This window comes from Spinacia oleracea, chromosome 5, assembly GCF_020520425.1.
Source record: "Spinacia oleracea cultivar Varoflay chromosome 5, BTI_SOV_V1, whole genome shotgun sequence".
NCBI classification, from domain to species: Eukaryota; Viridiplantae; Streptophyta; class Magnoliopsida; order Caryophyllales; family Amaranthaceae; genus Spinacia; species Spinacia oleracea.
Window position 1 is genome coordinate 98,433,623 of NC_079491.1, and position 72,089 is coordinate 98,505,711.

A 72,089-nucleotide genomic window follows, 5' to 3' on the forward strand; every position below is an offset into this window, starting at 1 on the left:
AGGACGCCCGTCTCAAAAATGACGGCGTACCTCATCAATCACAAGTCACTCACCAGATAGGGGCTCGTCATTAAAAAGGAAGCCCATCTTAAAAATGACGAGGCGTACCTCATCAATCAAAAGTCACTCACAGAATAGTGGCTCGTCATTAAAAAGGGCGCCCGTCTCAAAAATGACGAGGCGTACCTTATCAATCACAAGTCACTCACCAGATAGTGGCTCGTCATTAAAAAGGACGCCCATCTTAAAAAAAATGACGAGGCGTACCTCATCAATCAAAAGTCACTCACAGAATAGTGGCTCGTCATTAAAAAGGACGCCCGTCTCAAAAATGACGAGGCGTACCTTATCAATCACAAGTCACTCACCAGATAGTGGCTCGTCATTAAAAAGGACGCCCATCTTAAAAATGACGAGGCGTACCTTATCAATCACAAGTCACTCACAGAATAGTGGCTCGTCATTAAAAAGGACGCCCGTCTCAAAAATGACGAGGCGTACCTTATCAATCACAAGTCACTCACAGAATAGTGGCTCGTCATTAAAAAGGACGCCCGTCTCAAAAATGACGAGGCGTACCTTATCAATCACAAGTCACTCACAAAATAGTGGCTCGTCATTAAAAAGGACGCCCGTCTCAAAAATGACGAGGCGTACCTTATCAATCACAAGTCACTCACAGAATAGTGGCTCCTCATTAAAAAGGACGCCCGTCTCAAAAATGACGAGGCGTACCTTATCAGTCAAAAGTCTAAATAGTGGCTCGTCATTAAAAAGGACGCCCGTCCCAAAAATGACGAGGCGTACCTTATCACTCACAAGTCACTAAATAGTGGCTCGTCATTAAAAAGGACGCCCGTCTTTAAAATGACGAGGCGTACCTTATCAAGGGCAAGACACTCACAGAAAAGTGGCTCGTCATTAAAAAGGACGCCCGTCTCGAAAATGACGAGGCGTACCCTATCAACCACGAGTCACTTGTAAAAAGAAAAAGGGGGGGTGGCCCGTCTTAAAAGGTGACGAGGCGCACCTTGGCAACCGCAGGAAAAACAATAACTAAGGGGCCCGTCATTAAAAAGTGACGAGGCCTACCTTAGCAAACACGGGTCACATGTCAGGATATCGGCTCGTCACTAAAAAAGACGTCCACTGTAGGCACTGGACGGGGGAAGCTTAACTTGCAAAAACAACCTAAGAGAATACTCACCTTCTCCTCCAACTCGGCCTTGGCTTTCTGCATCTTGGCCTCATAGATGTCCGCCATCCAATCGGTCATATCGCCCTTCCCGGTATCCGCCGCCGATAACTTGCTCATTCCTTCCTCTGTGAACAAAAGAAATCCAAAGTTAGAAAAATGAATAAGACCAAGGCAGAGCGGCACATAAATTGGCATACTACCTCGGGTCATGGAATATCCTAAGCCTACGGCCGCTAGAAAGGCCTCGTTCCGAAACTGGCTAATGTGCGGCAACCACTCGGCCGTCACATGGAAACTCTTATCCACTGTTAAGTGGTAAGTGTTGACCCTGAACAGGACCATTATCTGATCCCACTCTTCGGCAGTAAGGGGTGGAAGGGGCTCGTCACGATCCATGTAGTTGACGCTGCAGTTCCAGCGGCTCATCCTCTCATACATCTCCTGGTCGTCCGTGTAAAACACGACCCACCTCTTCCTCCACATATGCCACTTGTTGAGCTTGCCGACCACTGTCTGGTAGGTACCACGGCTGCTCAGATTAAACCACCCTTTGGCGGCACTGGGGGAACGAGAGAGGGAGACCAGATGCAGAAAAGCGTTGAAGGACGGCTCCACGTCGTTCAGCGCACATTTGGCAATATAGCCAAAGATATCCGCCCATGAGTTGGGGGTCAGCTGGGCCACCCCAATGTTAAAACCATCTAACACCTCCACAACGAAGGGGTGTGGAGGGAATCTCATGCCGAGTTTGATGGATGCGGCATACACAGGGAATTCTCCCTCGGCAAGCAGGCTGACGGTCGAGTCCAGACCGGCCGGCACGCGAATTTGGTACCCTTCCCCCACGCAGAGGTCATCCCTCATCTTGGCTCCGTGCCTGTCTAGCCACCGCATCCAGCCCACGTCTGGGTGAATCTCTTACGGAAGCAATTGGGCCTCCTCCCGCCCTCTGGGCCTAATAAGCTGGGGGGCAGCCTCTTGCTCCTCGGCGGCCGATGACAATGGAGCGACGCTTGGCTCCCCCACTGCCTGGCTCGTTGTACCCTCCGACGAGCTTGCCGCCTGCTCCCCCGCCTCGACATACTCGTCGATCTCTTGAAAGAGTTCGGCAAATTCTTCGTCGACTGCCGGGGCGGTGGAAGAATATCTCTCCCTAGGGGGTGTCGATGCTTCTTCCCGCAAGCGCAGGCGCGTAGGATCTGCCGTTTGCTTGGTTCTAGCCATGCCTTCTGCATAGTGAACGAAGCACGGCTTAGGAGTGACCAACAATGAAGAAAAAGACGCGATTGGACGTCCGCCCCGACAAAAGATGAACGGCGGAAAAATCTAAAATAAAACCTTCAAACCCTTACCTAGTACTAAGAGGTCGGCCGCTAACAAAGAGAAAAATGACGAGAGGATAACAAAAACAAGAAAGAAAGGCGAAAACTAACCTTGAAAGATCTGCAAAGTACTCGGTGAAGAACAGGATGAGTTTCGCGAAGAACAGGATGAGTTTCGCGAAGAACAGGGTGAGTTTGACGAGGAAAAGGATGAGTCTCGTGGTGGCCGGAAATCGCCTGATGGTGGTAGGAACACGCCGGAAATCGCCTATGAGACAGCTCTGTGAAAACGAAATGTAAAAAAAATGAAATTTACCTCCCCCCCTCTATATATAGGGAGGGGCAAAATGGAGAAAGGTGACACGTGTCACCACCTCAACACCTGACCCAAAGATGAAGATGCAAATCAAAGGTCAAGAAGCGATACCCGGAAAGTGTTTCCAGAAATGCCCTTCTTGAGGGACAAATGTTGTGGGCAAAATTACCGTGCCTTCGTGTACCAATGAGGACGTGACACATGGCACGTATTGCGCCCCCTAAGAAGAAATCATACGAAGTCTACTCCGAGGCATGAGTATTAATCTAGGTATCTACAATGTATGTATTTAAGTGTGTATAAATGTATGTATAAAACCTATACCTGGAAAGGGGCTTAATTAGTATGTATCCCAAGTGAATGACTAAGCACAATAGGCCCAAATAGCCCACTATTGCCAAAAGGGACCAGAGAATTGTAAGGAGAAAGGACACGTGTCCTCCTCCCATTCCCCAGCCAATCATGTAAGGGGAATATTAGGTCATTCCCACAAAAACCTAGTACTATAAATATTCCCACTTCCCTAGAAAAAGGGGTCACAATCAATACATTCAAGAGCAATTGCTGCTCTGCCTTCTCTCTACTTTCTCTCTCTATAAAAATACAATCTTGTTTAATCCTTAAAAGTTACCGGGAAACCTCCGAGGTATCTCACCGGAAAAACCCCACAACAAATGTCATTTCCGATAAGTAATATGTCGTCGACATATAATACTAGAAAAGCAATTTTGCTCCCACTGACCTTCTTGTATACACAAGATTCGTCTGCGTTCTTGATGAAACCAAAGTCACTGACTGCTTCATCAAAATGTATATTCCAGCTCCTGGATGCCTGCTTCAATCCGTAGATTGATTTCTTTAGCTTGTATATCTTTATAGCATTCTTTGGATCCTCAAAACCTTCAGGCTGTGTCATAAACACAGTTTCTGTTAAAACGCCGTTTAAGAAAGCAGTTTTGACATCCATCTGCCATATTTCGTAATCGTAATATGCAGCGATTGCTAACATTATCCGAATAGACTTTAGCATTGCAACTGGTGAAAAGGTTTCATCGTAATCCACGCCGTGGACTTGCCTGTAACCTTTTGCAACCAATCTAGCTTTGAAAACTTCAAGTTTCCCATCCTTGTCCTTTTTCAGTTTGAAAACCCATTTGCTTCCAATGGCTTGGTAGCCATCCGGAAAATCGACCAAATCCCATACTTGGTTTTCAGACATGGAGTCTAATTCAGATTGCATGGCTTCTTGCCATTGATTGGAGCTAGGGCTCGTCATAGCTTGTTTGTAAGTCGCAGGTTCATCACTTTCAAGTAATAGAACGTCATAGCTCTCGTTCGACAAAATACCTAAGTACCTTTCCGGTTGAGATCTATATCTTTGCGATCTACACGGGGTAACATTTCTAGATTGGCCATGATTCTCACCAGATACTTCTAAAGATCTCTGAGTTTCATCCTGAATGTCATCTTGAGCATTCTCTAGAGTTTGTTGTTCGACTCGAATTTCTTCGAGGTCTACTTTTCTCCCACTTGTCATTTTGGAAATGTGATCTTTCTCCAAAAAGACACCATCTCGAGCAACAAACACCTTGTTCTCAGATGTATTGTAGAAGTAATACCCCTTTGTTTCCTTTGGATAGCCCACAAGGATACATTTGTCGGATTTCGGATGAAGTTTGTCTGAAATTAATCGTTTGACGTATACTTCACATCCCCAAATCTTATGAAAAGACACATTTGGAGGCTTTCCAAACCATAACTCATATGGAGTCTTTTCGACAACTTTAGACGGAGCTCTATTTATAGTGAGTGCAGCTGTATTTAGTGCATGTCCCCAAAATTCTAATGGAAGTTCGGCTTGACCCATCATTGACCTGACCATGTCTAGCAAGGTTTTGTTCCTCCATTCCGATACACCGTTCCATTGTGGTGTTCCAGGAGGAGTCAATTCTGATAGAATTCCACATTCTTTCAAATGGTCATCAAATTCATAGCTCAGATATTCACCGCCTCTATCAGACCGCAGTGCCTTAATCTTCTTGCCTAATTGATTCTCTACTTCACTCTGAAATTCCTTGAATTTGTCAAAGGATTCAGACTTATGCTTCATTAGGTAGACATAACCATATCTACTGAAGTCATCACTGAAAGTGATAAAGTAGCTGAAACCACCTCTAGCATTTGTACTCATTGGTCCACATACATCTGTATGGATTAAACCCAATAGTTCAGTTGCTCTTTCTCCAACTTTAGAGAAAGGTTGCTTTGTCATTTTGCCAAGTAAACATGATTCGAATTTACCATAATCCTCTAAGTCAAATGGTTCTAGAATTCCTTCCTTTTGAAGTCTTTCTAAGCGTTTCAAGTTTATATGGCCTAATCGACAATATCACAGATAGGTGAGATCTGAATCATCCTTTTTGGCCTTTTTGGTATTTATGTTTTAAACTTGTTTGTCGTGATCTAATAAATAAAGTCCATTGACTAATCTAGCAGATCCATAAAACATCTCTTTAAAATAAAACGAACAACTATTGTCTTTTATTAAAAAGGAAAATCCCTTAGCATCTAAGCAAAAAAATGAAATGATGTTTTTAGTAAGACTTGGAACATGGAAACATTCTTCCAGTTCCAAAACTAGCCCGGAGGGCAACGACAAATAATAAGTTCCTATAGCTAATGCAGCAATCCGTGCTCCATTTCCCACTCGTAGGTCGACTTCACCCTTGCTTAACTTTCTACTTCTTCTTAGTCCCTGTGGATTGGAACATAAGGGTGAGCCACAACCTGTATCTAATACCCAAGAAGTTGAATTAGCAAGTATACAGTCTATAATGAAAATACCTGAAGATGGAACGACTGTTCCGTTCTTCTGATCTTCCTTTAGCTTCAAGCAATATCTCTTCCAATGCCCCTTCTTCTTGCAGTAGAAGCATTCAGATTCAGAAGTGGGTTGACTGACCTTCCTCTTTTCAGACTTGCCGCCAGTTTGCTTAGTTGGGCTGGCCTTGTTGCCACCTTTCTTAGCATTCCTCTTCTTTCCAGATTTCTTGAACTTGCCCCCACGCACCATAAGCACATCTTGCTTATCACTTTTGAGCGTCTTTTCAGCGGTTTTCAGCATACCGTGAAGCTCAGTGAGCGTTTTGTCCAGACTATTCATACTGTAGTTCAGTTTAAACTGATCATACCCGTTATGAATAGAATGGAGGATGGTGTCTACAGCCATTTCCTGAGAGAATTGCTGATCCAGCCGACTCATATTCTCAATGAGTCCAATCATTTTGAGAACATGTGGACTTACGGGCTCGCCTTTCTTAAGCTTGGTCTCAAGAATTTGCCTATGAGTCTCGAATCTTTCGACTCGAGCCAAATCTTGGAACATGTTCTTCAACTCACTGATGATTGTGAAAGCATCTGAGTTAATGAACGTTTTCTGCAGATCTGCACTCATGGTGGCGAGCATTAGACATTTCACATCCTTGTTGGCATCAATCCAACGATTGAGGGCTGCCTGAGTGACCCCGTCGCATGCGGCTTCGGGCATCGCCTCTTCCAGGACATACTCCTTTTCTTCCTGCATAAGAACTATTTGCAAGTTCCTTTGCCAGTCAAGGAAGTTTTTCCCGTTCAACTTCTCCTTTTCGAGAATTGACCGGATGTTGAATGAATTGTTGTTTGCCATAGTTAAAACTACAATTGAAAAGAATAAACAAATAAATAACCATTCACAGTTTCTCTTAATAAACTTAAATTCTAGCATACATGCATAATTCAATGTTCATTAAGCATTTTATTCAAGTTATGTGTTCCGGCAGGTGTGAATAAAATGATTCCAAGATCCTAAAATCATTGAAGAATTAAGCACAGTTTGTCGACTTAATTCTAAAACATCTTAGGTAAGCAAAAACCTTTTGCTAATAGTCTAGAAACTATTCTTGGTTGATAGGTACGTCTAAGAACTTATTAGGTAAACCTATCGATTTTACCACGACATAAAAGGACTCCTTACTTATATCGTTGAGTTTCACCAAAACTAACATGTACTCACAATTATTTGTGTACCTTGCCCCTTTAGGACCAATAAGTAACACCTCTCTGAGCGAAAACTATTACTAGATTGATGTAAAGGATATCCAAGCAAGTGTATATTTTGGCATGCCACCATTTAACTCAATTTTTTAGTTTGGAAGTTAAGGCTCTTACTATGTTGGTTAGATTTTAAGTGAACTAAAATCCTTAATCATGCAACATAATCAAGCTTTGATCTCATGCATATTTAAGACATATTTAAAAGCAATAAATAACTTAAAACATGCATAAGATAAATGTGATCTAGTATGGCCCGACTTCATCTTGAAGCTTCAACTTCAAAGTCCGTCTTGAAAATCTCCGTGGGAGGCACCATTTTCTTCAAATAGGATAAGCTATAATTAAAACTAATTACAACTATTTGATGGTACGCAGACCATATTTGAATTGAAAAACAATTTTGGTGCTTTAGACCAATTACATTCAAATTAATGGTACGCAGACCATATTTTCTATCCTATTTGGGCCATACTAGTCACTTCTTAACCTGCAAAACAGTACATATACAATATATACCATTCACCCATTCATTATCATGAATGGCCCACATAGCTGGTTAGTAAAACACATCATGCATCACATAAACATTTGCAGCAATTAATCAAGGGCACCAATAATCTATCAATTATTCAGTCCTTATTAATTCTAATCAAGTTGTTTTAACCTTAAGGATTTGTAGACCTAATCAAGAGTTTATGACTAAAAGGGCTCCCACTTAAACCAATAAATTCATATGCTTTACTAATTTTAAACATAAAAATGTATTTCTAGTCTAACCGGAAACATACAAATTTAATTAAAATTTAAAGCTCATATAAATTTATAATTGAATCCGCTTATTTAATTTATTTTTCAGTCGTATTTAAATTAATTCATGATTTTAATTTTAGTAAAATAATTAGAATAAATAAAATTTATTATAATTATAATATTCAAAATTAAAATCCAAGAAAACAATTTAAATTATTAATTTTAAAATTAATTAAAATTACGAAAACTGAAAATTTTCAAATTAAAATTTTAAAACGATCTAATCGTAACGCAACAATCCCACGCAACACATAGCCATGGGCCACACGCACACAGCCATCGCTGGCCATGTGCGCGCAGCCCATGCGCTGCGTCGCATCGCTGCTGCTCACCATCGCAAGGAGCGCGCCAGCGCTCGTCGCAACAAGCACGCTGCTCACCATCGCTGGGCGCAGCGCTCGTCGCACGCGCACGCTGCTCACCATCACTGGGCGCAGCGCTCGTCGCACGCTTGCGCGAGGCAGTGCGCGCTGTGGCGCAGCTCGCTTGCTGCCCACACGCGACTGCTCGTGCCTTAGTCTCGCCCTTGCCCATGCGCCCATCGCACATAGCCCACGACACAAGGCAGGGCTGCTGCCTTGTGCTCGTGCACCATTCCCTTGCTCGCTGCATTCGTACCGCATGGGCGACGAGCTCCCTTGCTCGTCGTCGCATGCCCGCACTATACAAGACCCCTTAAGGGTAACACGTAGCGTCCATTGCTTTGTGCGTGCAAGTTATATGAGCGAATCGCATAAAAATTAAAAATTTTATTTTCAAAATTAATGACAAATTAATAAATCATATTAATTTCATAATTTTAGGGCGAAAAATCGTAAATTTATTAATTTATTGATTTCCGATTAACATGGATTCAAGTCTAGGTCATAAAAATTTAAAATTTAACATAAATTTACAATTTTTATGTTGGTTTTTAATCATAGGTATCTAATTAAATTATAACTAATTATGAAAATCAAATTAATTCTAAATTATTCCAATTTTCAACAAATTAATCATAATTACGAATTAGATTGCATAATTAACAAGGCTAGGCATTCAAACTTGTTAAACATATACAGTAGGTCAATCAAAAATTCGAGATTTATCAACAAGAATCGCAAATATTTAATTTAACATCTTAAATTTACGAAATTTTGCGTTCGAAAAACTAAAACCTCCGAAAAGTCATAGTTAGGCTTCGAATTTGAGAATTTTGGGTTCGGGCGAAAAATCACTCGATTTGGATGAGTAACGAAGAAACTGCCGAAAAACTGCGTACGTATAATTAAATAAACGCAATTTGCAATTAATTAACAATTACGAAAATTAATCACCCCTTTTAATTCTTGCAAATTTGTAATATTTAACCATGTTTATGCAATTTAGATTATGAAAATAATAAGAGGCTCGTGATACCACTGTTAGGTTATGATACATATGACAATTCATAAATCATGCGGAAAAACCATAAAGCCAGGAAAGCATATTATTTACACATAATCATTTAGCATAGAATAGATGCATACATGTTGTAGCGTGCCTTCCCTAGCTGCGCCCGAACCGAACAAGAACAAGTCTTTAGGACTCCAAATGTCGTCCCTCCGTAGATAGTCCACAGTACGTCCGGATCCGCCTCAAGTTAGACCAACTAGAATCGCCCATAAGGTGCTTAGGAATTTCGGCTAGTGTTTGTAAGTGTATGGCTGATTTTTATTTCAAAAACTTACCCTTTGAATAATTCAATCGTACCCATAAATTGTGACCCTAGACACCTATTTATAGGAGTATGGAAAAGGAATTGTAATCCTACTAGGATGTGGATTTGCTAGTTAGGACTTTGATAGGACTCTAAATAACAAAACAAATCTAATAGGATTAGGATTTTAATCTTTGCACAAATCCTAATAGGATTAGGATTTCCCGCACAAGCATTGCACAAGCCGTGCACCCGCGCAAGCCTTGCGGCCCACGACAGGCGCACAGCCCACGCTGCTGTGCTGCGCGCGCGCGCCCTTGGCTGGGCCTGGCCTTGCGCTGGGCCTGGTCGAGGCGTGCGTTGGTGTGTGCGGCTCGCTGGGCGATGGCCTGGCTTCGTGCTGGGCCTTTGTCTAGCGGGCCTCGTCCGATGCTAATTCGTACGATACGCTTCCGATTAAATTCCCGATTCCGGAATTCATTTCCGATACGAACAATATTTAATATTTCCGATTCCGGAATTAATTTCCGTTTCGAACAAATATTTAATATTTCCGTTTCCGGAATTATTTTCCGATTCCGATAATATTTCCGATTCAGACAATATTTCCATTTCCGGCAATATTTCCGATTCCGGCAATATTTCCATTTCCGATAATATTTTCCGATACGTACCATGTTTCCGTTTCCGGCAACATCTACGACTCGGATAATATTTATATTTCCGATACGATCCATATTTCCGTTTTCGGCAATATCATCGTTTCCGGAGTATTCATTTCTTGCTTGTGACGATCTCAGCTCCCACTGAAACCAAGATCCGTCGATTCCGAATATCCATAGATAGAGTATTTAATGCCATTAAATACTTGATCCGTTTGCGTACTATTTGTGTGACCCTACGGGTTCAGTCAAGAGTAAGCTGTGGATTAATATCATTAATTCCACTTGAACTGAAGCGGCCTCTAGCTAGGCATTCAGCTCACTTGATCTCACTGAATTTATTAACTTGTTAATTAATACTGAACCGCATTTATTAGACTTAACATAGAATGCATACTTGGACCAAGGGCATTATTTCCTTCACGTCCAGCACCCGTCTACAAGAAAAGACAAAAAAAAGAGAGTGAGTAACAGAAAGCCAAACAAAAGGTACAGATCAAAAGAAAAAAAGAGGGCACATTACCCGAGTAGAGTGGGGGCTCCTGCAAGAAAGTGCAGATCGGGCTCGAACCAACGCGAACTTCAACCGGTTGATCACCCCCACCATCGCGTTGGCCGTACGGGCCGGAACCTGAAACAGGAATGTTAGTAACAAAAAAGAAAAAAAATATATAAGAAGAGTGCACAAATAAAAGGTGCATACCGCCTGTACTCCCTCAGGGAGCGGAGCATGGAAAACCTGGTCTTCCGGGAAAGTCTCCACAATCTCGGATCCACTCTCTCCGGTATACGAGATCCGAGCATCGGGAAGCACCCATCCCCCCAACGAAGGGTCAGGACACTCCTGCACAAAACACAGTAGACATAAACACATGGGCACGAGCATGAGAACACTTAAATCAATACGGAAAGAGAGGGCAACTTACAGCGCCAGGCTCCGGGAGACAAAGAGAATCCTGGATAAACTGGTAATAGCTAGCTCCCTCTATCACCAACTCCGTCGCCGGCACGCCAGTCCTCGAGTGGACCCTCCACGACTCGCCTATCGAGCGAGTAGACAGCATGGTCGCAGGCGGAGGCCTAGGCACCGAAAAAGCCCCGACCGTCTACATACGTACCCGCTCTCCCAGGTACCAGACAGGGTGCCGGCGGCCAACGAACAAGACCCGCATCTGGCTCAGGGCATAACTATCCCTGACCGAAGCGTGAGTACCCCTAAAAGAGAGCCATGGGGTCCAAACCACCTGTTTTTGTACAAACACGGTCAGATCTCGCACATAGAAAATAAAGAGAGTGACGAAATACGAGATAGAGGATAAGATTCTGTACATGCTCAGGGTTCCCGTCCCGGATAAGATCCCACACGGTATCGGGCGGTTGACGCACTGTCAGCTTCTTCTTCCAACACCAAAGGCGACCGGCAGGGAACTCCAAAGGCCTCTGCCCCTTTCGGGGAGCCAGCCAAGGTAAGTGCTCAAAGGCCCACAGCTGCAAAAAGAAAGGACAATAAAACATCAAAAAAAAGAGGCCCGGTAAAAGCGAGAAAACAAAAGAAAGTCTAGGCACATACCTCGATCAAACGCGACACTCCCGCTAATGTAATCACGAAGTGACGTCTACTCGGGTCCGAGCGTCACATAGCCTAAATCGCCCCAGCGATAGTCACCCAGTGTAGACACGTCCTGCACCAGGCCTATCCACCTCGGGTCAAAGCTTTCAGTCGGACCCGATAGAAAAGTGGAAGTAATAAAATGGAGGTAGAACAGCCGAGCCTGTCTCGAAGGCGACTCCTCTACCCCATGCTCTAAGGCCCACATCAGGTCAGCGAAAGGTATCCCACAGGGCTGGTACGAAGGTAATCTCCTACCCATCCACGAGCCCAGGAGCCTGGTGCCCTCAGCAACAGTCGGCGATGGACCATCCGACCTCAGACGAACGGGGTTCCCTGTAAAGGTCAAGCCAGTCAAAGCCGTGTAGCCCTCAGGAGTGATCGTCATCTCTCCCCAAGGAAAATGGAAGGTGTTGGTGGTATCCCACCACCACCTCATGAACGATCGCAGAAAGGACAGGGAGATGTTAAGCCGCAGTATCTCCCAGAAGGTCTCGACCACCGGAAACAGTGAGCTCGCCCTCACCAAGGCCTGGGCGTCCGAGCTCAGGAAGCTAAAAACGGTCTCACTCGTCGCTGCGCCATAGCCGCGAACCGTGGCTCTCTCCTCGCGTGAAGACGAGAAGTCACGTGGTGCTCTAGGTCGTAGTGCAGATCACGACCGTCGTAGAGCTCAGGGCCCACCCATAGGGGACCCGCGCCAGTGGACTGACGCGTCATGCCACGCTCCTCGTGGCCACCAGGAGGAGGTGACGACTCGTCAGCCATGCTGATCAATAATACAATAAGGCACTATACCTTTAACAAAACTGGCACTCGCACCAATCACTAAGGGAGTGCATTCCGTTCATAAAATGGAGTCATACAATTTTTGTTCCCTAAGACATGATACTAAGTTCATATCGAGCAAAACAAAAGTGAAATTTTTTTAATTAAACTCCAACAAAATGAAAATTCTTCCATAATTTCTCATTCATAAATTATGAGGAACGCAAGCAATATACCAAGAACACCTACATTGTAAGAAAACACTAGAGTCGTAGGTATACTTGGGGGCTAGCATGAAAATGCCCAAATTCAACAAGAATCAACATACTTGCGAAAATTAACATGCACAAACTAATTAACATGTTATGAGGAACATTTCCAACTATCTAATTGAAGGAAAGGGGCACAAAATCAAAAACCCCCAAATCAATTTCATGCATAAAAATACTTGACAAAAATATTGAAATTGACAAAAAAGCTCAAAATTACTGAACATTACTTACATTGGGAAGTTTAGGAAGTGATTTGGAGTAGAATTCGTAAAGAAAAGTGAAGAAACAAGCAAGAAATCAGTTGAAAGAGAGGAGGAGCTTGAGCGAAAATGGTGGAAATGGGAAAGGAAGGAGACGGTCCGCGAATTTAAAGGCCCGTCTCCCCTTCGCATTTTCAACGCCCAGCTCTAGGCGTTAGAAATTCTCGCGCCCAGAGCTGGGCGCTGAAAATGCTTCCCAGACAGTGAATATTCGCTGTCGAGGCAAAATAAGAAATTCAAAATGGGCTCGCCCACCCTCAGCTGGCGGGGTCTGCGTCACTAGCCGCGCAGGTCCTCAGTTTTCGAAAAATAAAGTCTTCAAATTTAAAATAGGCTCGCCATCTTCAGCCGGCGGGGTTTACGTCACAAACCACGTAGGTCCTTATTTTCAAAAAAAAACACAAAACAAATTTCAAAATAGATTCGTCCACTTCTATTGGACGGGGTGTCCACCCTTAGCGGACAGGTTCGCCATCTTTAGCCGGCCGGGTCTACGTCACAAACCGCGTAGGTCCTTATTTTCAAATTTCAAAAACAGATTCGTCCACTTCTATCGGACGGGGTGTCCACCCTTAGCGGACAGGCTCGCCATCTTTAGCCGGCGGGGTCTGCATCACTAACCGTGCAGGTCCTTAGTCGCTGCAGCGATAACTTTTTCTGGTTTTCCCTTTTCCAAAAATTAAAAGGATTGGTTTTCCGTTTTTCCAAAAAAAGAGCGATGTGCTGGATTTTCCTTCGTTTTACGTCCCATAAAAACAAGGGGGTTTTCTCGTTTAGCTAGCCCTAAAAATGAGAATCTTTAAAAACATTTTTACCTCGTGATTAGGCTTGGCCAGGCCCAATTACACTTTATAGCTTTGATTTCGAAAACATGTAGCTACTCCCAATGACAAAGTGAGGGAGTTTCTATGCACCTTTAGATCCTTCCAATGACAAAGTGAGGAAGTTTCTATACTATCAGTTGACTAATCTCAATGACACGTGAGGGATATGTCGACATTTCAAGTGATGACCCTTAAGTCAAATGTTATCACTCGGGGGCTCGTGAGACCCTCGCAAAACAGGTCACATACACCATGGCTTGTGTGACGCACTCCGTCTAGTACTTTGACCATCGTCTTACTCCAAGACTCAGTCAAAGTGGGGGCTAACTGTAGACACCTACTTTTGTCCCCATTCCCGAAAGGGAAAGGTTCGATGATGAAAACATAAATCTCCACTTGACAACGCATCTCCTATAAAATAAATGAATCTCAATTCCCCTTTTCATTTCACTCGAAACCTGATATTTATAGAAAACTGCTATTTATGGAAACCTGCTAAAAATAGTAACTGCCATAAAAGGTAGCTTCTAAAAGTGGCAAGTCATAAAGGATAGAAACCTGTCAGAATTAGGTGTTGCATTCCAACATAAATCCTAAATGAGATAGAAAACTGCGAGAATCCTATTCCTAATATGATTCGGAAATAAGAGTTACGTATTAATTAAAATCCTAACGAGCCTAGAGTTCGTAACGGGCCCAGACGCATTCTGTCATGAAATTGATACGCACTAAAAGACACGAATAAGTCTCAAACACTACGGATTTCTGGAATCCGAATCTAACTAAGAAAACAGCCCAGACCCTATTTTCAACGCCTGGTTCTGGGCGCCGAAATCTTCGGCGCCCAGGCCTGGGCGCTGAAAATACCTGGGTACGTGTTTATTCCTAATTCTTTGTGGATTAAAACTCTGCAATTCTATCTTTCCACGAACTCTTCCCTATAAATACAGCCCCAAATTCGACGTGAAAACACACACAACACACAATTATATTCTGAGTATTGACTCCAACCACGCTGCGAAACTGTTCACGCGTTCTGTCGCAATCGATCCATAAATCGAACAGAACGTATCCTGTCCCATAATTGAGATTCGTTAAATAAAAAGGAGAAATAGCAAAGTCAAAGTGGTTAGTTTTTCTGAGAACCGTGACGCACCTCTCAAGGGTGCGTCGTAATGTGTCCCTTTTCGATGATTTAATTGCTTTCCTCGCCCTTTTTATGAACTGTTAAACTAACCAAATCTGATTGTTCTACCACGCCTAACAAATATAATATTTTTGGGAAATTGGATTATCATGCTAGGTCCCTTAATGCTATCTAAATCAGATAATCGCGATCGATCTAGTATTATATGTTGCATATTGCTAAAATCAATTCAGATTAGTTTAATAGTTAACGCATGTCCCTTCAATTATTTATGCTGAGCTAGTAAGGATATCCTGCCTCTGGAGTTATCAACGAGCGAAGTACTCCTCTCGGTAGTTACAGTCCCCCGAACCCTCAATCTCTACCTTGCGGGTGTATGTTGAGAGATCCCCACACCAGGGATCACAAGGGGACCTACAGCCGTCGTGGTCAAACATAATTGCACTCCCTTTATGTCACGATAACCGGGTTTTGTCAGTTTTTCTCATTGTCGTTAAAAACTGAATGGCGACTCCTATATTACTAGTCAATTGGGTGTAAACTCACAGGAAATCCAATTACACTTGATTGAATAAAAAGAATCGTCACACCCACGAGGGACGAGGTCACGCATTAGCCTCGTGCTTTTTCGGCCCCCTCACACATTGGGGCATTGGGAAATGGTGCTTGCGGCGCCTGGCTCGCCAAAGGAATCTTCATCAACTGGGGAGGTGCCCCTGGCGCCGAAGTGACCAGGTTGACAACAGGTTGGACGACTTGCTGAGAGAAGAGTTGATCCCATGGCATTTGAATTGCTAGCGTTGATCCTTGCGCCGGGAGCGTAACAGGCAGGGGCATTGACATGGTCACCGTTGGGGGAGGCAGCGGACGAGACACCGAAGCGGAGGCGGGAGCCGTCACCATGGTGGATGTCGTCATGCCGACCTGAGGTGGGGTTACCGGGGCAGCCGTCGCGGTGACAACTGTCGCCGATGTACCTGCAGAAGATGGTTGAGTTGGAGGCGGGGAAAGCCAACTCGGGTTAGAACGGGGTTGATTCGGTAATGGATCGAATTCGCGGATCTGCTGGAGAACGGGACCCCCAGGTTCTCCAAAAGGTACATGGAGGGGGTGATCTGGAACGGCGTCAAGATCCAAGCGGCGGTTTAAGCCGGAGGTGTCTCGTCGGTACTGGAACCTGGATCCGGTGGCGATGGAGGCGGTGGACCTCACTTGAGAGTGCAACGCTTCGTTCTCCTTTTGGAGGATGTTGATGCGCTGCTCCATGGCTTCGAAGCAACGAGTGATATCATCGGATGAGCTAGCATTTCCAGCCATGGTGATTGGAATGGTATTATCGAGCTGCTTTTGATTGTCAGCCCCACGGTGGGCGCCAAATTGTTTTGGGCAAATTCGACTAGAGACGAACTTGCCTTGATGAAGGTGCTAGCAATCGATCGAGCTAGGTAATTGAAAATGGTGAGAGCAAGTTATAATAGCATAAGATAATCGTAGGTTTATTACTTGGAAATCATGTATGTAAAATAGACAAGACTAAGCCATTTTATAGGCATTTACAACAAGAATGTAACGTTTATGGAAAAATTGCCCATAATTAGATAATAAATACTTAATGAAGGCCGGCTTCATCAAGGGTTTGTAACGTCTGTTTTGAGCCCAGCAGTTGGGAATACCGTTCGAATAATGCCACCTTGCGCCTTGTTGGCAGCCACGTAAGCAATGCTTGCCACGTATGCCCATGTCACCAAGAGGGTACTTTTCCCCCTAACAGGTACCATAATCTGATTTGCTTGATATTTAATGATGGTTTAATGATTTCGTTTTATCTGTCTCTTTTATTTTCGAAATTTCACAATCTGGAATTTATTTTTTTGTTTGAAATTGGGTTATTCGATTTATTAGGGTTTCATGTTTGAAATTGAACCCAATGTGAGGATATTAGGTAATTGTCTTGTTTTGGGTTCTCGGTCATCGAGGTAGTTGGGTTTCATGAGGGATTCATTTCTAATTCGGGATTTGAGATTATTAGTTGATTTTAGCTTCTGGGTGTTTGAAAATTGAGGGTTTCTTGGCTGAAATTGATCCCAATTTGGGGATTTGAGGTTTTTTATTTGAGTTTGGCTTTCATAAATTCTGTCTGCACTTTTGCAAATGTTCCTGACATTTTCCCGTTCCTTCTTAGAAAAATTTTGTAAAGGCATCTGAAAGCTTAGAGCTTGTAAGATTCCATAAAGGCGGTGATTTGGACCCACCTAACAATTTAACTTTGTCAATGATTTCATCAATCTCCTCGGATCCTTTCTTAACCATACGGCTTATGATATCATTACTACAATGCACATGACCAGTGGGTGGAGGGCGGGTCTTCATTAAGTAATAGAGATCATTTCTTGTTTGAAATTGATCCCAATTTGAGGATATCAGCAAATTATATCACCAATGTAAATTATTCGCTTTTAATCAACAATAATTACTTTTATTTAATTTAAAAACTAATCCAGTAATCTGAAATAATGTTGAAAACTAATTATTAAGCAAATACTTTGTAATGAACCGATTTTTTTCAAGTAATTAAAGTAACTAAAATAAAATAAGAGACGATTTAATTAATTAAATTAGGAGTCGATTTATCAGCATGAATTCAAATCTGAAACAATTAATTAAATTAGTTTAAAAGCATGGCTATTACTATTATTTTTGTTTGATTGGCACATACCGTATGTTGTTCGTTATTTGATCTCGTTATGAACTTTTAACTCAACTTCAAATCTGCATAAAAACCAATTCAAGTCAATTATTTTCTGATTCATAATTGCAATTACACAAATCTCACAAATGTAAACAGAAATTCGTAATTCTCCCAAACATGATTTTAACATAAAAAATATAAGAGATTATTTAATTAAAAGCATGAATTAAAATTTGAAACAATTTATAATCTGCAATTTCATATTGCAGATTCAATTTGAAATAATTTATATTTTGCAGATTTGCAAATTTTAATCTGCAATTAAAATTTGAAATAATTTTTAATAGAAGCATTAAAGTTAATTGAAACTCATAAAAGCATGAAACTTACATACCTTGTATTTTCAAATCTGCAAAATAAATTAACGAAATTATATAAGTTAGACCAATTTAATTCTAATGACAGAAATATTATAAACAGAAACATAAGAGATTCATAATTCTCTTAAAAACCCTATAAACCTTAAAAAAATATAAGAGATTATTTAATTAAAAGCGTGAATTAAAATTTAAAATAATTAATTTAAATTCATAAAAGCGTGAAAGTTACATACCTTGTACTTTGAAATCTGCAATAAGAGATTAAACAAACATGAATTAAAATGTGTATTATTTTCTAAAAAACATGATTTTAACATTAAAAAAAATATAAGAGATTGTTTAATTCAAAGCATGGATTAAAATGTGAAATAATTAATTGAAATTCATAAAAGCATGAAAATTACATACCTTGTATTTTCAAATGTGCAAAATAAATTAAAGAAATTATATAAGTTAGACTGATTTAATTTACATAGCAACAATCTTTAAAAAGAAAATTTGTTTATGCATACAAATTCACGAATCATTATTAATTTAAATTGTTTAATTTCTGTTATGCATACTATACTCCATGTATTTTATGCATATTACAATTTTAATGGCCTTATCCTTGTTGGTTATGCATTAATATTCACCGAATCTATACTAAAGGTGTTATTATATTTATTGTTTCTTGCAAGGATTCGTGAAAAGTATACTTACTTGTATGGGAACGACTTCAAGAACGATGATATCGTTCTTCTGAGAATCAAACGTTGCAAATGATTCTTCTTCTTCTTCTGAGAATCAGTGTTGTAGAACGTTGTTTTCCGGTTCTTGTTTTTGGAGTTTTTTTTTTTCTTTGGAGATTTTTTGAACTGTTTTTTCGTTTTACTATGTAAATTTGTTTTAATTTGGCAATTAGAATAAGCTGTAATAATTTGTAATAATGTGTAATAATTTCTTTCCTAATGTTTATTTGATTCCCTGATTTAAGTAATCAATCAGCCCTAATTTAAGTAGTGCATTCAATTGTTCAACCTATGGGCCCTGGTAAACGATTTTGGGCGTTTTATTAAGCCAGTCAAATAACCTTTTACTGGAATACAAACATCAGGAGGGTATTTCTGTAAAATTAATGGGGGACACGAAAAGTTAATTTACAAAAACAAACTCAGGAGCTGGCTTATATAATAGAGATAATATATAGATATAAATAGATAGAAGATTAATATAGATAGATAGCTTATAGATTAAAGGTAAAATATTACTATAAATGGCGGTGATAGTTATCGCATTTAGTTGCTAAATAAACTACGTATAAAATAGTACAATCAATGGCGGTTATAATTATCAAATTTAGTTTTTAAAATAGTATAGATTTATAGTAAAAAAATTATACACTATATTACATGCACTTAAATTTTTATAATGGATTATTTTTTTATAAAAAATAATAATCTTATATTGGTTAGATTTGTTACCAAATTATAGAAAAGATAATTTACAAAATATTCTCCATGTATAGAATGGAATATTTTTCTTATTTTTGAGGCAAATAAAATTCCGTAGTAAGCAATTATTTTTGAGGCAAATAACTTTGATTTTTTTTTTTTAATTCCTAACATATATGTTCTTCAAATCAGTAATAATATATATTTTTTATCCTTGTCGTAATACATGAAATTATAGTTTATTTTTTCATATATAATCTTATTATATTGAATAGAAGGAAAGAATAAGAAGAAAAAAAATATCAAGAAATCAGAATTTTTTTAAAGATTCTTAAATTAAAAAAGAAATAAAAAATAAAAATATATACTAAAGATTCACCAGGACGTGACACGTGTCATTCCTGGTGTGTCATTTAGTACTCCCTCCGTCCCTTAATACTCGATCTGTTTTGATTTTTTGCACTATTCACACAATTCACTTTGACCCTATTTTATTTCTAGTATATGAAAACAAATGTTAGTACTCCGTATATAATATATTGTTGGCTTCATCTTAATATATATTTTCAAAATACAATATTTTTATAAGTTTTTATAATATGTAATTAACAAAATTGGTGGTCAAAGTTGTGCATTGGCAAGCGTGTCCGGTTAAAACAGGTCGAGTATTAAGGGACCGAGGGAGTATATAGTAATAGATTTCTCCAGTTCTTGTGTTCCCCACAAGTACTCACATTATATTTTTACTATAATAAGTAATTCACCCACTATCCCACTTCCATCTTATTTTCATAAATTTAACTCACTCTCCTAAAATTATGTGTCAGTCAAAGTGTATCTATTTTTAAAATACGAAGGAGTACTTGGTATCTCGCTTCTTATGTCGGCTGACCGACAATTTTCAAGTTTTTACAATTTTCAGCATGAAAATAAAGATATTATATATGAATGGTTAAAGGATTTTTGGTTTGTTTATATATTATATTAAAGGATACTTATCTCTTTATAAAGTTGCACAGGAGTTCCTTCCATTATAATTTATAACACAAGTAATAACTTCAAACAGACAGAAATACTGATATAGAAAGAATGTCTAGTATGTTTCAAAAATTGTGGGTGGAACTGTTTTACCATCCTTTCTCCCTCGTTGCATTACTCTTTGTAATACTGTATTTCTACAAGAGTCACTTTTTCAAACACGCATCTAAAAAAAACCTACCACCTTCGCCACCAAAGCTGCCAATTATAGGGAACTTTCATCAGCTAGGCCAATGGCCATTTACCTCATCATTCACTCCACTCATTGTCTCAGCGACATGGCAAACTTATGTTATTCTACTTTGGTAACAAACCAACCCTTGTTGTATCATCTGCTGATGGTGCTCGAGAAATCTTTAAGACTCACGACACTACATTCTCTAGCAGACCTCATTCACACATAAACGACGTTATATTTAACGGTTCTAAGGATGTGGCTTTTAGTCCTTACGGAGAATATTGGAGGAATATGAGGTCTATTTGTGTTATTCATATCTTGAGTTTGAAAAAAGTTCAATCTTTCCAGAAAATAAGAGAAACTCAAGTTTCTTCAATGGTTGAAAAGATTAAGAGATGTTATTCTTTATCAGAAGTGAATATGAGCGAGATTCTTACAACATACACAAATGGTGTGATAAGTTTGGCATCATTTGACAGGAAGTATAGTAGTCATCAAGATGGTGATGTTGATTTGATGAAGCTTGTTGATGAGGGCATGAAATTACTTGGGGCTACTTGTGTGGGAGACTTCGTACCATGGCTTAGTTGGGTAGATCGACTCACTGGTTTGGAAGGTCGGTTGCAAAATGTAGCTAACCATTTTCATAATTTTTTTGATAAAGTTATATACCAACATCAAAACCGTCTAAGCATCGACGACCAAATTATTGACGATAATGAGTTGAATAATTCGGTCAACGTCCAAAATTTTCTGGACATTTTGCTTCAACTTCAGAGGGAAAACAAAGATGTTCTTACAATTGACAGTATCAAAGCCGTTATACTGGTAATTATTTTCTTATCAATCACCTTATTTTTATTGATTTTAAATTAATTGAATTAGTGTTTTAAACTGATTTTTACTCACTAAAACATAAGGTCGATCAAAATTAAATCAAAATATAAGGTCAAGATTAAAAGCTTTTTGTTGCTATGGAATTGATGTAGCCATTGAAAAATTATCCACGTTTTAGGGATAATTTTACAATGGCTACATTATTTCCGTAACCACTAAAATCTTTTAATCTTGACCTTATATTTTGATTTACGAAATATACGTCGTTTATTTTTTTGTTTGACTTGACTTTTAAAGTAAATTAAAAATTAATTAGCCTCTACAAAGAAATTTTATTTTTTCCCCGAAAATCTTAACAGTTAGGAGTTGGTTCTCAAAGTAGGAAAACCTATTTCATGTACAGTAAAAGTTATACGAGTACTTTCATGTTGCTTGTAGGTGTGATGACAAGATGAAAACTTGTCTTCACTAGGAAAGCTCTGTTGTTCCTCTTTGTTGGAGGGGCTGCAAGCTTGGTGAGTCTGGTGTGTGGGTGAATTGGCGCTTGTAATCTTATTCTTGGTGAATAATAACAACTTTTATTTGCCAAAAAAAAAAAAAAAAAAAAATTATACGAGGAGATTGTTGGATGGATGAGAGAATATGATGAATGACGATGATACATAGTGTAAACACAAATTTCAGAGTCTGCAAAATAATAAACTCAAAATAATGTGAACAAAATATTTTGTATTGATTTTGTATTTGGGTACAATCTCTAATGTTTATCCACTGATTCGATCTCTACAACAGCAAGAATTTGTGGTTTGAAGGTAGAACGGCGTTTGTGCTTGTTGTTCTTCTTCCACCGAGATTTGATGTCAGACTTGTGTGCTTGGAAGCCGTCTTAGCGTTTTTCTGGAGAGTAGTAGGTTTTTTGTATACTACGTTCAGTGTCCCCGAATGAATAGAAGAGAACTTTTTATATCATCCTCTTAGGTTTAGGGTTTTCCTTTTGTGGATAAATGGGCCTCTTTACTTAAGCTCATTTAAATAACCCACTCCTATTAAATAAACGTCATTTATTAAAAATGGGCCTATTTGGTTTATAACCCAAAATAAACAATTTATCTGACATTTAATAATAGAAGTCAACATTTGACTTTTTCGGGACAAAAAATGATGATGTGGCATTCTTCATATTTTTAGTGCCTACAAATTGCCCCCTCGGGATCGGTCACGTACACAAATATTTGAGTGTTTCCTCGTGGTCCGATCTCGAAATCTCGTTGGAAATTTTTTTTGTACTCCGGGCTTCTATATTTTTTTTTTTCAGAAACAGGAGTAGTGCTGGTCTCTTGGCCCAAAACCAATTCTGACCATCTTTGCTTGATGGGCTAACTCAAACTCTTTATTTCATTGGACAACCCTTTTGTGCCCCTTTTACTCAACCAAACTCACGCTATCTTCATTTGTTTATGGCCCATGAAATTCAAGTAAACTACTTTGATAGTTCAGGACTCCTTCTGACAGATGATGGAATGTCATGACTATCTTTCGATGACAAAGGCAGAATTATATCAAACATAAACTATCCAGTACTACCAAAATAAGATAGACTTTGGCAAAACCCATCTTTACCAATCCTACTTGGAGTAGGACTCAAGCATGACTTAACTAATCAATGATTCTCTCCAGCAATTTGACGATCTTCAATATTTTGATAATAGAAGTTGAGTCATACGAGGAATCAACCACCAAGTAAAAAAGATAGAATTTGCTAAATCTCAATTTGATTTGTAGTAGGACTTAGAACCAACCAATATGACTATAAATATACCTCCATAATCTGTCAATTTTTAATCACCAACAACTACGTTCTCTTCATTGATCGGAGACTCCGAAATTTGACCAGAAGCCTTGACGCTGCCACAGCCCCGACCCGAAGGAAGAACAACTCGGAGGAGATCAACACCGAATCGTCGTCATTGAATAGCCCGTGAAAGAGGAACGAACCAGTGGACGTCATCACCAAACCAACGGTCGTCATCGAATCGGTCCGAACACCAACCAACCGGTCGTCATCGAATAGTTCGTGAGTCCGACAAGCAGCCCGTGGAGGAGCTGTTCATCCGCGACTGGTCCTGCTCGTGGAGTCCCAAGCCGCTTAGCACCACTGTCAGAGGGTCGAACTTCCGTGTTGAGGCGAGATCCGACTCGAGACGATTATCTTCTTAAAGTCTTGTTGGTATGTATATTTTGAACCTTTGAACTCTGTTTATCTGTCTTTCAGCAACCTTGAACCTCTGAAGCTTGAACTGTTTGATTTTCATGGTGGCTTGCTCATAACTGCTCTCTCTTCTAAATAATGATAAATAGACCAGTATAAATTAAAACCCCTTTATATATTTTTTTTGTTTTCTTGCTTCACGTGTACAGTGTACTGTACTGTTTGCTTCCTTTCCAAGTATTTCTTTACTTTTTGAAATAATAAAGAAATATGATAAGGATTGATGATGATGATGACTAATTGACTATATTCCATACTTTTGTCTTTTCTTGCCTTCCTCTTTCCCGTGAACATTGCTGCCCCCTTTTTTTTTTTTTTTTTATTTATTAATATGATAACGACTAATGATGGATGGTGGATTGATTTGATGACATGGGCCCCGCACTTTTTTTCTTTCCTCCCTTTTCCATGTACGTACATACTGCTTCTAAATGTATGATAGATTGATAGTATATAACCCATCAAAATATATAATAGCATATGATAAACAGTATAATCATGACAATAACATTTGATGATGATGATTATTGATGAGCATAAATTTTCGTCTTTCTGTTTGATGCGGATCTTCTTGAAAAAACCCCGCTATAATATTCAATTCATGTCATATGCGAGTCTTATTTTTAAATGGAATTGACGATCTTGGTAGTTGATGAACGAAATTAGACATCTTCTGATAATCCAGGTCCATTCATGCATTTTCATATTCCTTCTAACAACTTCTCTTCTTGATATGAAACTGATTCGCTTTAAAGTTATTGAAGCATTCCCCTATCGAGTCATATTACTCACTAATATACCGTATCTCGGTTGTCAAACGTGATTGTACTTGCATTAAAGTGTTTCGCACCTTTATACTGTTGGCACTGCACTAAAATGTATTTATTTTCTTCGTTGATTTTGTAGGTATAAAAGCCACCATGGTTCATTTCAAGTATCATGATACTCCTGGAGAAGAGACTTTGTCACTCATGGAAGATGCTAATTCGGTCGATGGAGCGCACTTTCGTTCATTTCTTCCTGTGATTGGTCCTTTTGCAAACATCAATTCTTCTACGGAGTTCTCGGGCCCGAAAAGCTGGTACAAGGAGAGTCGTGATGTTAATGCATTTGGTGGAAAAACACCTAAACCTGTCCTTGTCGCTTCACATCACCGTCCCTGCGATGAGGCGTGTTCTTTCCAGACATTATCTACGCGTTTGTCCCGCAAGGAGACCAAATGGAGTTCTAGTCCGAAATTTGGAGTCGAGCCAACATACATCCCTCTTTATTGGGAATGGTTAGAAGATGTCCTGCACCATTCCAGACGCACACTTGCTAGCACCCATATTCTTGATGCCGTCTATGCTTCCATGTACATTTACAAGTGTAATTCTCCTGTCATGCAGGCTTTTTGCGAATCCTGGTGTCCTACGACAAATACCTTGCACACTTTAGTTGGAGAAATGTCAATCAGTCTTTGGGATATATACGACCTTGGTGGGCTTCCCGTAACTGGCCTTTTTTATGACGAGGTCGTCCCTTCTGCCGTTGAATTGGAAGGCTCCGACGATGAGCACAGTCTATACCTCCCTTACAGTTGCAAATATTTGTTTATGGCTTTGCATTATCTTTCTGAGAAACACAAGGTGACAACCATAACGTTCGAGACTTGGTGTGATTTTTGGTTTCGCGGTGCATCAAAGTATTTCTTGGCATCTGGCAACAAAAAGTCTGTCCTTCCAACACTTATGAAAGACTTCAGCTCCTTTAATGGTCCTCGATCGTGGAGTCATAAGATGTGCGAAGCCTTTCGCATCCTACGGATTCCTGAAGCGCATCATCGACAAACATATTTGGCTGCCTTTCTCTCATGTTGGCTTTGTGCCTTTGTTTTGCCGGTGTCAGATTTGGGTTGCATCCGTCCTGGATCTTTCAAACCTGCGTCATTTCTTGCAAGTGGAAAAGAGACTTCTTTGGCGATCCCTGTTTTGGCGAGCATCTACCACGGATTGAGCAAAATTTCGAATTCTCCTACCCCAGGCAAACATCGCGAGTCCTTCCCTGCACAATATGTGTATGTCTGGACCGCTAAGTATTTTCGAAGTCATCACATCGTCACCTACGATTTTGTTGGTGCTCCCCTGGTTGGAATTCAAGGCCTTGACTCTGTCATAAAGTCTCCAGATGCTAAATCGCTAGTTTCTTCGGGTAAGGATTTCAATTGGCTTGCTAACTCAATTTGTGGTAATTCAGATGAGAAGCGTGAAGATGACAACCATCAACCAAAGCAATTCACAAACTTCTTCATTAGCATGCGGTCCTGTTTTCTGACCTTGAGGTTCGACAACAACTACGTGGTTGAGCCATACAGTCCTCATCGATTCGGTCGGCAATTCGGATTTCACCAAGATGTGCCAGGGGAATTAGTAGTCCAGACACAAAACATCACCCGAGAGCATATGTACTATCTTTTTCAGTCCAGCATTCGTCTGCATACTAGGGCTACCTTTTTGGTCCCTTGCCGCACGTTTAATGCCCAATCTCGAGTCACTCCAAGCTTCACAACATGGTGGAATTCGGTCGTTTCTTTAAATGCGGCTTATGCTTCAAGAACTCCTAGTCCAACAAATGTCAGGTCTAAGAAGAGAAAGGAGAGAAAGGGCGATGATCCTAACACTTCACCAAAAGACAAAGCTGCCAAGACTTCGGCTGCACCTCGCAAAGTTAGAGTCAGATTGCCTAAAAGTTCCACGATATCCTGTCCGCCCAAGGAAACATCTTCGAAAGGCAGGGACGAGAGTAGAAGACTAGCAAGCAGAGTTGTTAGTAATGAACCTTCCAATGACGAAAATGAACCTTCCAATGACGAACACGCAGGTGAACCTACAATTCTGGATGATATTTTCGCTGAAGATTATGGCCCTGAGCTATCGCCTGAAGAGATAGAGGTTCATTTCTTTACTTTGACATTCTCGTTTTCTTTTTAATTACTATTTTAATCCCCTTTATTTTTCACTTTTCAGAATCTTCAAAGCGATGCGAACATAGCAGTAGAGCTTACTGCTTGCGAGAATACATTTGTCTCCCTTCCCGAACAACAGTTCATTGATGATGTTGTCATTGATACTGCGCCAACCACAAGTGTTTCTACTGCTTCGACCGAGTCTCCTTCTTTTAATGCTCAAGACATGATCACTAAGGCGACCAACAGGGCGGACCGATATGCTGCAAGCTTGATGATTAATGAAATAAAGGACAAGTTGATGAAGACTCCTTTAGCCAAGGTTCATGAACTAGCGCAGGAGTTTGAACAGGTTTTCTCCTATGTTCGTGATAAGAAGATCGACATCTGTGCAATCGAATCTTTTATCAAGGGGTATATTGGGTGCGGTTCTCAACTCCACCACGTTCGGCTAGGGAAACAGGGAGATCCCACTCTCAATGACTTGGAGCAACGATCTTTGGAGATAGAGACGAGCGTGCAGACAACTACAATTGCAGGGAAAGCAGAAGAGCGAATGCAAGCTCTTCATAAAGAGATAGATCAGATTCAGCAAGAACAAGCCGAACATAAAAGGAAGCTCAATGATTTAGCAGAACGAGCGGATAGACTTTTGCCTCTTATTTCAGAATCAGAAGAGAAGTTCCAAGGGTACGTCATACAGAAGAAAGAGCAAGAAAACTCACTCCTCATCATGAAGGAGAATATTGCTGCTGCGAAAGAGGTGGAGGCAAAGCTAGCGGAAGCTGAGAAACAATTTGGTGTTGCTCGTGATGCTTTGCAAGCCTTCAAATTTGAGCCGTAGTTCCGCCTTTCTTGTTACCATTGTTGCACTTGTTTTCTTTTAATTCTTTTTTTTTTTTTAGAGACCAATTTGTTTTAAGAATTCCAAAATGCAATGAATAAGACTCGTCATTCTTCCTGTCAAAGATTTTTGTCATTGATTCCATATTCATTCAACTCATAGGAAACCAACATGAAATTTTCATTTATTTATTTAGCCGTTCACAGTTTATACTCTTGCGGGCCAGGAGTAGTACAAAAATGGGAGAGATTTTTTGGTGTGGCTGGACTTAAAGTTAGTGATTCCTTCAAGCTGCCTACGTACTTATGAAATGAATAAATTCACTCCATAAGATCAAGCCAACGTAGTTCCTTTAAAGCAAAAATAATTTATTTATTTTTTTTTTTTTTTTCTGACGTCGTTTGCTGACGTCATTTCCGGAATATATATATTTTTTTTTTTTAGTCAGTTGCAGTTTAGCCTCGTGCTTGGGAGGTTACAATGTTGCACAACTTCAAGGGTAGTAACGCTTCAAAAATTTGCCGTTGATAGGGCCTATGCGCAGTCCTTCTGCATCAACGATCTTGTAAGCTCCATTTGTGTAGACTTCCTGGACAACGTAAGGACCATCCCATTTCGATGCAAATTTATTTCCCGTCTTGCGAGAAATAATGATCGGTCTTTTGATAGCAAGGACCGTGTCTCCAACTTTGAAAGACCGTACTCGCACCTTCTTGTTGAACGCCCTTGTCAAACGAGCATGGTAGCATTCCAACTTTTGTTGCGCCTCAAGCCTCTTTTCGTCAAGTGCTTCCAACTCTGCCAGACGAATCTTATCATTTTCTTCTTCAGTGAGATTTTCCTGGATTGCCATGCGAAGTGACGGAATTTGAATCTCCAATGGCAATATGGCCTCCACACCATACACAAGTGCATAAGGTGTCGCTTGAGTTGGTGTCCTGTACGTGGTACGATACGCCCACAGAGCTTCGCCCATCTCGTGCCAATCTCGCTGGTGTTTCCCAACAATCTTACTAAGCAACTCGCAAAGTGTTTTGTTGAAAGATTCAGCTAGTCCGTTTGCAGGTGCATTATACATTGAAGACTTGTTTTGCGCAAACTTGAATTTCTCACAAAGGCTCGTCATCAACTTGTTGACAAATGGTGTTCCGTTGTCTGTGATTATGTAACGTGGCACGCCATATCGATATATGATGTGATTTCGAATAAAATCGACCACGTTCTCTTTCTTGACTTCACGAAGAGGTATTGCTTCCGCCCATTTTGAGAAGTAATCCGTAGCGGCAAGGATGTATGCATGACCACCTGATGATTTCAGTGTGATTGGACCAACAACATCGAGACCCCATGCTTCAAACGGCCAAGATGTCACTGTCGGATGTAGCGGTTCCGGAGGTTGATGAATAAAGTTCGCATGGAATTGACAAGCTTCACATTTCTTCGCAAGTTCCATGCAATCTTGAACCATGGTTGGCCAGTAGTACCCCATCCTCTTGACACGGTCGTGAAGCTTAGGACCAGATTGGTGAGCTCCGCAAACTCCAGAATGAGCTTCTTGCATTGTTTTTGCTGCTTCTTCATCTCCCAAACATCTCAACCAGGTTCCAAGGAACGAACGCCTGTAAAGTGTTTCTTTGTAGTAAATGAAGCGTGGAGCACGTCGTCGAATTTCCATCTTGTGTTTCAAATCGCTTGGCAACTTTTCGTGTACCAAGAAATCAATGAGTGGTCGACGCCAATCTTCTATGTCTATCTCATAGACAGTAACTGCACCTGAGAGTTCTTCAGCTTCAATTTCAACTTCATCTTGAGGGTTTATCACCCATCGATTACAGACCGGGACCGACATGTTTTCTTCTGCCCCCAGTGCCAATGTGGCTGCGAGATTTGCAAGTGCATCCGCTGTCTTGTTGGCACTCCTTGGAACATGTTGCAACCGGACGCTCTCAAATTCTGCCAGCAATTGTGAAGCATGCTTACAATAAGGAATCAAGTCATCTTTCTTGACATCATAATCATCGAGGAGTTGATGGATCACCAGCTTGGAGTCACCGTATACATCAAGGTCCTGTATTTTCATCTCTTTTGCCATTTGAAGCCCCAGAACGAGAGCTTGATATTCAGCAACATTGTTCGAGCATAAGTTGGTGAGCGTAAATGAATACGTGAAGACATGTTTCTCAGGTGATACAAGGATGACCCCTGCTCCCGCACCATCTTGGCGAGCTGCTCCGTCGAAGTACATTTCCCATGGAGGTAAGACATCAATGTAGAATACTTCTTCTCCAGGTAGATCATCAGGAAGCTTCCAATGTGATGGAATCGGATGTGCAGCTAGGAAATCGGCCAAAGCTTGTCCCTTGATCGCCTTTTGAGGTACGTACACAACATCATGTTGACTTATGAGCATAGCCCATTTAGCAAGTCTTCCGGATAGTACTGGTCTTGATAGGATGTACTTGATGGGGTCAGCTTTGGAGATCACCTTCATCGTATGTGCCTGCATGTAATGCTTCAACTTTTGGATTGCAAAGATCAAAGCTAGACACACTTTCTCAATAGGCGAATAATTCAATTCCGCGCCAACCAACGTACGACTGAGGTAGTAAAGAGCAGCTTCCTTTCCGTCATCATTCTCTTGAGCACACAATGCCCCCAACGACCTTTCATGAGCAGAGATGTAGAGGATAAGTGGCTTCCCTTGAACCGGTGCCCCCAAGACAGGTGGAGTTGAGAGGTACTGCTTGATGCTTTCAAAAGCTTTGCGACATGAATCGTCCCATTCAAATGGAGCGCCCTTCTTCATAAGATGGCTGAAAGGATGACATCGTCCTGCAAGATTCGAAATGAAGCGTCTGATATATGCAAGTCTCCCTTGTAATCCGCACAATTCTTTGAGGTTCTTCGGCTCGGGCATATTCTGGATTGCTGTAATTTTTGACTGGTCAACTTCAATTCCTCTATGTCTCACAACAAATCCTAGGAACTTTCCAGAGGTTACGCCGAATGCACACTTCAAGGGATTCATCTTCAATTGATACCTACGCAACTTCTTGAATACCTCGCGGAGATGAAGCAAATGATCGTTCCTCTTCTTTGATTTGACGACAAGATCATCGACATAACATTCAACGGTCTTATGCATCATGTCCTCGAAGATTTTCTGCATTGCTCTTTGATAAGTTGCGCCTGCATTTTTCAAACCAAACGGCATCACCTTGTAGCAAAAGATACCCTTTGGTGTACGGAACGCCGTTGCTTCTTGATCTTCGGGCGCCATGAGGATCTGATTATATCCCGCCGTACAATCCATGAAGGATAATGCTTCATGTCCGGTCGTTGCATCAATCATTATCTCGGTGACAGGCAAAGGAAAATCATCCTTAGGACACGCTTCATTCAGATTTCTGAAATCTACACAAACACGCAACTGGCCATTTTTCTTCCTCACAGGGACAATGTTTGCAATCCAAGTAGGATACTTTACTTCACGAATGAAGCCAGCGTCGATGAGTTTGTTGACTTTAGCTTCAATTTCTGGAATTAATTCAGGTCGGAAGCGTCTTTGAGGTTGCTTCTTTGCTGAGACTCCTTTCCTTACTGCTAAACGATGGACCGCCACTTTGGGGTCAAGACCCGGCATTTCCCTGTAACTCCAGGCGAAAACATCTTTGTACTCGGTGAGTAGTTCGAAGTATCCCTTCTCTTCTTCCTGAGTGAGCAGAGCACTAACATAGATTGGACGCGGATCATCTTGGGTGCCGAGATTCAACTCCTTTAGTTCATCAATTGTGGTCTCAACTCCATCATCAAGAGTTTTTGGTGCTTCTGTTGTTTCCATCTCCTCCTCCAAGTCTACATCCTCATAAGCGGTGATATGATAGGAGGTGACCGTCATATCTTCTACGGCATCACGTTTCTGGCTTGTGGGGCTCTTTTGACTGGTAAGAACCATGGTGTGGCCTTTTACACGGAGAGAATCACCTGTCTTCACTTCCAGTACCGCCAAGCGTTTTATTCGAGAAGGTACGTTGCTTCTGACATCGTTTTCCAGCTCGAACTTGTCTCTTGTTTTTGATGCAGTGTTTTTCGGCCTCCACTGCGGCTTGAGCGAAACGTCCTTCTTCCCAAGACGACTGAAGACTTCCTTCTTAGGCTTCTGTGACAGACAATTGGTGGGTTTGCCAGTGGCCTTTCCCAATCTTGTGAAGACATCTTTTGCATTCGGGCTCTTATGTGCTTTCCCGGACTGATCTCCCAATCTATCAAAGACTCGACTTGGTGTTGGAGAGTTTACCGGACCGTCGAGCCTATCAAAGACGGAGGACCGTGCTTTAGCTGAAGACGGATGTATCCTATCAAAAACCGATTCTTTCTGGACTGGCTCAAAATTCTCATCCACACTTTCTTCAATTTCCTGAACTCCAATGTACTGTGATGCTTGCATTGACCTCCGTCGTGCTGAGATGATAATTGGCTTAGACTCCTTGAATCCCAAACCAACCTTTTTCACCCAAACACGTTCACCTTGTTGCTGAAGTTTTTGCTGAGTTTTATTGAGGCCGTATGACTTATCTTCAATGAGCTTTCCCATGGGTTCTGGGTTAGAGAAATCATAACCAGAATTTTCCATTAACTTGTATGCAACTGGATCGAAGCCATCTTTCCTTGAGCTAGGTGTTTCTGGCGACTTCGTGGAGTTTGGAGTAGGAGAAGTCAATATCTTCGGGTCACTGATCTTATGGACCGGCAATGTCATGCTTTTATCAAATTCTTGCAGCATGTCCTTGACCTTTTTTGAAGTTGTTTCTGCTCCACAATTCATAAACGGAGACTGACCTTCTTTGCGACGCGACATGGGGATGTAACGTAGCACTGGCACTGCTTCTCTAGGATTTTCTTCAACTCTTTGCGAAAGAATCTCCTTGCTTTTCTTCTCATCAACTGTTTCATGTGACGGCTCCAGAACGTTCCTTGAAGGCTTCTCTTCTGTAACCCTTGATTGCAACTTCTTCGGCATGAATTTTCCAGTCGATGCAATTTCCGTGGGCATTACTTCAACAGGCTCTCCTTGGCTGGCATAGAATTTCGCATCGGCAAAATGAGACTCTGCTTCAGAGAATGGCTTCACGTCCGCATTCACCTTTCTTTCACTGTTTCTGTAATATTTGAAGCATTGATGCAAGGTTGAGGCTACTACTCCATTTTCGTGCATCCAAGGTCGGCCTAGCAATAGGCGATATGAAGTATTCGAATCAATGACATGAAAAATTGTTGTTGCAGTCATTTCTCCGATAGTCAGATCAACTCTTATCATACCGATGGCTCGTTGCCCGCCTAGATTGAATCCTTGGATCATCAATCGACTTTCGGTCAACTCACTTTCGGTGATTCCCAACTTCGTCATGGTGGACTTCGGCATTATGTTCACTGCGGAACCTCTGTCTACCAAGATGCGGTTGATCTTTTTCTTGCGGATGTATCCACATACAAAGAGAGGTCTGTTGTGAGGCTTTGAACCCAACATAAGGTCTTCGTCTGTGAATGCCAAGGCCGCACTGCATGCAGCACAACGCTCAGGGTGATTTTCGTAGATCCCTTGCTCAAAATTTTCCTTCGATGTATATTGCGTCGGATTTTCTATGGCACGTGCAAGGGCGAACCTCATTTCTTCGGGTAGGGATAAAGCTTGGCGCCAACCCATTCGAGAAGGGACTGTACCTAACAACGCCAGGATCTTTGCATCTCTTTCAGGGTCTCTTTCATGGTTTAGCCCTTCAGAGACTTGACTTTTCTCTTCTTTCTCTTCTTCTTCCGCCACGCTACAGGTCACTGTGTTGACTGAAACTTCGCCGAGGTATTCCTGCGGAAAGAAATCATTTAATGTGACATGCTTTCGTACCTCCTTTGTGGGAAAACTGTCGCGCGAGGTGCTCTTCTTCTTCACGAGACCTTTGTTTCTCGTGACATGCGAACTTTTGGATTTGTTTCTTTTCTGGTGTTGCTTTTGACGAAGAGGAGGTTGCTCTTCTAGCTTCGTTTGCTTTCTCTTCTTCCTTCTCGTCACTAATGTCCATCCTTCCTCATCTTCCTTGCGAGGTAGAGGGGTGGACGCAGAATTCTTGACGGGATCTATTATCAAAATGGGATCCAAACTTTCAAACTGGATGACTGAAGCATGATGGGACTCCGCCGCTTCATCCAGATCTAGCACAATCCTCCCTTCTGTTGCAAGTTGCATGATTCTCTCCTTGAGAGTGATGCACTTTTCGATAGGATGGCTCACTATTCGATGGTAAGGGCAAAAGTTTGGGTCAGATGTCCTTCCCATTTGATCAGGGTGCTTGGACTCAGGCAAGCTTATGACCTTCTTCTCCAACAAATCGTCTAACATGCCGGCCAAGTCTGAATCCGGAAATGGATACTTCTTTGCTTGGAGTTCTTTAAGCGTTGGCTTATCTCTCCGAGCATCTTTTGTAAATGGCCCTTTCTTCTGTTCAGTTTTAGGCTTGGCCAAAATTTTTACAGGGGCAGAGCTAGTGGCAACGGCAAATGACTCCTTGGTTGAATCTTTCACGTATTTCTCAGGCTTCTTGAAGTCCTTCTTTTCCTTCTTGAAACTTGAAGAACTTCCTCCACGATTATTGGTGATACTGATCTCCATGTCATGAGCACGGGTAGCCAAATCTTGAAAGGATCTTGGTTTTATGCCCTGCAAAATGTACAGCAAATCCCAGTTCATACCTTGGATGCACATTGCAATAGCAGAGGTCTCCGTCAGACGGTCCTTGCATTCCAGGCTTAGAGTGCGCCACCGGTTGATGTAATCTACAACAGGCTCATTCTCCCACTGTGTCGTCTTTGTCAATTCAATCATGCTGACGACACGTCGTGTACTGTAGAACCTGGCCTTGAATTCTTCCTCCATTTCTGCCCAACTGTCGATGGCTTCTGCAGGAAGGTCCGTGTACCAGTCGAATGTCGTGTCCTTTAGAGAACGGACGAACTGTTTGACGAGTAAATCCCCCGATGTGCCAGCGCTGTTGCACATTTCGATGAAGTGGGCTATATGCTGCTTGGGGTTCCCCTTTCCGTCAAACTGCTGGAACTTCGGAGGTTGATAACCCACGGGCATCCTTAAGTGATCGATTCTCTTCGTGTACGGCTTCTCATAAAGATGACTAGGGCCGGAGCTTCCGACGATATGATTCTTCACCGCATTTGTTATCATGTCCTGGATCTTTTTCATGGTGAATGTGTCGTCGGGTTTTTCACCCTTTGTGGTAGATTTTGAAGTCGTACTCCCTTCAGAGTCGTCGTTCTCTTCGTCCGCGCTCTCTTCCTGTTTCTTGAGCTTTTTGGTTAAGGAGGAAATCCTCTCATTCTGCTTCTTGATTTCCTCGTCTTTCTCCTCGCCATCCTTCATGAGCTTCACGATCATGCCCTTCATTTCGGCAAGCTGCTCCTCAACGGTCTTTGATTCGATCGCCATCACCTCCGCAATGTCGGTTTGTAGGGACTGGACCGATTCTTCACAATCTGATACTTTGAGGGGTGACGTTGGAGAAGACCCGGTACTACTCTTTGCATCGCTTTCTACATAGAAAGGATCGAACAAAGGACTAGTGTGGATGACCAGCCTGTCAGGCTTTTGGTGAGGACGCATATCTTCTTCACCGGGCATAAGGAATCGTGCACCTTCAGCAGGAAAGGACCCGAAAACAGGGATGTTGCGGGACTTGCGGTAATACGGATTCGGGGACACGTCGGAGGAAGCACGGACATGGCTCTTTCTCCTTGTTTTGGTGGTGATAGGAGCCGAACGCAGACTCGAAGCAGCCTCATTCAGATCAGCGTTCTTCATTCCTCTGGTGCTTATACCCTCGTCACGCCCTTTCATCATCTCAGCCAATTCTGCCGCCCTTTGTTTCACCATAGCGGCCTTCTCAGCATCGGACATGGAAACGGTTTGTTGAGCAGCCATCTTCGTTGGTAGATTGATTTTTTTTTTGTAGAGAAGGAGATGAGTGGTAGAGTCGTCCCACCGAGCGTGCCAATTTGTAAACACAAATTTCAGAGTCTGCAAAATAATAAACTCAAAATAATGTGAACAAAATATTTTGTATTGATTTTGTATTTGGGTACAATCTCTAATGTTTATCCACTGATTCTATCTCTACAACAGCAAGAATTTGTGGTTTGAAGGTAGAACGGCGTTTGTGCTTGTTGTTCTTCTTCCACCGAGATTTGATGTCAGATCGACTTGTGTGCTTGGAAGCCGTCTTAGCGTTTTTCTGGAGAGTAGTAGGTTTTTTGTATACTACGTTCAGTGTCCCCGAATGACTAGAAGAGAACTTTTTATATCCTCCTCTTAGGTTTAGGGTTTTCCTTTTGTGGATAAATGGGCCTCTTTACTTAAGCTCATTTAAATAACCCACTCCTATTAAATGAACGTCATTTATTAAAAATGGGCCTATTTGGTTTATAACCCAAATTAAACAATTTATCTGACATTTAATAATAGAAGTCAACATTTGACTTTTTCGGGACAAAAAATGATGATGTGGCATTCTTCATATTTTTAATGCCTACACATAGTATTTGATTGATATGTGGATTTGAGATGTTTGCCAATCTGATAAGAGTGATAACTGTGTTTTTTTTTCCTTCTGTTTTCTGAAACACAGATTTTTAATTTTTATATTTTATTTTTTATGGTTAAACAAATAAGCGGATTAGATTTATCTTTAAAATTGAAGGGTTGAGATTTACTAAAATTATGGTGGCTTCCATTTTATTGTAGCCATTGAATAACCTTTCCTAAAACATATTCCCTATGTCCCTTAATACTCGCACCGTTTTGATTTTTCGCACTATTCACATAATTCACTTTGACCCTATTTTATTTCTAGTATATGAAAACAAATATTAGTATATAATATATTGTTGGCTTCATCTTAATATATATTTTCAAAATATTAATATTTTTATAAGTTTTTATAATATGTAGTTAAAGATATTGATGGTCAAAGTTGTGCATTGACAATGACAATCGTGTCCAGTCAAAATGGTGCGAGTATTAAGGGACGGAATTTCGAAGGAGTATATATACTGATTCACTTAGCATTTGTTCATTTACAAAGTTTTGAGATCAATAGAACAAGGTAGTAGATGGACACAAGCAATAATTACCAATATAATAAAATATCATATTGGTGGGGAACTCACCTTGTGACTTGGAGGTCACAAGTTCGAGCCCCATCAACTGCGATAAATTCTTGGGAGTGGCTCAAGCAATGACCTGCGGAGCTGGGCTGGTTAACCTGTGCTAGGTGCTGGTTCAGTTAGGGTCCCTTCTTCTTACCTATTAAAAAAAAAATAAAAAAATATCATATGTGATTAACTATATATGCAGGATATGTTTATGGCTGGGACTGATACAAGTTACACACTAATGGAATGGACGATTGTGGAGTTAATGAGGCATCCAAGAGTAATGAAAAAGCTGCAAGATGAGATTCTAAAAAGTGTTGAGAACAAGAACAGGAGGACAGTATGCGAGGATAATTTAGAAGATCTAATATATCTTAAAGTTGTGATCAAGGAATCACTAGGGATGCATCCTCCAGGTCCTTTATTGATGCTTCGAGAGGCATTAGAAGATGTTAAAATTAATGGTTTCGACATTAGTCAAGGTACACAAGTGATTGTGAATGCATGGGCTATCCAGAGAGACCCGAGTTTTTGGGAAGAACCTGATGAATTTCGTTCTGAGAGATTCATTAACAATACTTCATTTGATTTCAAGGGGAAAGATTTTAACTTTATTCCATTTGGAGCAGGAAGAAGAGGTTGCCCTGGGATATCTTTTTCCGTTACTAGTGCTGAGTTTGTTCTTGCAAATCTTATGTATCACTTTGATTGGAAATTTCCAGATGGAATCGATCTTCACACTTTAGACATGACTGAAATCCCGGGCCTCACGGTTCCTAGGCGAGATCCTCTTATGCTCATTGCAACTCCTTACTCTTCCTAACCGCCTTTTGTATATAGACGATGTAATTTATCTGATCTAAACATGGATGTCATGAACTATATAATTAACTTTAATATCATTCCCCAAAACAACCCAAGGTTTTCGATCTTTTAGTATTGTAACCCCACTTTAAAACCTGTATGATGTACCATTTACAATTTACAATAGCATACTAGTGTGCGCTTCGTGCAATGTCTTCGGTGTTACTTTTAATTTCGTACATGTTAGAAAGGCGACTCTGGCTTTAGTGTGTACTCCCACTAGCCTCACAAACACGATCAAGAACTCCATATATAGTTCCTCTACAATTGTCTACTGGCACGTTCAGATCCACCTGATTTTGTAAGCTTAGAACTTTCTCAAGGGTGTTTGGCTTTTCAGAAAAATCTTACTCTAGTAGGCACAGAGAGAATTAAGGTTCAATGTGTGTTCTAGGTAAGAAAAAAAAACTTAAGGTTACTGAATAAAACCCTTGGGGAGTAAGTAAGCCAACCGCCCAAGGCACAAGGCCACTTAAGCCCATAGGTGTAGTGCACACAGTTGTTGGATCGCGCCCATACCAGTGCGCTATTGCAGCGCTTGTGCTTGTCGCTCGTTCTCGTGCACCCAACGTGTCCATGAGCCTGCTATCCGTGTTAGGTTATGTACAATCTAATTGACATGTGGAAAAACCATAATTGACATAATCCAAGTAAATTCTCATAATCAATTAGCACAATTAATGATGCGTGCCTTCCCTAGTTGCTCCTAAATCAAACAAGAACAAGTTTAGGGCTTCAAATGTCGTCTTCCGTAGATAGTCCACTGCATGTTAGGATCCGTATTAAATTTGACCAACTAGAATCTCATTATAAGGTTTTAGGATTACTAGGGCCTGTTTGGCTTGCTTCTCAAAAACAACTTCTATTTCCTAGAAGTAGTTTCCGAGAAACTACTTCTTTAGAAACACTTGTGAGAAACAAAGATGTTTGGCCAACCAAATTCAGAAGTACTTTTGAGAAATAGAAACAAGTTTACATGTTTGGCCCATTATTCTATTTCTTCCATCATCCTTTTTATTTTTTAATGTAATTGTTTAAAAGCATAACTAATAACTTGTCAGTAAAATTATTATTTATACGTCCTACTTATAGTAATTAAGAAAAAGCTTCAAATGCTCATTGATATTTACCCAAATTTCTATTTCTTAAAGTTCAATGTCACTTTACTGTATTTCTTATCTTAAACCAGTGGAGTACTTTACCATTTTGACATTTTCTACCACTTTCTAAACACACGACGCAATTATTGAATTCTAGCTTGAAATTTTATCATTTGTGTCGCAGTTTAAGTTTAAGCTACGCAAATTACTGATTATCTTTAAAGTAAATCAATTGCGTCGCTGATTTACTAAACTGGGACGCAAAATTAATTAATTTTGCGTCGTAGATTAATAAACCAGCAACGCAGTTGACATATAGAAATAAATTCAGTCAATTGCGTCGCTGGTTTATTAATCTGCGACGCACTGACTTATCATATATTGAAAACTTCTTTTTTAAATTTACCTTTTTTTCCATTTACACATGTACGTACTCCACCTACCATCTCCAAACCTCTCTTTCTCTCTCATCCCTTCATTCCAAAACTTGAAACCTCAACAGTCAAAACCTCTCTTTCTCCGCCACCCTCCTCGTCTAGTTGAAGGCTCCTACAACTTTCTCTCTCCTCCAAAATTCCAATCACTAGAATTAAGACCAAAAATTCCAAAATCCATGAAAAGAGCTCTGCGAAAATAACAAGAGGAAAAACACTAGGTTCCGGTGCGACGATGAAGACGAAATATCGGAGCAGTATGAATGGTTTGCAGTTCCGGTACTTTCTCTCTCTCATACCCTAGTTCTGAAGTTTATTATGTTTTGCCCTTTTCTTATGTTGATTTTGGTGAACTTAGGGTTTTAGTTTTTGGTTATCGATTGATTTAAGATTGTTTAAATTTGAGATGTTATCTAATGCTCGTTTTTTTTAATTATGTTGAATCTAGCAGGGTTTTAGCCAATCAACTAGTTTTTTGTCGTGTTTAAATCAAGAGGTGAATTATTGTATTTTTAGTTTTCTTTTCCATGTTTTTGTTGATTTTTATTTCTATTTCTAGGTTTGTTTTTTATGGGTTTTAATTTTGGTGGGTTTCTTCAAATGTTGTGTGTTTGTTTTTCTTTTCTTTCTTTAAACTGTAATTGAGAAGAGATCTGCTGGAATTCATGTCCAAAAAATTATTGAATAATGATAATTTGGTGTAAAAAAGTCAGTTGGGTTCATCAAGATGTGATGACCTACTCCTTGAGGTGTCGTGGATCTGTTTCTGGTTTCGTAATAGCTTAGTTTTAATCATTAATACTATTTTAGGACTGCTGAATTGGGGTTTGTTAGCCATTTTTGTGGTTTAAATAAGGGGTGGTATGCTTGGAGCTCTAATTTGAATTTGTACTGGTGAATTGGGGTTTGTTAGCCATCTTGTACTATAATATGGAAAACAATGACTTCGAATTTGAAGTAACTGGCTCAGTAGTGATGGAGTTCAAGAATAGTATTTGTCTGTAATTCCTCTGAATTAGGTTGATATTACCCATATCTTAAGCAAATATGGTAAATATCTAAGTTTTCTCGTTATTAGGTTATGCTAGGAATGAATGCGGTGGAGAAAAACAACAAAATTCACGAACTAGTCTTTAATATACACATGTAAGAAGATAATAGCTGACATATTTTTCTCAACTGTTAATGTTAAAACACCTGTATCTTTTCCTAGAGGCTTCATTCTCTCACTTTTTCGCTGACATCGGCTAGTTAGTACCATGGGAAGTTGTCTTTTGAAGTTTGAAATAAATACATACTTATTTCTTATGTCTTCCCTTACTTTTCTAAATTTATCCAGAACAAGGAGTGGTATTGCTCCTCCATTGTCGACTAGAGCAACCCGTGCTGCTTGGGCACTAAATGGTGTTAGTAATGAGGGCACACCACCAAATGATGCTAATGATGTTCCTGGGAACACTGCAAATTCTATGCTACGTGCTGCAACTCAGTTTCGTGAAAATAGCTTGGGTGAGCTATATTTTCTTTATTGAATTTTGATGGTTTGATTTGGAGGAAATAGATCTTCCCACTCCGTTTCAGAATTTTTGTCAACTTTCCTTTTTGGTATGTTTCATATTGATTGTTGTTTTGTATGATTAATGTACATTTCCTGAAGTTATTGCCTTTTATTCTTTAGCAGTTAAATTTTTTATGTTATTAATTCTTTTTTCATGTTGGTTTGCTCCCTCTCTTGTTTGTGTAAGCAACGTGGCAACCATGTCTTATGGAATAAACCAACTCTCGTTGTTTGGTTACACAAGTAACACAACTACCATGGATCATCAGTTGTTCGTGGTAAATATACTTTTTACAAAATATGAGAACTTGAAAGTTTCTTTCAAGGAGGAGAGGGGGGGCGTGTGGTGGGGAAGGGGAAGGGGAGTTGAATGGTATGTAAAGAATCCTGTAGACATAGTTTCTTGGGGAATTGTAGCATCATGTTGCTTTAGTTCTTAGTATTAAGACTCTGCATTTGTCTTCCTTTGTCCTTATTTTAGTATATAGTGAAAGAAATAATGCTCTTGGTCCAAGTATGCATTCAATGCTAAGTCTAATAAATGCGGTTCAGTATTAATTGATTAAACATGTTAATAATTCAGTGAGATCAAGTGAGCTGTATGCCTAGCTAAAGGCCGCTTCAGTTCAAGTGGAATTAATAATATTAATCCATAGCTTATTCTTGACTGAACCCGTAGGGTCGCACAAATAGTACGTGAACGGATCAAGTATTTAAGTGAATTAAATACTCTATTTATGAACATTCGGAAACGACGGATCTCGGTTCCAGTGGGAGCTGAAATCATCAAAAGGTAAAATATAGAATGCTACGGAAATGATGATATTGCTGGAAACGGAAACATGGATCATGACGGAAATATAAATATTATCCAAGTCGTAGATGTTGCCGGAAACGGAAACATGGTACGTACCGAAAATATTATCGGAAATAGAAATATTGCCGGGATCGAAAATATTGCCGGAAACGGAAATATTACAGGAATCGGAAATATTGACGGAATTGGAAATAAATTCCGGAATCGGAAATATTAAATATTTGTTCGAATCGGAAATGAATTTCGGAATCGAAAAACAAATCGGAAGCGAACGAGCTTGCAAGACGCAAGGCCCAGCACGAAGCCAGGCCCATTGCCCAGCAAGCCCGCGCGCGCCGAGCAAGCAGGCCGAGCAGCAGCAGCGCCCAGTGGGCCGCGTGCATGCTGCCAGCGAGCAAACATCAACACTCGTGGGCTTGCGAGTTGCGAGCTGCGGGCTGCATTGCTGCGGGCTGTAAAGCAGCGGGGGCTCAAGGGCCACGCATGCTTTGCCTTGGCCGGTTAGGATTACTTCCTTGTGAAGTAATCTTGTTTTCCTAATTCTACTCAAATAGGATATTTTGTTAAATATGTTAGGTATTTGATTAAACGTAAAATTCTAATGATATAATTTAACTAGAGTCCTAATAGATTTAGTTATTCAAATCCCAGTAGAATTCTAACTCCGTTATTTCCACCCTATAAATATGTGGTTCATGATCACAATTTATAATGCAATTCAATAAGTATTCACATATATTATGTTCAAGAGGGAATTTAATAATTTGCCTAAAATTAATAATAAGCTTTCCGAGTGCACATATTACCTTAGAGAATATTCTAGTTGGTTGAATCTATGGCGGATCCGAACGTGCTGTGGACTATCTACGGAGGGGCGACATTTGGAGTCCTAAACTTGTTCTTGTTCGGTTTGGGAGCAGCTAGGGAAGACACGCATCACATTGTATGTATCCTAATTATGCTAATTGACTATGTGGAAATTAATTTGGATTTCTAGCTTTATGGTTTTTCCGCATGAAATATATTGTTTATATTTGTCATAACTTAACAGAGGTATCACGAGCCTCTAATTAATTCTATAATCAATTATAGTTAACATGGATTAAATTTTATAAATTTGCAATGAATTAAAGGGGTGATTAATTTTGTGTATGTAATTAATTGCAAATTCGTGCGATTATTTGATTATATGTTCGCAGGATTTTTCGGCAGTTTTGTCAATAATGGTCGGAATCTTATAATTTTATAGTGAATTTCGCATGTAAACGACGTTTTAAAATTTTGACAAAAATCAAACATTTGTCGCCGAACCCAAATTTCCCTAATTCGAAGCCTAACTATTACTTTTCGGAGGTTTTAGTTTTTCGAATGCAAAATTTGTAATTTTATGATGTTAAATTAAATATTTGCGAATCTTGTATGTAAATCTTGAATCTATGATTGACCTACTGTATATGTTTAACAATATAAAGCCTAATCTTGTTAATTATACAACCTAATTTTTAATTGTAATTAATTTGATGAATTTCGAATAATTTAGAATTTGTTTTGATTTTCATAATTAATTGGCAATTTAATTAGGATCCTATTATTAAAAACCACCATAAAATTCGTTAAAATTGAAAAGTTTTAAAATTTTATGACCTACATTTGAATCCCTAAAAATAAAGATAATCGAAAATTAATTTAAATAATAAATTTTGATTTATCTCCCAAATTTAATGAAATTAATATGATTTATTAATTTGTCGATTAAATTAAAGTACAAAAATTATTAAGTTTTATAACACCGATCACCAATCTTGCACACACGAAGCAATGGAAGCTAAGTGTTACCCTTAAGGTGTTAGGTTATGATACATATAAAACATATATATTTCATGCGAAAAAACCATAAAGCCAGGAATCCAAATTAATTGCCACATAACAATTAGCATAATTTAGGATGCATACATTTGTAGTGTGCCCTCCCTAGCTGCTCCGGAACCGAACAAGAACAAGTTTAGGACTCCAAATGTAGTCCCTCCGTAGATAGTCCACAGAACGTTCGGATCCGCCTTAGATTTAATTAACTAGAATTCAACCTAAGGTTTTAAGTTATTCGAATATAATTGTGGCAAATTATTATCATAGTTTTAACCTTAAAACTATATGAATACTTGAATTGGGTTGTTATAAATTGTGAATGCCATCACCTATTTATAGGGTTGGAATAATGGAATTAGAAGTCTACTAGGTTTCAATTAATCTAATCTTATTAGAATTAGACATTAATTAAAACTAATAAGTTAATGTTTAATTCAACAACTAACTCTAATAGCTTTAGGAAATTAATCTTTAATCTAATCCTAATTGCTTAAGGATTCGATGCATGCACGAACTCAACGCACACACGCACGTACGGCCCACGAGGGGCGCTGGGCTTGCCGCGCACGCGGAGCAGGCTCGGCCCACAGCGCTGCACGCAACCCATTGCTTGGGCGCGCCAGCCTTGCCTTACTCGCTGGGCCTGGCCTTGCGTGCTGCTTGGCTGGGCCTGCGTGCCTTGGCTGGCTGTTGTGTTGCCTTGCGCGCATGGGCTTGCTAGGCGCAGGCCTGGCTTCGTGTTGGGCCTTGCGTCTAGCAAGCTCGTCCGATGTTTATTTTGTATGACGCGCTTCCGATTAATTTTTCGATTCCGGAATTCATTTCCGATTCGAACAATATTTAATAATTCCGATTCCGGAATTAATTTCGGTTTCGAACAAATATTTAATATTTCCGATTCCGGAAATATTTTCCGATTCCCATAATATTTCCGATTCTGACAATATTTCCGTTTCCGGCAATATTTCCGATTCCGGCAATATTTCCATTTCCGATAATATTTTCCGATACGTACCATGTTTCCGTTTCCCGCAACATCTATGACTTAGATAATATTTATATTTCCGATACGATCCATATTTCCGTTTCCGGCAATATCATCGTTTCCGAAGTATTCATAATTTGCCTTTGACGATTTCAGCTCCCATTGGAACCGAGATCTGTCGATTCCGAATATCCATAAATGGAGTATTTAATTCACTTAAATACTTGATCCGTTCACGTAATATTTGTGTGACCCTACGGGTTCAGTCAAGAGTAAGCTGTGGATTAATATTATTAATTCCACTTGAACTGAAGCGGCCTCTAGCTACGCATACAGTTCACTTGATCTCACTGAATTATTAACTTGTATAATTAATTAATACTGAACCGCATTTATTAGACTTAATATTGAATGCATACTTGGACCAAGGGCATTATTTCCTTCATAAGGGGTGTTGCATAGTGCGGGCATGCGACGACGAGCAAGGGAGCTCGTCGCCCATGCGATACGAGGCAATGAGCAAGCAAGGCATGCGCGGCAGGCAATGGCCTGTGCCGTGTGTGCCGTGTGGATTGTCGAGCCAAAATTGGCGAACGATGCATCGTAGCGCTAGGCACGAGGCAAGGCAACAGCAAACGAGCAAGGGAGCTCGCGTGCCGCTGCGCATGCCACGGCCCAGCGCGCAGCCAGCGACGAGTGGGCAGCAGGCACAGCAAGGGCTGTTGCGCTGCGATGGTGCGTCACATCGGCCACAACAACGCTGGCCTTGGGCGCTGCTTCGTGCATGCGGCCCATGGCGCTGCGGAGTTGATGCTTGGGCGAGGCTTGGGCTTCGGCCTAAGGCCTAAGGTATGTTCCGGTTGAAAACGATTTTAATTAAATTTAATTTCGTAATTTAATTTTTTCTCGGTATTTAATTTTGATTAATTTAATTATTAAAAATTATTTTATACTAATTATTTTACTAAAATTAAAACCTTGATAAAATTTAAATTAATTAAAATCAACTGAAAATAAAATTAAGGGATTTAAATATTATTTTATATGAGCTTTAAATTTTAATTAAATGTGTAAGTTTCCGGTTGGACTAGGAAATACAATTTTATATTTAAAATTTGTAAAACATGTAAGTTTCTTAGTTTTAGTGGGAGCTTTTAGTCATTAAAACTCTGGATTATGTCTACATTCCTTTAAGTTTAAAACAACTCGATTATAACTAATAAGGTTGAATAATTTGTAGATTATTGGAACCCTTTGATTAGTTGCTGCAAATGTTTATGTGATGCATGATTTTTTCTACTAACTTGCTATATGGGCCATTCATTGATAAATGAATGGGTGAATGGTATATTGTAAATGTACTGTTTGCAGGTTATGGAAAGTGACTAGTATGGCCCAAATAGGATAGAAAATATGGTCTGCGTACCATTAATTTGAATGTAAAATTGGTTTAATGCACCAAAGTTTTTATTTTAAATATGGTCTGCGTACCATCAAATAGTTGTAATTAGTTTTAATTATAGCATATCCTATTTGAAGAAAATGGCTCCTCCCATGGTGAAATTCAAGACGGGGTTTCCAATCCATTTTCAAAGGTGGAGTTTGAAGTTGAAGCTTCAAGATGAAGTCGGGCCATACTATATCACATTTATATCTTATGCATGCTTTAAGTTATTTATTGCTTTAAATATGTCTTAATTATGCATGAGATTATTGCATGATTATGTTGCATGATTAAGGATTTTAGTTCACTTAAAATCTAACCAACATAGTAAGAGCCTTAAGTTCCAAACTTTAAAAATTGGGTAAAAAGGTGCCATGCCAAAATAACACTTACTTGAATAACCTTTACATCAATGTAAGTAATAGTTTTCCGCCATAGCGAGGTGTTACTTGTGGATCCTAAAGTGGTAAGGCATGCATAAGATATTTTTTTGCTACACGTTTTTCGCAACAACAAATTATTTTGTTACTGTAAATATGAGTTAGCAACAATCTAATTAGGTCGTTGCCAAATATTGTTGTGAAAAATTACTTTTTCATTTTCCCGCACCCACTTCCAAGAGGAATGAAAAGGTAATTTTTTTGCAACAACCATGTCGTTGCTGAAGTTAAGTTTATTTATCGCTACAAAGCTTTGTCGTTGGGGGAAAAAATATCATTAACAACAAAACCATTCGTTGCCAAAGTAACTAAGAAAAAATAAAAACACGTTAACTTCCATCAATATTGGGTCATTCAGAATTTCAGATCTGGCTACCTTGGCCTCCCAGTTTCCTCATCTCAACTCACCAAACCTTTATTTCCAATTCTCAAACCTTCCCCTCCCTCATTTCCTTGTAAAAGTTGAAATACGACCTACATTGTCGGCATTTTATTCGCTTTGATCGTCGGGTGGGTCATGACCATGGATCTGTTATTTCGAATTGGTTCCCTTGAAAACTTTAGGGCTTCAATTGAGGTAATTTCCCAAAATTCTTTAACTTATTTTCTAGTTTTTGCTAATTACTATCATATCCCCTTTTCATTTGAAAACCTAATTTGATTTCTTGTTTGATATCATCAAAACTTGATGTATCCTACTACTTTCCTGTTGGTAATTTGATTTCATTGGATCTTAGGCATTTTGTACCGAAGCTCAAGCATCAACGATTTATCAATGATTGATTATATTGCTTAATTTGTCTCTTCATCTATATTGCTCGTTTTTATTTCTCAAGCTTTTAAACTAAACTATTATGCAGTTAGTTTTCAAAGCTCTTTTAATTAGTAATTAAGTGATTGATATTAACAATGTGTTTACTTAGTTTGATTTAGTTTGATGCATGTTCTACTCATACTTGATTTTTTTTTATTTATTTTGCCTACTGATTGATTTTTTTTTTTGAGGGAACCTACTGATTGATTTGGTTGCACTAAAATGCAGGTATTTCTTTTTCTAGGTAAGTATTTCAAAGTAAATTAATTAGTTGAGAGATGGCTATTATTTCTCTACAAGAAACGGTAACTATTTTCTCTTTAAATTCATTCTAGCAGATTTCCTTTCAATCAATGGGAGATGGAAATATGAAGTGTCTCTTTAGGAGTGATTGAACTTGTGATTTTCGCCAATTTTCAGTCTTGTTGTAGGTATCAAATGCAGGGATGGAATAGTTTTGGCGCATTGTTGTTGAACTTATTTTTCTTTCTTAAGTGATCTTAATGTTTTGTAGGTTGTAAACTTGTAGTGTTTTGATGGGTTTTTAATTTGATTTGTGAAATGTGAATAGGGCTGGAGATGTTTATACAATAAAAAAAATTGATGTTATCGGGCTCGAGTCGACGAATCCATTTTTTTCATGGGATAACCATGTCCACTCTATTCGTGGGCACTCTGGCATGGTTCTCACTTATCCATTTCTCTATTTTTTTTCTTCTAAAAGTTGTTTTGGGATGGAGTTTCTCTTCCACCCTTTTTATATCTAATGTTAATTAACTCCAAATCAATGAAACTCCTTCTGATGGATTATGTCCTAGTTTTTTTGTTCTATATCAATTTCGTGTGTTCTATAAATTCTCATAGTAATTCTGAATTTCTATATCTACCTTTAAATTTTCTATTGTTTACAAATTTATTTAGCAAACCCATATTTTAAAGATCGGATATGTTCGAAGTTTTAAATCTTGCGGTGTTGAATTCAAATAAGAATCTAGTAGGTTTGGCAGCTTTGCTTCTAAGAAATCAAAGTGATTCATCGTGTGCATGTGAGATACTTTGAATTTGCTTTTGTTGTTTTGAGCATTAACATGTCCATAGATGCATTGAAGTTCCATTTGTTGAACAATCATTGTTTTTATGTCCCGTTATACTATTTGAGTATTTGATAATGCACCTCTATTATGTTAATGTTTCTTAAGGTGGATTCACTTCATCATTTTTTTTATCGTAGTCTGGAGCAATGTGTGATGATTGAGTTTACATAGTTGATGTTTCTTTTTTTTGCACAGTGCCTTACTAGATGTTATTGCAATCTCTCCCAAACTTTAGTCATAACACTAAACAAACACTTCCATAACTTGATGCTACATTTGAATATTTTGAGGGTCAATATCATACTTTGTTTTGAAGTTAATACTTAGAAGACAACTGGTATAAAGTTTGGGGAGTTTGTGAATTTATCAGGTTTTTAAATCGTACATTATATTTCATATTGTTGTTTTGTTGATGTTGGGTGTTGTTACTCTGTTAGCAGCTTCAGGGGTATCCTTCTAGAGAATTCGCAAATTGAGTTGCCATCATTTGGGGTATGGTAAACATCACAGATCGAGGTAATCTGTTCGGTTCATTTGCTGGGTTCAGATATGATAATTTTCAATTTGCTATTGGATACAAACATTTTGGTGAAAGTTCATGTGCATCTTGTTTCCATATACACTTGCAATAAGAATTGGATGCTTTGGATTTGTGTACAGTTTTTCATTTTTCGAATACATTTGGTTTAGTTCGGTAGTGACTGAATATCCTTCGGGTTAGGAGAGGTTTTAAATACAACATTTACCCTTACTTGCATCATATATATAAGCTGAACATATGTACTGCCTTGAATTGTGATGCAGCGGAACAAGTATGCCGAGAAAAACATGTCAGGTTATGATACATATAAACGAATATAAATCATGGGGAAAAACCATAAATTCCAGGATTCCAAATTAATTGCCACATAACAATTAGCATAATTAGGATGCATACTCTTTGTAGCGTGCCCTCCCTTGCTGCGCCCGAACCGAACAAGAACAAGTCTTTAGGACTCCAAGCGTCGTCCCTCAGTAGAAAGTCCACAGCACGTCAGGATCCGCCTTAAATTGACCAACTAGAATCGCCCTTAAGGTACTAATTTATTCGGCTATTATGGGCAAGTGTATGACTGAATTTTTGCGCAAATTCTTACCTTTGAATACTTCAAACTCGTTATAAATTATGAGCCTTGATCTCATATTTATAGGCCATGGAATAAGCAATCGAATCCTACTAGGATACGAATTAATTAAATTAGAATCCTAGTAGAACTCTTATTTAATTAATTTATCTTTTAGGATTAGGAATTTAATCATCAAACGAATCCTATACTCTTTAGGTTTCGTATGTGAACACAAACACACACGCACGCACAGCAGCCCACGAGGGGCGCCATGCGCACGCGCGCGCAGAGCCCGAGCAGCGACGCAGCACACTCGGCCACGAAGCGCACGAGGCTGCCTGCTGTGAGGGGGTCGAAAAAGCACGAGGCTAATGCGTGACCTCGTCCCTCGTGGGCATGACGTTGTCAGGTCAAGTGTAATTGGATCTCCTGTGAGTTTACACCCAATCGACTTGTAATATAGGAGTCGCCATTCAGTTTTTAACGACAATGAGAAAAATTGACAAAACGCTCAACGTACACCCGCAAGGAAGAGATTGAGAGTTCGGGGGACTGTAACTACCGAGAGGAGTGCTCATCGATAATACTCCAGAGGCAGGTTAGCCTTACTAGCTCAGCAGAAATAATTGAAGGGACATGCGTTAAACTATTAAACTATTCTGAATTGATTTTAGCAATATGCAACACATAATACTAAATCGATCGTGATTATCTTATTTAGATTGATTTAAGGTACCTAGCATGATAATTCAATTGTCCAAGGTATTATCTTATTAGGCCTGATAGATCAATCAAATTAATAGTTTGACAATTTTATAAAAGGGTGATAAAAGCGATTAAATCATATGAGGGACACATTACAACGCACCCTTGGCTTTTGCTATATATGAGAGGTGCGTTGTGGTTCTCAGAAAACTAACCACTTGGCTTTTGCTATTTCTCCTTTTATTTAACGAATCTCTGGTTTCCAAGCAATGTTCCAGTATTTAGGCTTAATTCATCAAGCTACAAGGGGGCAGGATGTGTTCTGTTCGACTTTTGGGTCGATTGCGACAGAACGCTGGATCAATTTCGCAGCGTGAGGCTTAGGCTTAAGGCTAGAGTCAATACTCAAATTATGGAATTGTGTGTTATTTTCACGTCGGTTTTGAGGTTGTATTTATAGGAAAAGGGTGTGTGGAAAGACAGATTTTAAGATACGAATCCAAAAAGAATCCGGAGAAAAAACAGCCCCGGGCATTTTCAGCGCCCAGGGCTGGGCGCCAAAGATTTCAGCGCCCAGGGCTGGGCGCCGAAGATTTCAGCGCCCAGGGCTGGGCGCCGAAGATTTCGGCGCCCAGATCCAAGCGTTGAAAACGGGATCTGGGCCGAATTCTTTGTCAGATTTGGACTCTTAGAACACGGAGCTTTTGAGATTTATCCGAGTCTTTTAGTGCGTATTAACTGATGACGGAATGCCTCTGGGCCCGTTACGAACTCTAGGTTCGTTAGGAATTTAATTAATACGTGACTCTTATTTTCGAATTATACCAGGAATGCAAATTCTATCTCTTTTAGGATTTATGTTGGAGTGCAACACCTAATTCTGACAGGTTTCTATCTTTTATGACTTTGCCAATTTTAACAACTACCTTTTACGGTAGTTACTATTCTTAGCAGGTTTCTATAAATAGCAGCTTTGGCTGAAATGAAAGGGTGATTGAGATCCGTTATTTTATAGGAGATGTGTTGCCAAGTGGAGATTTATGTTCTCATCATCAAACCTTCCCTTTCGGGAATGGGGACAAAAGTAGATGTCTACAGTTAGCCCCCACTTTGACTGAGTCTCAAGATGAGACGATGGTCAAAGTACTAGACGGAGTGCGTCATACAAGCCATGGTGTATGTGACCTGTTTTGCGAGGGTCTCACGAGCCCCCGGGTGATAACATTTGACTTAAGGGTCATCACTTGAAGTGTTAACACATTCCTCACGCGTCATTGGAATTTGTTAACTGATAGTATAGAAACTCCCTCACTTTGTCATTGGAAGTGTCTAAAGGTGTTTTCGAAATCAAAGCTATAAAGTGTAAATAGACCTGGCCAAGCCCAATCACGAGGTAAAACTTTTTAAAGATTCTCATTTTCAGGGTTAGCTAAACGAGAAAACCCCGTTGTTTTTATAGGACGTAAAACGAAGGAAAATCCAGCACATCGCTCTTTTTGGAAAAAACGGAAAACCGATCCTTTTGATTTTTGGAAAATGGAAACCATCCTTTGATTTTTGGAAAAGGGAAACCAGGAAAAAGTTATCGCTGCAGCGACTAAGGACCTGCGCGGTTAGTGGCGCAGACCCCGCCCGCTGAAGGTGGGCGAGCCTGTCCGCTGAGGGTGGACGCCCCGTCTAATAGAAGTGGACAAATCTGTTTTGATGTGTTGAAAATAAGGACCTACGCGATTTGTGACGTAGACCCCGCCGGCTGAAGATGGCGAGCCTGTCCGCTGAGGGTGGATGCCCCGTCCGATAGAAGTGGACGAATCTGTTTTGATGTTTTGAAAGTAAGGACCTACGCGGTTTGTGACGTAGATCCCGCCGGCTGAAGATGGCGAGCCTATATTTTTTTTTTTTGAAGAATTTATTTTCTTTTCATATTCGAAAACTGAGGACCTGCGCGGTTAGTGGCGCAGACCCCGCGTGCTGAAGGTGGGCGAACCTGAATGCGTCTTTTCGATTTGGGACCCGCATGGTTCGTGGCGCGATCTTGCCCGATCAAGGTGGGCCAGTCCCTATTTCATTTGTTCTTGGTATTTCTTTTGAGAATTTCTTTTTTATTCATTCCTGTAAGAGCGAATTCTTTGGAGGGATGCTCGGATTTAGCTGCAACCTGAATGAGGGTTGGCAGTGTGTCTAAACGAACCATCGTTTCGTGGTCGTCTGCCTTTATTGGTTTTGAACAAGTCTTTACGGCTCATAGGATGTATGTCACCGTTTAGAACTGGCCTAGTTATGCCATTACTTGGGTCCTTGTGAAATGACCGGTGGGACCATATGTGAATGTTAATGGAGACCCTTTTGCTTTGAGGTCGAGTTCATTTTTGAATTTGTCCAAGCACGGGACGTAGCTTGGAAACGTTGTTTCAACTTGCATGCCTTTGCATATTTTCTTTCTTTCGAGCCCCCAAGCATTTGTACTTGGTGGTCGTTCTTTGCCAAGAGAAGTGCGTATTTTATAACGTCCTTAATTGTGTTCGGGACCGTGCTCGTATGTGCAAGCGACCTTTGTAGTGGTATGCTACTTTGATGAAGTCGTGGAGTGCGACTTCATTTTCCGGGCGACAAAGTTTTGCTTTGTTTTCCAATAACTAGCACATCGAGCTTACTTCGGCCCGGATTGATCTTTTTGACAAATAAACGCTTTTTAATTTGAGAAACCAACGACTTGATTTTTTTGTTTTCGTGTTTCGAAGAATGTCCTTGATTTTTATTTTTTTCTATATTGCCTTGAAAAATGTACACATATTTTTTCTTGAGATGAGTCTAAGTTTCGACAAGCTTTAACATTTGTTTTCACTATTCGGGCTCTAAAGGTGCTTTGGGCTTGATCTTGATTACAATAGGGCCTCGTGTCTACTAACACGGTTTTAAGTCCTTTCCTGCTCTGCGTTTTGAAGTATCCGGACCTTGGGCTACATTTCCGGCGCTCATGGCCAGGCGTTAAAAATTTCGGCGCCCAGCCTTGGGCGCTGGATATTCTATTTTGGCAGTTCCCGGATTTCTTAACGCGTTTCCAAATGGGATTAGGATGTCACTTGATGCTTTCGTGTATATATAGGGGTTAAGTACGTCTTTCTTTTTCACCACTCTCAATCTTCCTCTCTTTTGCAATTGCTTAGCTTTTATTCTTCCCTACTCTTGCCATGTCGATTCCTCCCTTCTCCCTCCAACGAGTTGTTAGGCGCTGGCTAAAAGCCCTTAATCCCACAGAAAAGGCTTTGTTAAAAGGATACCACTTAGAGGAATTCTTAGGCTTACAACAAATTAATATTGATTAGGAAAATTTGTCAGAAATGACCTTTTAAAACCAAAAAATTGTAAAAAAGGACCTTTTAAAAAAAAAGTGGTGAAAGAAGGCCCAATTGTGAGTTTTTGTTGTCAATAAGGACCAGGAGTGATTTTCCGGTGGTCAACTCTTGGATTCCGGCGTTGACCTACACGTGTCACACACGTGTAATAAAAAAAAAATATTAAAAAATTTCCCTCCATTTTACCCCATCACCAACTAACTTAATAACATGTAAAAAAAAAGACTTTCTCTCTCCTGGCTCTGCTTCCCTCCGCCATTGTTATCTTCCTTCCCAACCACGAAATCCTTCTCCTCAGGTGAATTCAACCAAATTCGCGCAACCAAATCACTTCTCGGCGCTTTTCGTAAGAGGTAACGCTAAAAGCCCTAATTTTTGTGCTCGAATTTCTCCACCTTGTTGATTCTTGAAATTATGGTTCTTGAGAATTTTTTATTATACACTTATTACCGATTACTTGACAAAAGAATCAATATGCAAACATATACAGTATAGACAATATAATCATACATATGCATAACAATTAGTCTCCAATCATCTCCAACTTTCAATTAGCAAGCAAACCATCCAATTTTTTCAATAAGCAAGCAACCCATCCAGTTTTACATAAATTTTCAATCTATTTGCTCAAAATCAAAAGTCAATTGCTAAGTTTGTACTGATTTACAGAAGCACTAGAGTATCAAAAATCTGAAACCCCCAAATTGTAAAAAAAGTACATGGAAATAACTGTTAAATGCCCTCACCTCTTTCGCCTAACTCTTCTCTCTCCTTGATGGGTGCGTGCCACCACCGGCGTCTTCTGTCCCTCGCGCCGCCCCTTGATCTTTCCGTAACTGGTGTTGCCGGAGCCGGACGGCTGCTGCGTCTTATGTGTTGTTGTTGCTAGCTGTCGTTATATTGTTATTGTTGTTAGTTGGGGAAAGTAAAGGGGTGGGGTAAATGGAAAGAATTTTTTTTTTTTATACACGTGTGTGACACGTGTAGGTCAATGCCGGAATTCAAGAGTTGACCACCGGAAAATCACTCCTGGCCCTTATTGACAACAAAAAATCCCAATTGGGCCTTCTTTCACCACTTTTTTTTTAAAAGGTCCTTTTTGACAATTTTTTGATTTTAAAAGGTCCTTTCTGACAAATTTTCCTATTGATTATAGTTTTCTGTATGCGGCCCTGAACTTTTGGGAATCTGATCACCATGTTTTTGTCTTTCGGGGCAATGAAGTATGCCCTTTGCCAGATGAATTTGCCGCGATCCTTGGTTATCCTACCAATGCTACTCCTGCTACCCCTGGCACTGTTGAAGAGGGTAAAACAACTATAGGGGCTTTCCTAGGACTAGATGCTAACATGCTCGCTGAGATCATTGTGGGTGATAAGGTTAATTTGGCAAAGCTTGTAAAACATCACTTTAGACCTAGTAAAAATATGACTGAACAGAAAATGAATATTCGAGCACTTGTAATCTGCTTGTTGAACCACTATTTACTATCGAATAACAATGGCAAGTTCGGTGACATAAGGTTGATCCCCTTGATCAGCCAGATGGAGAGTTGCTATTCCATTATGCCGTCGGTTGTTGCCGAGACATTACTGAGCGTGGATGAGTTAAAAAAGGATGCCAAGTCTGAAATTTTTAAGGGGAGCCCCCTATTGCTGCAGGTAATCGATCGTTTATTCGCACATATTTCTTATTCTTTTCTTTTTTCGTTTGCCTCGACAGCCCCTGCCTTGGAGCTGATTTTCAGCGCCCAGAGCTGGGCGTCGGAATTTCTGGCGCCTGGTCCTAGGCGTTGAAAGTGCGTCTCAGGCAGGGCTTTCGTTTATTATTATTTTTCTGATCGTACCCGTTTTTTGCAGATTTGGCTCATGGAACGACTTAGGCTTCTAGAAGCTCCTGCCGATCCTAAACATTATCGCCCTATAGCCTTGGGTAACCGAAAGTATCTGCACCAAGGCCAGGACGAGGCCGAGTGGGCCTCCTATTTCACTCCTGGCATATGCTCTATTAAGTGGGTGGTACCGTGGTGGGGTTTGACTAATATGACGGGGGGTTCCGAGGTGTTAGTTTATGTTTCTTTGTTGGACCTATCTCAGCCCGTTTATATCTTTCCTTACAGAGTCATGCGACAATACGCCTTAAGGCAGACTATCCCGTTTTCCGATACGGTACCACCTAAAGTAGCGGTCTTTTCACAAGCACGGGTTCAAGCGTGGGCTAAGTATTATGGTGGCCTCCCGCGTTGGACCGTGGCTAGAGATGGCTTTGTGGGTCTTTCCGAAAACTACAAGTTGTGGATGAGTTCCGATGATAAGGCTGTGAGAACTAAGGCTCGAAATGAAGAGCCGGCTGAGATTTTGATACCTCGAGGTAAGGCTAAGTATGAGAGCCATGATCCTGCTAATCCTCGCGACCATAGTATTAAGACTGTAAAAGCTCGTCCTGATCGAAAGCGAAAGGAAGTTCCTCCCCGTTCCAGTTCTAGGCCTAAAAAGGTGCCTAACATGAAGGGGCCTGCCGTTCACAAAAGACATGCAAGCTCTCGCGGAGATCGTTGCCGGAATAATGTATGGGTTAGGAAAGTTCAGCCCCTAGTAGAACTAGTGGCTAATCCAATTGATGTTGATAATCCTTCCCCTACCATTGTTTGTGCCCTTGAGGCTGAGCGGGCTATAGCTGTTCAAACTGAAAATGTTTCTGAGGCCTTGGCATCCTTGGAAGTTAGTGTCAAGGAGCCTGCTCTTATGGAGATTGATATAGGGGCAGCGCAGAAGCCTGTGGAGGTGGACCCTGCGAACATTGCCCTCTATAAAACTTTATTTGATGATCCGAAAGAACTCGAGTAGTGTAGTCCTTGTTAGGGTGTAGGTTCCCTTTATTTATTTCAGTTGTGTTTGTTTTTCATTCCTTAGCACTTTTTGTCTTCCTTCTTATTATTTTTAAATATTAATAAAGGCGTAATTTTATTTTTCTTGTTTTCTTTTTGCTTCTCTTTTTTTATTTGCTCATTTCCAACACTTATGCACATTGTATTTTTGGTTTGAATAGACCGAATCAATAAATAGGATTGTCTACGTATCCTTGTTAAATAACTTTAACTTAGAATCAGGTCGCGCGTAGTTCTAGCTAGAATAAATTCTAGGATGCCGAATTTGATAAGTACGTTCTGAGATGGAAACATATTATTCGAAACGGTAGAATAAGTGAAGTTTATTATTATTTTAATCTGCTGCTTTGCCGTAAGCCAAAATTTTGTTTTATTTTTTAAGTACATGTATTTGCACAAAAATCTTTTCATGTGTTTTTTTTGGTACGTATATCTGAATACGTGCTGTACCCCCCCAAGTGTTTGTTATTTTTCCGTGTATGTGCGGATAAAATGACGAGCACTTCTGGGCAAAGTTTGGCAAGCAGAGAGATTCAGTGCCCAGGCTGGGGCGTTAAAGATTTCGGCGCCCAGCTCTGGGCGCTGAAAGTGATTCCTAGGGAGATTTCTTGGCGTGTTGCTTCTTTTCCTTCACATGTTCTTGCGTTTATTCCTTTTTCTTTGTTTCATTTACTTTTTATTCGTCAGAAAACAATTTTGACGCTATTCCGGAAGCTTTTTGGGCTGTTAGCGTTAGACGCATTTTCGTCCGGATTAATTTTTTCTATTCGTTACTCGAAACGGATTTGAAAATGGAGTTAGGGTGCGGAAGATATGAAGATCTTTGCGTAGGCTTTTTGGGTGGGTTGAGGTGCGTGTTGTTAATGATGGGGATGATGGGGTTATTTTTTTTTATTATTATTTTTTTGAGCAACATTTGCATTGTTTGGATTTGATTTCTTTTGGTTTCTTTGGGTTGCACGGGTTTGACCTTTATGTCTTGGAAATATGAAGGGGATGGTGTGGTTTATTTTGTTGGTTTTCGGGAATTGGTTTCGATGTCACGATTCAAGACCGAGTGGGCCTTGCTATTGGGCCTACAGTGGGCCGCTTCCTTACATTTTTTGATTTTTATATTTGCAAGTATGATTAGTGTTTATTTAGTGTTAGAATAATATTTTAGGAGAAATTTTACGCCTTTATTAATTTGGAAAACACATATCTAGAGGGTTCTTAGGACCATATCTAGAGCTTTATTCTTTCTATCATCTAAAAAACTACTAGGCGTTTTGCTAAAGTGCTCTGTACGGCTCAAGCCTTGGGTTTAGTCTCGTAGAACCTTGGTCCTTCGCCTGTACTCATCTTGAACTCTATTCCCTTTGTGTTGACCCACTGACATGTCTTCACCCATCCGTTCTCGGCCTCTTCTAGTGTTGATGTAGGAGCGATTAACCGAGTCGGATCAAAACCTTCATCTTTTATAGCTAGGGTAGTCATCACAGTCTCGTCCTCCATAGGCCTCGATTCGTTAAACAATGTCCATAGAGCTTGGTTGTCCAATATTTCAGCTGTTTCAGTCTTGGTGAGGTGGGGTGCCTCATCCAAAGTATGACAGTCATGGAAAATTTCAAATCCGGGCTTTAGCAGGCCATCCTGAACGAAGGGTTCAGGGAAGTCACATCATGGGTGTTCTTCTCCTTCCCGGACAAACATACCGTTAAGGGTTCTTTGATATGGGGGAAGAAGGGTGGCTTGTTTTGTCTCGGCTGGCTTAAGGCGTAGCCTAGATAAGTGGTCAGCAATATCTTCCTCCGTTGGTTCATAGCCTAGGCCAAAGGGAGTAGATTTGTTAGGTGGGGGATGGAACATGTAGTTCTTCTTCCTTATGCCCAATGGAGTTCCCGGGAAATAGCCTTGAGCTAGCAATATTTTAGGGATGACCCGTGATGCACGCGGATCTAGAAATGCTAAATTATAGTCCTCAGTGACTTGGATGGCTTCATCCACTTGAAAACCGTAAAGGTCTTCTGCAGTTTCGGCCGTTCCAACCATAGCACAACTGACGTCGAGAGGAGGGGCACATATTTCCAGGATTACCCCGTTATGGTTAAGTTTAACCATTTGGTGCAAGGTAGAAGCCACACCTCCTAAGTCATGGAGCCAAGGGCGTCCTAAGAGGAGGTTGAAAGTGGGCTTGATGTCGATTATTTGAAACTCCGTGGTACGTGCCACGGGCCCGGTTTGTATTGTGAGGTTGATTTTTCCCAACACAGGCCTTCGAGAGTTATCATAAGCTCGTACCCCTTGCGTGGAGGTTTGGAAGTCATCGCTTCCTAGCCCCAAGCAATGGGCGGTTCGCAATGGGCAGACATTTACCGCTGAACCGTTATCTACGAGTGCTAGGGGGATGTTTTGTCCTTTGCATCCAACCACTAGATAGAGGGTCTTATTGTGGGCGCCTCCTTCTTTAGGTAAGTCTTTGTCAGTAAAAACTATTGCTTTTTCCTCAACATCTCTTGTGACGTGGTTAACCAACGAGTCAGGTGTGATATCCGTAGGGACTGAGATGAGGTCAAGTGAGCGAATAAGTTTTTCACGATGTTCCTTTGAAGTACACATGAGATCCCAGATGGTAATCTCGGCTTTAGTTCTTTTTAGTTGCTTCAAGAGAGGATTTTCGATGACTTCTGCGACGGCGGTGTGCCGTATGTTTTCAGGAGTCTGTCTGACTGGGATGTCATCTCTGGGAGGTGGGCGAACATCCTATTGGTATACCCTTCCGGACCGAGTGAGATTGTCAACTGCGGACTCTTGAGGGGTGGTGTCAATGGGAGCATGCCCGGGCCAAGTTTCAGTAAAGAGGTCCTGGCTCGATACTTGAGACAGGTAGACATCTTCAGCGTCATCATCCCACACACCGCACACTTCTCTCTCGATTTGATCCATAGGGACCATGGCGAGTGGTGCACCTTGAGGCGTAATATACACCGTAGGGTCAAAGTTCTTATTTTCTGGTTGATCGAGAGAGATGTGACAAGAACCGAGTGGGCTCTTGTTGTTGTTGGGTTTGCCAACGTTAGGGAGAGGTATTACTTCATCCTCTATCATATCCTGGATCGTGTTTTTTAGATTCCAGCAGTTTTCAGTATCGTGCCCATTTCCCTGATGGAATTTGCAATAGGTGCCCTCGACCCAATATTTATTTTTGAATGAAGGGTCGGGTGTGGGGCCTATGGGCCTTAGCTTTCCTTGATTGGTTAGTCTTTGGAAGGCTTGTACCAGAGTCGACCCGAGTAGGGCAAACTTTCGATCTCGGGTCCACCTTCCAGGGCTCCTTCGGGTTGGGGTTTCTTCTACGGCGTGGACCTCTTGGGCTTGAGGCGTGTGGCCCCTGTTGTAGGTGTTACTTTTGAATGCAGGCTTGCTTTGTACTGTTTTTGCGAGGTCATCCTCGATCTTTATTCCTACATCATAAACCCTTTTGAAGGTATCAAGGCCCAAGTACCTAAGGTGTTGTTTATAAGCTGGGTCCAGGTTGTTAATGAAGTTTTGGACCAATTCAGTTTCAGGAGGCCTATTGATTAGTTGGGCCGCTTGGTCTCTCCATCTAGCAAAATAGGTCTTGAAACCTTCATTTTTCTTTTGGCAGAGGACTTCCAACTCACGCATGGTGACTTGAAAATCCATGTTTGACGAGTATTGCTTGATGAAGACATTGACAAAGTCCTCCCAAGTGGGGAAGAGCTTAGGGTCCTGGTGGTAGTACCATTTGAGTGGCACAGGTTCCAAGGACAAAGGAAAGGCAGGCAAATACATGGACTTGTCCACACCTTTCAAGTTCATGGCATTCACAAAGCTCAAGAGATGATCACGGGGATTGTCCGTGGCTTTGAACTTTGGTAAGTCATATGAACTTAACTTTTCCGGTAGTTTTCTGGGAAAAGGTTTAGGATCGAGGGAGAAATACTTGCTCCCCATGGTTTGCTGTAGAACCATTTTTTCGATCTTCTTCTCGTTATCGAGGTCATTTTTGGCTTGCGCAGCCGCTAAGGATTCGTTTTCCATTTTCAGTTGATTCATAAGTTGGGTCATTTGGACCATTTGGTCTCGTAATTCTTCCATGGACGTGTTTGAGGGTGCGAATCGAGGTTGGGGAAGCGGATATCCTTGAAAGGGGGAATGACGGATGGAGCTTGGAGTTGCTAGACCTTGTGTTGGTGATGTAGCTTCGAGACGCACTAACCTTTGATTTTCAGATCGATGCCAAGTGGCAGAACCAACCCTATGCATAAGACAAGCTAAAGTTTAGGCCCAATGTTAAGCATTACTTAGTCTAGACTTCTGACTCTTTCTATTGGTTTTCTATTCTCACTTTTGTTGGTACACTTTTGGCTCTTCTTTTGGTCATTCTTTGGATTTTCGAAACATTTTCCCGTGTGACATTCAAAGTTATTTTAATTAGCCTGCTCGGTTTTGGTGCCGAACATTGTCATCATAGGAGGCCTAATGACGACACAAGGAGTTGTTTATTTTATATGTCGTTCTTAGAACTGAGTGCCTTTTTTCATACGTCCTCGTAGCAAATTTGTTACGGATTTTTTTTATTGCTACGTATACTTTATGCGCGGGTACCGAGGCTGCTGTGCCTGACCAAAAGGCCAGGCAGCAACTTCAGCGCCCAGCAGGGGCGTTGAAAATGATTGGCGCCCAGCCAGGGGCGTTGAAAATGCGTCCCTGACTGGTACTCGTATTCTGTTCTTCTATCCTTTTTTTCGTACATACGACTTAATTTTGCGTTCTTGCCTAATGACGTCCTTTACGCGTTGTGCAGCGTTGTGGAATCCGTCACAGGCTATCCTGGGCGTCGCTTGTTTTTGTGGCGATCGCCCGGGGCTACGGAACACGTATTTTGGGATAACTCTTTGGCCAATTGGTGTTTATGAATGTTTGGGCGATTTTTAGGGTCTGGTTTTCTAGTATTATTTGTCACACACAATCACATAATTCGCTATACACAACTAACATTACAACATGAAGCAAAATAATATGTCACGTAGTTTATGATAGGCTTCTATGGGTAATATTTGCGCCGGCTTGGTACCTCCTCTATCGTCGATCCAACACATGCCCCGGTCGGGGAAGTGCATTCACGATGTAAGCCAAGGGGGCATGCACCAATGAGAGGGACCTAGTGGGCGAGCGATTTGGTTTGGGATAGGTGTACTACTAACGAAAGTGCCGAGTGGACAACATTCAAAGCGTATGCACCCCCCAGGTGACGATGGGCATCCTTATTCCTAACTCCCGAGATGAAACATGCCAAGGGAGCCAAGATTCGTTATGCGGTTCTGTCCGTTCTCATTAATATGCTGATTTGAGGTCGTCCCAACTTGATAGGGAAATAAATGTTAGGTTATGATACATATGACAATTCATAAATCATGCGGAAAAACCATAAAGCCAGGAAAGCATATTATTTACACATAATCATTTAGCATAGTTTAGATGCATACACTTTGTTGCGTTCCTTCCCTAGCTGCGCCCGAACCGAACAAGAACAAGTCTTTAGGACTCCAAGTGTCGTCCCTCCGTAGATAGTCCACAACACGTCCGGATCCGCCTTAAGCTTGACCAACTAGGATCGCCCTTAAGGTACTTAGAATTTTCGGCTAGTATAGGCAATTGTATGACTGAATTTTTGCTCTCAAAAATCACTTTGGAAACTTGAAATCTCTATATAAAATAATGACCCTAGGCCTTTATTTATAGAGGTATGGAAAGGGAATCGTAATCCTATTAGGATACGAATTAATTAAATTAGAATCCTAATAGAATTCTTATTTAATTAATTCATCCTTTTAGGTTTAGGAATTTAATCATTAGTCGAAACCTGATAGCTTTAGGATTCGTATAGCACACCAACACACACGCACGCACAGCAGCCCACGAGGGGCGCCATGCGCGCGCGCGCAGCCCGCGAGCTCGCAGCCGATTGCTGCGAGGCCCACATGCTGCCGCAGCGTTGGCGCGCGCTGGGCCTGCCTTGCGGTGGGCCTGGCGCAGCCTTGGCTGGTGCGTTGTGGCGCGCTGGCTTGCTGGGCGATGGCCCGGCTTCGTGCTGGGCCTTCGTCTGGCAGGCCTCGTCCGATACTAATTCGTACGATACGCTTTCGATTAATTTCCCGATTCCGGAATTCATTTCCGATACGAACAATATTTAATATTTCCGATTCCGGAATTAATTTCCGTTTCGAACAAATATTTAATATTTCCGTTTCCGGAATTATTTTCCGATTCCGATAATATTTCCGATTCTGACAATATTTCCGTTTCCGGCAATATTTCCGATTCCGGCAATATTTCCATTTCCGATAATATTTTCCGATACGTACCATGTTTCCGTTTCCGGCAACATCTACGACTTGGATAATATTTATATTTCCGATACGATCCATATTTCCGTTTCCGGCAATATCATCGTTTCCGGAGCATTCATTTCTTGCCTGTGACGATCTCAGCTCCCACTGAAACCAAGATCCGTCGATTCCGAATATCCATAGATGGAGTATTTAATGCCATTAAATACTTGATCCGTTTACGTACTATTTGTGTGACCCTACGGGTTCAGTCTGATTAATTCCAATTGAACTGAAGCGGCCTCTAGCTAGGCATTCAGCTCACTTGATCTCACTAATTATTAACTTGTTAATTAATACTGAACCGCATTTATTAGACTTAACATAGAATGCATACTTGGACCAAGGGCATTATTTCCTTGAGTCTCCCACTTGTCCTTAGGGACAAGTGTGCATTTCCTAATTCCTTTGTCGATCGATGCTTGCTCTTGAACATAAGGTAAGAGTTGTCATCCTTATTATGTCCAGAGGTGTTCCTCGGTTTCAGAGTTCAACTGATCAAATAGACAGATAATCATAGCCTATGATTCATCCGAGCACGGCCATGCATTTCACAGTTTCTAGCTCTCCGAGTGGCCTTGTACAACTTTTAAGCATCTCATCCTGATTTATGGGAGGACAAACCCAATCTTGCGATCTTGAGATTAGACTTCGTTTGATAGGTGATTACCTGAGCGTTGCCTTTATAGCCTCCTTTTACGGTGCGACGGTTGGTCAACGTCAAAGCAACCAGTTCTCAAACAAGTAATCTCAAATCACTCAGGTATTGAGGATTTAGTGTCTAATAATTTTAATGAAATTTACTTATGACAGATTTTCATCTCTTACAGTAAAGTTTCATAGGTCTTGTCCGATACTAGTCTTCCCAAAGTAAGTATCTATGCAAATGATTATGACATTGCCATGTCCACATAGTTCAAGAAACAGAACTACTAGTCATCTTGCATTCTAATCGTCTACGTTTTCTATGCGTCCAATTTTATAGAAAACTCCGACTAGGGACCATTTTCAACCTTTGACATTCAAGTTCACTTGATAGACATTTCTTAGTCACAGGACTGGTCCTGACAGTCTATCTTGAATATATCGTCAAATTGAAGGGACTCATCATTTAATACTAAACCAAGATTAAATGGAATATGAAAATACATTTCATATATGATAAATGTTCAACTCCATTGTTTTACAACCATGGGCCTCAAACCCATCTTTAAAACAGTTCATGGAATTCAAAGCTATGCTTGATTTCCAGTGCTACAACGTGAGTGTTGCTTCTCACTTGTTGCATAGGTTTAGTTATCATGCTTTGCCAATCTTAATATCCTTTTCATCGAATGTTCTTCGAGATATGATGATAAGATCTTTTCGAGTTTGTTTATTATGTGATCTAGTCTTTCTTACTTTGATGGTGGTTTTACTCATTTTGCAATGAAGAACCATCAAGTTAGCAGACGTTTTTCTTGCTTCAAGAGTGGTTCTACGCATTTTTCAATGAAGAACTATCAAGCCAGCAGATAGGTGATCTACCCATGTTCAGTGAAGAACTTTAAACAACCCTGTTTTATTGCTTCTTAGGCAATAATTACTTTTACTTCAACTGTATAGGTTGCTAGTGATGCTTTGTTTGGATTTACCTATCCAAGCAGTTCATAGATATGTGGAAGACTCTCCAACTATATCTTAGAACATATAAATTATTATTTTAATTTCCCACGCAACAACTCATGGTCTTCAATCCATGTTGCCATTTCAAAACACGATGCTCTTTAGCTCGTCCTTGTCAATGGTTAACTCCAAAGGGTCTTGCTTGATCCTTTGCCAGTGTTTATGCATGTAGCATCAATATTTAGCATATCTTTATTTCCATGAATCAAGAACTATTCCTATGTACCTTTTCAAGTACCATAAGTGTTCTTGATCTCAATCTAGTTGATCTTCACTTAGATCAATAGAGATTGGTATATGTTCGTCATGCCTAAAGTCATACGATACGTTTTTGGCGATCCTCATATTATATGATAAATTCTTTTGCAGAATAATTCCCAATTGAATTTTATTCATGTAACTTTAGCTCATTCAGTTACAGTAGATACTGAATCCAACTAAATTCTTTGACATATAATATATTCTTTGATGTTTCACTTAGTAAATGCTTATACATAGTTCAAACATTCATTACTTAGATTTATTCATATGGATCGAATATCTCCAATGGAGTCTTTCGTGTTTGATTTAGTAAATTCCATTACTAAACAATATCATAAGATCTTTGTAAATAGATCTTAATACCCAGTATGTACTAAGTTTCGCCTTGGTCCATCATTGATGAATAATTTCAAATCTAAGTCATTAGCATTTGAATGTTATTTCACAATAGAGAGATATGTGTGATACACATAGGACCAAATAAGTTTTACGTACTCCCACTAAACTTCTTATATATCTATAAGAATCATGTATATTTTATGAAACTAAAATGCTTATTAGCTTCACTAAAATACAGTTCCAATTCCCAATTGCTTGCTTAAATCTGTACTTAGATTTCATAAGTTAGCATTCCTTTTCAAGCATTTATTTGGATCCACAAATCCTATGACATGCCATGTACATAGTTTTCTTCCAACATTTGATTGAGGAATACGTTTTGTCATCCAATTGTCATATGTACCAATATGCAATCATTGCTTGAGTTATAGACTTGAGCATTACGATTATGCATGAGGTTTCAACACAATCCATTCCATGAATTTGCTTGTAACCTTTAGCAACTAATCTAGCTTTGTGTGTGAACACAATTCCATGTTTGATGGTTTTTATCCTTAAAACCAATTTGCAACCAATAGGTGTTAACTTATTCTTGCAAATCAACAAAATTCAATTTTGTCATCAAAAACATTGAGTCTATATATGGCCTCTAACCATTTTAGGGAATCTGGGTTTCGTCATAGCTTTCTTACAAGTCAAAAACTCATTAATCTACATGATAATAGTTTGACTGCAAGTTGTAGGTTTCTTCACTATCTAATAGAAGAATCGCATAGCTTCAGTGACATGAACTCCATGTCTACTTGGGTATAGAACATCAAACAATAGAATATCAATAGCCACTTGAAAGTCCTTTGAATATTCTGTTCTCCTTGAAGCACTTGTAAAGTCTTCTAAGAGATGTCTATTCTTTTAAAGCCACTTCTAAAGTCCTTAAAGAATAAGGTCGGATTTTCTGAAGCACTTCGAAAAGCCTCCGGAATGTCCGTTTATGTTTGTTGTTCGCCTCGAAGACTTTCGAGGTCTATTTTCTCCCACTTGTCATTTTGGAAACGAATCTCCAAAAGGACATTATTTCGAGCAAACAAACATTATGTTCTCAAAAATTCGTGGTAGAAACAATACCCTTGTGTCTCATTTGAATAAATCACAATGAAACATATATCTATACTTGGGCCTTAGTTTGTCGAATGACAAACACTAAGCTCCCACTGAGTTTTGCAACTCTCTAGATATATTTTATGAAAAGTTATTCTGAAATTACTTTTCAATAGTTTTGGCGAATTTGGTTTAGTTTGGTGGTAGTTGAGTATTTTGTTTTAGAAATTATAGGAAAAGTCTTTATGATTCATCATTGATCGAATCAAGTACTAATTGACTTCGATCATTCCAACGTAGATATGCCATATCTTATGGACCTAGATTGTGATATTACAACACACAATCATTGATGATCATATTTGGTCTCAAGTAATCATCAACATGATCTAACCTAGATCTTTATGATTTCTTGCCAAGTGGATTTTATACTTCTGAATCTTTGAACTAGCCAAACAGATTCAACTTATATCACATTTGAGTAAATAAACCTATATTCACTCAAATCCATGTGAAATAATAAAGTCATAAAATCTTTCTTTAGCTTTGAACTCTATTGTCTAGGCGTTCTAACAATAGTTCATATCTTTTGTTACTTTCAACAAGTAAGACTAGTTGTCTTAAATTGATTTAGAAATCAATGAACTTTCAAAAGTCCATCAAAATAGAGCTTTTGAATGTTAACTTATTGATATGGTCTAAGCAACAATGCCAAAGATTAGTGGAACTCAAATCAAGGGGTTGATTTGAACCTAGTAAAGTTCTTTAAAGAGTTGTTTGTTTTAATCATGCATATTGACTCATCCCGTAAATGACCATTTCATTCAAATAAACAAACAAACATTGTTTTTGTTCTTCTGAATGTGAGTCTTTCTGTGTTTGAAGCAGAAATTTAGGTATGCTGATTATGGAACAAAATAGCCATTTAGTTCCAGCCTTGAAAGGACTTAAAACAAACTAGATCACCCTACAGCTAATGTAGCATTGCCATGCTTCATTTCCCACTTGTAGGCCATTAGTGTAGCCTAGCTTCCATTATTTGAGTTATTACCGAAGTAATAACCTCAAGCGGTATATGATACCAAGGAAGTTTGATTCCTAGGTCACTTCTCTTTAAAAATAAACTTATAGGTAGAAACGGAATTATAAATTCCTTTCACTTGTTCCTTTGTTTTCCTATTTCTTGTACCCTTTCTTATAGTCTTAAGAATTGAATTCTTTAGTGTTGACTTTTATACATTGTTAGACATGTCCAATGTCACCAACAAGGTTCTTTACCATTTTAATTTATGTTGAATATTTTGTTTCAACTAGATGATCTTACCAGAAGCTTCTAAAGTTCTCTAAGTATCGATCTATTCGAATGTCTAGGGACTAGACTCATTCGAGAATTAAATGGAAAAAAGATTTTAGGTTGTTAACCATTGGTAAAGCTGAGCGTTTAAACTCAATGCTTTATGATCTCAAAACTACATTGTATTTTGAATTCACAAGCACCAATCGGTTCGCCATTCGACTTTGATACTTGACAACAACCATAAAAGTCGCTAAAAGAAACGTACATTTTAAATTGCTCATTTTCTCTCATTTCCGTGAATCGTTCTTGGATTCACTACCAATCGAGGAAATTTACTGTTACCTTTCTAAAAGGATTTATTGCAGTGCAAGATATTTATTTATAAACAATAATTAAAACATACATTGAAGCATGCAAAGTCTAAACATTTATCATGAATAATAACTTGAAAATTAAAGCAATCATGCAATTAAAACAAGTTATTAGCATTTTATTCGAATTATGTGTTCCGGCAGGTGTGAATAAAATGATTCCAAGACCCTAAAACCATTGAAGAATTAAGCACAGTTTGTCGACTCAATTCTAAAACATTTTAGGTAAGCAAAAGCCTTTTGCTAATAGTCTAGAAACTATTCTTGGTTGATAGGTACGTCTAAGAACTTATTAGGTAAACCTATCGATTTTGCCACGACATAAAAGGACTCCTTACTTATATCGTTGAGTTTCACCAAAACTAACATGTACTCACAATTATTTGTGTACCTTGCCCCTTTAGGACCAATAAGTAACACCTCGCTGAGCGAAAACTATTACTAGATTGATGTAAAGGATATCCAAGCAAGTGTAGATTTTGGCATGGCACCTTTTAACTCAATTTTTAAGTTTGGAACTTAAGGCTCTTACTATGTTGGTTAGATTTTAAGTGAACTAAAATCCTTAATCATGCAACATAATCAAGCTTTGATCTCATGCATATTTAAGACATATTTAAAAGCAATAAATAACTTAAAACATGCATAAGATAAATGTGATCTAGTATGGCCCGACTTCATCTTGAAGCTTTAACTTCAAAGTCCGTCTTGAAAATCTCCGTGGGAGGCACCATTTTCTTCAAATAGGATAAGCTATAATTGAAACTAATTACAACTATTTGATGGTACGCAGACCATATTTGAATTGAAAAACAACTTTGGTACTTTAGACCAATTACATTCAAATTAATGGTACGCAGACCATATTTTCTATCCTATTTGGGCCATACTAGTCACTTCATAACCTGCAAAACAGTACATATACAATATATACCATTCACCCATTCATTATCATGAATGGCCCACATAGCTGGTTAGTAAAACACATTATGCATCACATAAACATTTGCAGCAATTAATCAAGGGCACCAATAATCTACAAATTATTCAGTCCTTATTAATTCTAATCAAGTTGTTTTAATCTTAAGGATTTGTAGACCTAATCAAGAGTTTATGACTAAAAAGGGCTCCCACTTAAACCAATAAATTCATATGCTTTACTAATTTTAAACATAAAAATGTATTTCTAGTCTAACCGGAAACATACAAATTTAATTAAAATTTAAAGCTCATATAAATTTATAATTGAATCCAAAAAATTTAATTTAATTTCAGTCGTATTTAAATTAATTCATGATTTTAATTTTAGTAAAATAATTAGAATAAATAAAATTTATTATAATTACAATATTCAAAATTAAAATCCAAGAAAATAATTTAAATTATTAATTTTATAATTAATTAAAATTACGTAAACTGTAAATTTCAAATTAAAATTTCAAAACGATCTAATCGCAACGCAACAATCCCACGCAACGCACGCCCATGGGCCACACGCACACAACCATCGCTGGCCATGTGCGCGCAGCCCATGCGCTGCGTCGCATCACTGCTGCTCACCATCGCAAGGCATCACGCGAGCTGGTGCTCGCTGCGCGCGCCAGCGCTCGACGCAACAAGCATGCTGCCGCAGCCCATCGCTGGGCGCAGCGCTCGTCGCACGTCGCAACAAGCACGCTGCCGCAGCTCATCGCTGGGCGCAGCGCTCATCGCACGTCGCAACAAGCACGCTGCACGCCATCGCTGGGCGCAGCGCTTGTCGCACGCACAATAGCGCTCGCTGCGCGCGAGCGATCGATGCTGGGCGTAGCACACGTGGCACGCGAGCTTGCGCTCGCTGCGCGCGAGGCTCCGCACGCTTGCGCGAGGCAGTGCGCGCTGTGGCGGAGCTCGCTTGCTGCCCACACGCGACTGCTCGTGCCTTGCTCTCGCCCTCGCCCATTCGCCCATTGCACACAGCCCACGACACAAGGCAGGGCTGCTGCCTTGTGCTCGTGCACCATGGCCTTGCTCATTGCATTCGTACCGCATGGGCGACGAGCTCCCTTGCTCGTCGTCACATGCCCGCACTATACAACACCCCTTAAGGGTAACACGTAGCGTCCGTTGCTTTGTGCGTGCAAGTTATATGAGCGAATCGCATAAAAATTTAAAATTTATATTCAAAATTAATGACAAATTAATAAATAATATTAATTTCATAATTTTAGGGCGAAAAATCGAAAATTTATTATTTAATTGATTTCCGATTAACATGGATTCAAGTCTAGGTCATAAAAATTTAAAATTTAACATAAATTTACAATTTTTATGGTGGTTTTTAATCATAGGTATCTAATTAAATTATAACTAATTATGAAAATCAAATTAATTCTAAATTATTCCAATTTTCAACAAATTAATCATAATTACAAATTAGATTGCATAATTAACAAGGCTAGGCATTCAAACTTGTTAAACATATACAGTAGGTCAATCAAAAATTCAAGATTTATCAACAAGAATCGCAAATATTTAATTTAACATCTTAAATTTACGAAATTTTGCATTCGAAAAACTAAAACCTCCGAAAAGTCATAGTTAGGCTTCGAATTTGAGAATTCTGGGTTCGTCTGAAAAAAAGTTTTTTTGTCAAAATTTTAGAATGCCTTTTACATGCGGAATTGACACAAAAATCACTCGATTTGGATGAGTAACGAAGAAACTGCCGAAAAACTGCGTACGTATAATTAAATAAACGCAATTTGCAATTAATTAACAATCACGAAAAATAATCACCCCTTTTAATTCTTGCAAATTTGTAATATTTAACCATGTTTATGCAATTTAGATTATGAAAATAATAAGAGGCTCGTGATACCACTGTTAGGTTATGATACATATGACAATTCATAAATCATGCGGAAAAACCATAAAGCCAGGAAAACATATTATTTACACATAATCATTTAGCATAGTTTAGATGCATACACTTTGTTGCGTGCCTTCCCTAGCTGCGCCCGAACCGAACAAGAACAAGTCTTTAGGACTCCAAGTGTCGTCCCTCCGTAGATAGTCCACAGCACGTCCGGATCCGCCTTAAGCTTGACCAACTAGGATCGCCCTTAAGGTACTTAGAATTTTCGGCTAGTATAGGCAATTGTATGACTGAATTTTTGCTCTCAAAAATCACTTTAAATACTTGAAATCTCTATATAAAATAATGACCCTAGGCCTTTATTTATAGAGGTATGGAAAGGGAATCGTAATCCTATTAGGATACGAATTAATTAAATTAGAATCCTAATAGAATTCTTATTTAATTAATTCATCCTTTTAGGTTTAGGAATTTAATCATTAGTCGAAACCTGATAGCTTTAGGATTCGTATAGCACACCAACACACACGCACGCACAGCAGCCCACGAGGGGCGCCATGCGCGCGCGCGCAGCCCGCGAGCTCGCAGCCGATTGCTGCGAGGCCCACATGCTGCCGCAGCGTTGGCGCGCGCTGGGCCTGCCTTGCGGTGGGCCTGGCGCAGCCTTGGCTGGTGCGTTGTGGCGCGCTGGCTTGCTGGGCGATGGCCCGGCTTCGTGCTGGGCTTTCGTCTGGCAGGCCTCGTCCGATACTAATTCGTACGATACGCTTCCGATGAATTTCCCGATTCCGGAATTCATTTCCGATACGAACAATATTTAATATTTCCGATTCCGGAATTAATTTCCGTTTCGAACAAATAATTAATATTTCCGTTTCCGGAATTATTTTCCGATTCCGATAATATTTCCGATTCTGACAATATTTCCGTTTCCGGCAATATTTCTGATTCCGGCAATATTTCCATTTCCGATAATATTTTCCGATACGTACCATGTTTCCGTTTCCGGCAACATCTACGACTTGGATAATATTTATATTTCCGATACGATCCATATTTCCGTTTCCGGCAATATCATCGTTTCCGGAGCATTCATTTCTTGCCTGTGACGATCTCAGCTCCCACTAAAACCAAGATCCGTCGATTCCGAATATCCATAGATGGAGTATTTAATGCCATTAAATACTTGATCCGTTTACGTACTATTTGTGTGACCCTACGGGTTCAGTCAAGAGTAAGCTGTGGATTAATATCATTAATTCCACTTGAACTGAAGCGGCCTCTAGCTAGGCATTCAGCTCACTTGATCTCACTGAATTATTAACTTGTTAATTAATACCGAACCGCATTTATTAGACTTAACATAGAATGCATACTTGGACCAAGGGCATTATTTCCTTGATAAACGCGGGGTAGGATCGTTTCACCCTTCGGCTATTTTGATTACCTACGAGCACGAGTATTTCATTAACATCCCCAGTGGATTCGCCACTGTGAGGGGGTCGAAAAAGCACGAGGCTAATGCGTGACCTCGTCCCTCGTGGGCGTGACGT

At 40.0% G+C, this 72,089-nt stretch overlaps 1 protein-coding gene and 1 pseudogene across 2 annotated transcripts; both read left to right on the top strand.

Moving 5' to 3' along the window:
• The first annotated feature begins 20,484 nt into the window (after window positions 1–20,484).
• LOC110805336 (cytochrome P450 736A117-like) lies at window positions 20,485–39,624 on the top strand (annotated as a pseudogene).
• LOC130460677 (uncharacterized) lies at window positions 23,713–27,630 on the top strand. 2 transcript variants are annotated; one of them, XM_056828074.1, is made up of 3 exons: window positions 23,713–23,740; window positions 24,689–26,712; window positions 26,788–27,630. In XM_056828074.1, the coding sequence occupies exons 2-3, from the start codon at window positions 24,703–24,705 to the stop codon at window positions 27,568–27,570; spliced, it is 2,793 nt and encodes a 930-aa protein (XP_056684052.1). In that variant the 5' UTR covers window positions 23,713–23,740; window positions 24,689–24,702; the 3' UTR covers window positions 27,571–27,630. The 2 variants fall into 2 exon arrangements, with proteins under 2 accessions (XP_056684052.1, XP_056684053.1); XM_056828075.1 differs by lacking the exon at window positions 23,713–23,740 and having other exon boundaries at window positions 24,941–25,061; window positions 25,171–26,712.
• Window positions 39,625–72,089: the final 32,465 nt, after the last annotated feature.

Excerpts from the sequence above, each read along its gene's own strand:
- LOC130460677 (XM_056828074.1), top strand. The coding sequence starts at position 24,703 with ATGGTTCATTTCAAGTATCATGATACTCCTGGAGAAGAGACTTTGTCA. Across the intron at positions 26,713-26,787 it reads TATCGCCTGAAGAGATAGAG|AATCTTCAAAGCGATGCGAA; the intron begins GTTCATTTCTTT and ends TTCACTTTTCAG.